Source organism: Silene latifolia, unplaced genomic scaffold, assembly GCF_048544455.1.
Source record: "Silene latifolia isolate original U9 population unplaced genomic scaffold, ASM4854445v1 scaffold_151, whole genome shotgun sequence".
NCBI lineage: Eukaryota > Viridiplantae > Streptophyta > Magnoliopsida > Caryophyllales > Caryophyllaceae > Silene > Silene latifolia.
Genome location: NW_027413139.1, coordinates 46,930 through 119,018, shown reverse-complemented (window position 1 = coordinate 119,018; position 72,089 = coordinate 46,930). Strand labels below are relative to the sequence as shown.

Genomic DNA, 72,089 nt, shown 5'->3' with positions numbered 1-72,089 from the left:
TTGCTGCTCAATCATTTTGGTAACCTCATCCAGACTCATCTCCGATGCCTAAATGTACGCGGCTGATCTTTTTGACGGCATTTTGAGCTGATATAACCAAAATAAATGAAAGCACATAGCCTACGGCTCAAAATAAACAAACCACCCACCAAAGAAGTACTCGGTCGGGTACATGGGAGTACTCGGTCGAGTAAGGACTACTCGGTCGAGTACTGAGATTACTCGGCTGAGTATCCTACTCCAGTAGCTGATCTCCAAAACACATAAAGCTTACTCGGTCAAGTACACAGGGTACTCGGTCGAATATGCCCCACTCGGTCGGGTGCCCCTCTTACTCGGCCGAGTGGTCATGACCAGTAGCTAATGTTTTAAATTTACGTACCCTCACTCGGTCGAGTGCCTGGTTACTCGACCGAGTACTCGCAATGCTCGGCCGAATCATGCCAAAACGAGCTACCCTTCAACTTAAACACATGTATTTATATATACATTACCTCTTAAACATGTGATATCAACCAAAAGCCACATAATAACATTTAATCACGCTTCATATATCCAAATATTCGCTATACATGCAATCATAGACTTAAATCCATCCAACAATCTCACAAGAAACACATAGATAACGCATGTAACAGTTCCTAAGACACGCCATAGTGACCGGCTCAAAGTTGTAAGGGCTAAGATGCGGCTTTAGGACGTCTCCCAAGCCTTTGCGGTAGCTCCAAATAACTCCTACCCGTGTTCATTTTAATTAGACACCATATATTCATTTTGTTCATTGGTTTTAGGTTCCAAAATCGTCGCTCTGATACCACTTTGTAACACCCCCATATACTGAGATGTCTTGCCAAGGACCACCCAAGCATGTAAAGGTGCTACCATCTCGGTTACCCGAAGCAAGTATATCAATAGTGACCATAAAAGAACAATTATTAAAGTATAAAGTTTAACTCAATACAAATCACCAAAAACAAACCAACTTATAAGAAAGTGTGAACCAAAACACAACTCATAAAATATCTAAACTCGTGACAACGGAAGCAAAGACTCTAGGTGATGACACTCCCATCCATGATCTCGCGGCTAGAAGAAGCTCATCACCTGTCAATATCTGTTCATCATCCCCTAATGGATCACCACAGTTTTATAAAACATAAACGGGGGTCGGTTCACTAAATAATCAAGATAAGGAAATACAACACATCCAATACAATCCAATCCAAGAACAATACCATCCTCCAAACTCCATTCGTATCCAGTAACCGACTACACACCTAAGTGTGTAGTCCTGCCAGGTTACCAATCGCAACAGGTAACCCTCACCGCCAGTGGGGGCCGCAGCCTTGCCCATATAAGCCCCGCTCATCGCAACGAGCAATAACCCATATCAATTAATGGGCACATCCCCCTTGTGACGGGAACCATAAGGTGCGAATCAAGGGCGTGAAGCCATTCCCGACGATGACTCCACTCAGCCGAGGACGCACCTCGCGAACCCCATAGACAAACAACAACCAATCCAAACATCCAAGAAAGACAATTCCAATCACAATATTAATCATGCCAATACATCAATGAACACCGTCTTAAATCAAGTAAATAGGCAACTGAGTAGGGAAACCCTACCTTATAACGATTCCGAAATCACAAGCAAAGCGGAAGCTAGAACTGATCCTCTACGAATCCTTCACCTAACATTAATCACAATAATTCCAATCTACCTTTTCCCCAATCTAAACCACTAGAGCAAAACCCTAAAAGATAAATATAATCAATTGACAAAGTTCTAGTGACTTACCGACGAAACTGATATGAAAAAGACAAATGAAAGACTCATGAACGATTAATTTGCCATGAGAGTGATTAGGGTGATTAGAGAGAGCTGAATGTCGTTAGGTTTTGGTAAACGTAATTTGTAAACTGTTAAAATGTAATTTATAATTCTCTAATCACCTTAATCAAAACCGCGGAAATTAAACTCGTCAGACCGGATACTCGGTCGTGTACTTCGGGTACTTGGCCGAGTAAGCCTTACTCGGCCGAGTATCTCACTACTCGGTTGAGTGTTCCTGGGCAGTAGCCTGACCATAAAACACACGACACCCTACTCGATTGAGTCCCTCCTATTCGGCCGAGTAACTAGACTCAGAAAACGGTGGTATTACAACTTCCACCAAAGATAAAACGCCAGCGTCGACCCTTCACTTCCAGACCACCTTCATGTTCGTCTATACCACCCGCCGGCCTTCCACAACCATTAGAAACACCAAACCCATAACCTTATGAACCACCCCCAACACTCGAAATCCCCTCCCCCTCCCCCACCCACGAAACCACTAGATCTGGTGGTTTCATGGGTGGGGGAGGGGATTTCGAGTATTGAGGGAAGTTTATAAGGTTATGGGTTTGGTGTTTTTAAAGATGGTGGGATGATTTTCGCATGAGGAGCGGGTTCACTGATGGGTCTTCGGTGGGGGCGTCGACGAGGGATTTTTGTTTTCGGGGTGGTAAGGTCGTCGGGGGACATGTCGCGGGAGCCAAGACCGTACATGGTGATGGCAGTGGTGGTTGTTGACGGTTGTAGTGGGTGTTGGGTGACAGAGGTGGAGGAGATATTGGGTAAATAGGGAAAGGGTATGGGATACCTTGGGGGGTGAGGGGTAAGGATATAGAAGTGTTTGAGGGTAAGGAAGGGATAAAGGGAATTATTGTGTACAATAGACATGCTCAAGTAACGAGATTTATTACTAGAAAAGGGACTCGTCCTATTGAGAATAATATCGAGTATGAGAGATATTTTGTTTGTTCGTGTTAGGGGGTACATGCTAATGGACGATCATTGAATTTTGATGGGACACCAATTTTGTAACACCCCCTTCTTATCCGACCAAGGTAATCAGGAGATGTCACCATCTCGGTTACCCGAGGCAATGAATCAGAAATACAATTAAGTAACATTTCATATAAATAACATGTTTAGTGAATTACAAATAGAATAAATGAATAACAAATGTGAATTATACATTATACAACTCGACTAAGGTCTATGTCATCTACTATGGGACTATGCAACTCGACTCCAAGTATTCATAGCGCGGCCCGAATCCCGATCATCACCATATCTAAACCTGTACTCAAACTGCTCCCCATATGACCGGAAATATCATATAGTTCATCACAGACCACCCCAATTAAAGAAGGCGACAGTTACACACAACCAACACACGTCAGTTTCAATAATACAAACACTCAGAGAAAAACATGTAAACTTGAACATGAAATGCAATAATGAAATACACAAGGCACAAGTCTTCACCCACCACAACTTTATATCCATATAACCCGGTGACAAGATCACAACACCGCCACCAAACAATGACCACATTCTCGTCAAAACAGGTACATGGGACGCGCCCGTGGTACCGAGCCCGGGCGCTAACCAAACCCCTGCCAGACATCGTGACACCACACGAGTCCCTCCGTACTCAAGTCATAAACGTTAAAGTCCCCTCTTCGAATGGGAATATTCAAGTGGCGACCCAAGCGTAAGATGGTCTCCCGAACCGCCTTACGCCTCCTCAACAACCACAACTCCACCAACCACGTCCAACATCCATCAACAATCACATGTACACTATACACACAATATGCCAAGTATATGATGAATGTCAAGTATGACTCATGTATGCAAACAACCACTACAATGCCTCCATTTAAAATCCCCCACTAACATGTTTTAATGCAAACCCTGCAATAATATAAACCATCCATAATTACCCTTAAATCATGTTATAATGCAATACTACAATTACCATGGAATTAATGACAATGAACACATAAGTAAAACATTATTTTCTTTTATATATGAATACATGATTTACTCAATTATATATGTGAAATACTTATTTTCACATGTTTTCCACAAGCTACCCTTATTTTAAAATAACCAAAATTCTCTCTTTCTCTTCCTCCCAAACCTTTATCAACCATGTGACATCATTTCAATCATCATCATTATTCCATACTTACTTTTAAAAGACTTATTTTATTCATAATCAAAGCACGTGACGTGACTGTTAATGTCACGTGCATACTTAAGGCATGCTTCTCACCAAAGTAGTGATGCACAAAAATCAGGCCCAAATGTGGATCATTTAGCTACTATTAGCCTCAAGTCTAGGTGTGGATCATTTCGCTTCTATTAGGCCTAAAAGCATAATACATCATCATGAGACAAACACATGCTGGGCGGCAAGGCCCTCTAAGGACTAATCTAGTGCCGAGCTGATCCCGTGGTGCTTTGCCAAGGTCACCACTTAGAGTTCAAGCTTCGAGCCGCGTCAGCAGTGGGACCGAGTTCACGTGGAGCCTCTGTGTGGATACCCTTAGTCCGTACAAGTATTTTTTATAAATAGGGAACATTGTTCATCAAGCTAAGATATATAATCCCCCACTCTCTAAGTGTAACACCCCATATCCAGAGGAGCCTTAACTAGGCCTTCCTTAGCATATAAGGGCATTACCATCTCGCACGAGGACAAGAATAATCAAATGTCGATAAAAGAACTCTTATGTCATATTACAAGTGCTTTAAAACCAACTGACGATATAAAAGATACAACTCAAAGACTACCCACTATAACTATCAAATCTCGTGAAGACTCATCCCTGCCCGGACTCCAGCTATCAACGTTATCAACACTTTTAAGACAGACGCTCACCATAAGGGATCACGGCGGACACATAAAACAACAAGACAACCACACAAGGTCGATCGAGATAAGATACAACAATGCCAACAACACCTAACAATACAACATAATCAGTCACACACAAGCACACCCACACCGATCAATCTCCGTCATCGAGTGTCCACTGGACCCGACCACGCCGGGGGGACCGCAGCTGTACCCACCAAATCCCCGCTCATCATACCGAGCGATAACCCCGTCCCATTAATGTACACATCCCCTCCCGTGGCGGGTTCCACGGATGGCGAAACTAGGGCGTGAAGCCACTCCGCAAGTGACTCGTTCGCCGAGAACGCATCTCGAGAACCGTGAGACAAACAATCACAACCATCGGCAGCAATCAATCAACAACCGTCACAATACGAATACGACAATATACAACAACCACAACACAACCGCAACAACTGACACACTAGACCATCTACAGTAACTGAGTAGGCGAACCTACCTTTAAGCAACTGCAACCAATCCATGCCAACATATGACATATCCAGCAATCAAGTAAAGCCTATAAGCACAACACAATCATCTATTACTATCAAGCAAACCCTAATCGTAAAGACAAGGACACGGATGATGATGACAACGTACCTACAAGCGTAAACCCGAAAGACCGCTACCCGACTCAAGCTATGCTCTCCTACGGCACAAGAACCTTCAAAAGGGCTTCCATTGAGGTTTTATGGTGAAGGGAAGGGAAAGAGGCGACTAAAGGATAGAAGGAATGAGGCGGAAATGATTTGCGGATTTAACAAAACGCGATTAAAAACCCTCGCTGAAAACCCGATACTCGATCGAGTATCACACATACTCGATCGAGTGACCCCCTACTCGATCGAGTAGCCTCTACTCTATCGAGTACCACCCATAACTTGTAACCCAAGATAGCTTTCGCACGCACTTCTAAGAACTATTCCCGCTCCCAAGGTCACTCAACGCTGGTCAAAGGGTCCCTAAAAGGGCGGGTATTGCGTCTTCCCCTAAAAAGAACTTCGTCCCCGAAGTTCAACTCACCTAACTCAACACACAAGACACGAAAACAACGACCTCACCACTCTTTCGACACAAGTCACCTACTCCTCTCAAACGCCATCCCCATGTCATCATCATTGCGCTCAACCACAACAGCATGATAACAATGAGATGTCACGCTCCGATCGCCTAGCCACTCCTTACCGCTCCTTAAAGTCACTCCTGACCGCGTCGAGACCAGACGACGCCTCGAAAAACAAGGAAACCGGAGAACAAAATACCCACCGATTGAAATTGAGAAGAGGCTAAAGCTCGAAGAACAACTCCTAGCCCGGGTAAATAAGATCCATCTTGAGAACAACCGTTCGAACCGCTTGGGGGATCACCACCTCAAAATCCTTTACCCCTAACTCGATGTACCTAAGTTCAAAGGAGTGAGGACCCGCTCAATCATATATCCGTGTCAAAGAATATAAAATTAAGAAGGGCAACAGAACTTTTCCGGATCTTCCATCCTCGAACCAATCTCACACAAGGGTTCTACTCCTTTAATCCAAACCTTACTAATCGGGATGAGGCTTCGCAGCAATTTACAAACAATATGCCGACAATGTTGAAATCAAGCCAATACCCACTCGAGGTTCTAACCCAGAAATGATAAGGGAGGGTTCACCGTAGTTCTTAACCCGGCTGAGGAGGGTAAGTACCGCTTGGTCAAGAACCAAGTGAATACACTTTGGTGGAAAAGTTCATTAACAATCTCCGCTAAAATGTATGCCAACCATCTAAGCTACCAAAATATCAAGACCTTTCAGACCTACAAATTCTCGGGACACGATTAATATGACTCTCCAAGGCTGTCTTGGCCAAGACTAATGGCAGAGGCTACCAAGGATCCACCACAACCGATCCCGCCCCTCACGCCAAACGGCAACAAGATCAAGTGAAGTAATCATTAATCCATCTGACGAGTCGAACGCCCCCTGCATGTTCAACAACATAGTGGGTCGATCACCACGCAAAGTGCTCCGCAGGCTCGCTGGGACCAGGGAAAAGTTGATAACCAATCGGACCACCCCGATCCGGACTGGCGCGTTAAATCCCGCTTCGAAACCTCAATGCCTATCATTATCAAGGGAAGGTGTAGACACCTTGCTCACACCTCCTCAAAACCACCCGGTGATGATTGGGCCGATGTTTGATTCAAGGAACGATTAGTGACAGCTCAGAAGATTATCGCTGGCGATTGCCAAATATTAATGTCAACTCTTAGTTGTCATCTACGCTCCTGATACTCGCTTTGGGCAGAATTAGAGTACATTTTCGAGTCCGGCCAAAACCGCTCCCATTTTCTGATAATCGTTAAATCCTAGTCAGAATGTCCGAATGTTCTTATATTTCTATTCCATATTTCAAATTTTATCTTTTTGGCAAATAATATCCTGCATATTATTTGCATATAAGATATTAAAGATAATCAATTAATTCCGCCTACCATAACTTAAACACGGAAATTTTCTTCTAACAGAGGAAAACCCTTCCTGGGAATAGACGAAAAGAAAAGCGCTTTCTTCCAAGAGACGCAGACGCGCGCTTCTTCCCAGCCCTTCTTCATGATTTACGATTTTTTTTATCTTTCCGAGATTCACTTCCAAAGAGTCTCCAAACCCTATTCCTTCACGTGATTAGTATAAATAGAGCTTGCTCTTGGCTTTCACGCGAGTGTCCGCCCTTCTCTTCTCCCTTTGCATTCTAGACTTTGTTCTACTAATTGCGCCACGTGCTTGAACTTCCCACCACGTAGCTCTGGGATCTTCCTGGTACCACCTCTCCGTTGCATGACCGACTTGAATTTGACCACTACACTCAATCAATCTAATTAATCAACTTGTTAAATCGCTTTCCTTTACGAGGGCACTTTTCCTTTTCGTTCGTACGAGCATCACTAATCGATCTTCTTAGTTCTTCTTGCCCACAACATGTAAGTCCGAGGGTGTATAATCTCTTTATTTATTGTATTTTTATTATCAGATAACAATCGTAAGGTTTATGTCGAAAAACATCATTAAAACCGATTTCTAAAACTGCCTTTAAACCTTTTTGGATTTCAAGAGATGACGCCGAGAAAAGACGCAGAAATCGCCGCGCTTCTCGAGGAAGGGGAGCGCAGCACTCCGCCTTTTCGTGAGGGGCCGCTGCAGCTTCTCGCTTCTCTTTTCTTCTTCCTCCGCCCCTCGTAATTGGTATCAAATTTATTTCTTTTGTTTTGTTCGCCTGTTAATTCTTCATCATGATAGTTTAATAATTCATATGTATATTAACCATCATCATTAACATGTTTAATTGCTAAACCGACTTAAATCCCAAATAATCAATATTTGCGTTTTTCGTTTAAATTCAATTCGAGTTTTAGATTCAATTGCTCATGCTGAGTTTCGATTCATTGTTGATATATTTTCACCTTATTTAGTCATTAATCCGGCTATCAATCATCATGTTTAGTTAATAATTCGCTTAGTTAGTTAGTTTAATTAATCATTCATTAACATCACCCTTCACATAATTAATCCGCTTATTTCCGCCTCATCCATGTTTTATCATGGCGATGACTCAATCATATGTAAATAATATGCTAATCACTTTCATCCGAAATAAATATCTTAATCAATCATTAAAATAACTCCACTTAACATTAACGATTTTGCAGCCTTCACAAATTTTAGAACTTCACCTTTGAACAGACGCAGAATCGCTGCGCTTTCTTCCAAAGGGCGCAGCGTTCGCCGCTTGCTCCAGGATGAGTTCTCGCCTTCCTCAACTCCTTTTTCCGCTTTGACGAAGCTTAATTAGTTTACGATAACAACTAATAATCGATTATCACCTTCGACCGGCCGTGGTTTTATTCTTTTATTTTTTCAAATCATCCGCTTTAAAGGTATTTTCATAAAATCGCCACCCAATTGTAATTAATGTAATTTTCTTGTTTAATTTTTTATTATTTCAGATTCATTTGTATGTTTCACATGTAAATCAACATTAAATCCAACTTCGGACATCAATTGTTTGCTAAATTAATTGTTCAACCAACTTAGTAAATTCTCACATGTTAGGATTAATTTATGGATGTTGCATTGCATGCATATAATCGATATATATCAAAATAATAATTTCCTAATCATTAGTAGAGGCCGCTATCGAGGCGGGCGGATTAGGTGTTCGATCAAAAGAGCTTCCTAATACGTGACTTCACCCTTACTTCCAAATTCCGTGAGCACCCATGTTCATTGGCATCCACGAGAGTCATTCTAGACATAGAATGCTAAGGGTAACGATTGCTTAGTGTTCATGTCACTACTTTGGTGTCTTGATATGACACGAGGTATTCAACGCCTCCAATTTCCCAGCAAAAATTGTGGCGACCAAAAATGCAAACGCTTGTTTCCCTTCACCAAGCGCCTGGGTGGCCCGCCGTCTACGCTTTGGCGACTGGCTGGGATATATACTTACGGTAGCTAAGGGTGAAACTTGAACAAGGTTAGGGAATAAGTTTGTACAAGACAATTGTTTGCCATAACCTTGTCTTCCTAGACCGCTTATATCGCCTTCCTAGGCCCAACCCAACCTTTCGACCAATCGCCCGCCTAAACGGCCTAATTTTATTTATTCAGCTTTGGGCCTATGGATGGATAGCGATTGACGTCATCCATACCATGATGCTTACTCTTGTTTGTATCAAGGGCTTCACTACTTGAGAAATGGACTAGAATCGCCTTACTTTGTTTGCACGAGCCTTCTGACGATTTCTGTTTGATGGTTCTGATGGCAACCCACCCTTTAAACCAAAACCCTTCTAAATGCACTCAAGATCCTTATAATGCTTGTATAAATATGTAAACCTTACGTGATCACCATTTCTAAACAAAACCATGACGAATTTTCAAAAATCAAAACCTCATTTTCAAAGCAAAATTTCAAAAATAGGGCCTTTAATTAGCGCAAAATCCGTCAAAACTCGTCCGCTTTGTCAAGTCAAAATTCGGGCCATAAGCCCATTTCAAACCTCACTTCGAGTCCACTCCTTGCAACTACACTACAGTCTTAGGGGACACACATTTTCAAAGACCTTGTCTTTCTTCAAAACTCACTCAACACAAGTGGCACACACCCACTTCACGAGTCAAAACTTTTCCTCTCTTTAGCAAGTGTGATAGAATGGTCGATCGTGTTTTGATTCGTCACGATCTCTTTATCCAGCTTTCCAAGATGCCTGGGCAAGTGATGATACGAACCTCCAAAGAATTCAAGAAAGTAATGATTTAATCCTAGCTGCGATAGCCAAATGCAAATACCCAAGAACAAACCTATGACCGCCGCTGAGCTTATCGGGTCGATTTGATGTAGAGGGAAAGCTACCTCCCTTAAAGTGGAGTGCTACAATTTTCCGACGACGAATCTAAAGATGAGAATCCTGGGCCAGAACAACCGCACCGAGAAAAAGACCCAATACCTAGAGGAGCAAATTGATGTACCTTAAGGGGATGACATTTATTGGAGAACAATCGTAAGTATGAAGCCGTCAATTCCAAATTGCCCACTAACTTTAGCATGACGGATATCCCTAAGTTTAAAGGACATGAGAACCCTTTAAACCACATCCGCGCCTTCAAGGACTACATGTCTATCAAAGGCATCAAACCTGAGATGTTCTTAAGATCTTTCTTCATCTCTGACACCATCCCAAAGCAATGGTTCTACACTTTAGATCACAAAAAGGTCGCTACTTGGGAGGACGCCGCCATCGAGTTCTCAAACAATACGCGGGATAATGCCGAGATCCAAGTCAACATGCGCACTCTAGAGGTTCTTACCCAAAATGACAAGGAAGGATTCACCGACTTTCTAAGTAGGTGGAGGAAGACTAGTACCGAACTAGTTGAACGCCTGGATGAGGCTACTCAGAGAAAAGTTTGTGACAATCTCAAGCCCATATATGCCAACCATTTGAGATATCAAAACATCAAGACCTTCAAGGACTTAATCGTATTAGGACACGAATCAAGACGACATCCGTAGCGACTTTTGTCCAAAACGGTAGGTCGAGGATACCAAGGGTCCACAAGTCGTTCATACGGCTCTACTAGCAAGACCGACGGAGTTAACCTTCTCGAGCCATCCAAGAAAACTAGCCCACCAAGGAAGTTCACAAACCTTGGGGATACATACTCCAATGCTCTAAAAAGACTAATGAAGCAAGGCAAACTCCAACCCATTGGGCCTACTCCCGAACCCGAAAGAAGTCCAAATTCTGGGATGAAAATTTTACCAGGAATACCATAGGGGCAAGGGGCATGACACGTAAAAATGCTACAAGTCAAAACACGTGCTTCAGATATGATTGAAGATGGTCGACTTCCACCCCACCGGGAGGTAAGCCCAACAACACCCAGAATCCTCTTGAGTTCTAGTGATTACAAGTGACGACCACCTTAGATTGCTCACATCTCATTTCTCCACCAAAATGAAATTCATGCAATTGAGAAAGAAAGACTTACTTACCATCTCCTACCATTTCCTACTTCATCGCATGGGCAAGGAGCGAGATGACAAGTGGGAACTAGAAAACATGGTAACGACCTTACGCGATCCCAAGGCAACGCCGCCAAAGAACGCGACCATTGACCTTTCTTCAAAATGCCACTTGCAAGAAGTAAGTCGCGCGGGTCCATAAGCTAGTCGATCAAATCATACAACTAGAAAGTGACATCAAGGAGAATGAAGGAACTAGCTGCAATCAATGGAGTTGCCTGGGCCGACACGATGAAGACTTTAATACCTCATATGAAAACTCCTTTAGTCAAAGAAATAGTCCAAATGGCGAAGACCAAGATGTGGATCACCTAACTCGCCTGGTCGCCCATACCAAAGCACCACCAAAACGGTTCAACCAATATCATCACACCAAAATACAACGAAGACGACCTACCGATCATTTGCTCAAGCAATTACAAAACCAAGGCTGATTTTTCAGTCTGGCAACTAGTGGGTAAGCTTATTTTCGTGACGCTAAGCTTTACCGCAAGCTTTTGGCCAAATTGAATGTAGCGATAACTCTACTCCAGGATGTAGCTAACTTGGTCTTCCAAGAATCAACGGTTGGTAATCCTATTACTTTCGATCATGAAGACCTGCCACCTTTGCACTAGTCAAAACCTTGCTCTATACATCACCGCTCATTTGTCTAAAGAAGAATGTGCCAATGACTTTGCAGATGATGGCTCCAAGGTCAACGCTATACCTCAAAACGGCATACAAATAGGCATGAAAAAGAATCGATCGGGACTCTACCAATCAAGGTGTACGCGGCATACGACGACGACGCATTAAAGGTGGTTGGACTTGTTAGCCAACCATAGCCACGGACCAATCGAACGCAAAAGTCAACTTCCAAATACTAGACATCAAGCTTCATTCAACATATGGGAAGGCCTTGATTCACGCTTCAAAGCGGCCACATCCACCTTCACCAAAAGATCAAGATCCCACCAATGGGCAAAGTTGTGACGATCACTTGCCGCTTATCAAGGCAATAATTGAGAAGCAATCAAACAATCAAGTCCTTGTGGATCCCATATACGAACTTGGGGGTTCCAAAGTGTAAATGTCGTAGAAAGTGAGTTGGCAATCTTGTACTATAATCCCATTTAACTTAGTGGTCAACCACATACTTCAAAATCGTGATACTTTTAATGCCTTGAACCCGATTCGAAGAACACCTTCGCGCTTACATAAGAAAAGGCAACTCATCGAGAATACCACTGACTAGGTACAAACCTACAACCAAGAAGTTCAAATGCTTGCCCAAGTCCAAAATCGCAAGTATGTAGGAGTCCAAATGAGGCCATTCTCCTACCTTAAATGGATACTTGCTCAAGAAGGAAGTTCGAACTCTTTTCACGGGTTTCAACCTTGGCATTACCTTGAGAGGAAGTTAGCGAATCGAGATCTTTCACGATTGCTACTTTATCCCTCCGCAAACGGCCCTACCACAAAACCCGCTACACTTTGCTTAGACGAGCAATGTTATGAGCCTCCCGTATTTAGAGAAGACCGACGAAAGGCCGCAGGATGAGATCATTACATTTAATACTTCAAGACGATCGCTTCAACCCCACCGCATTGATCACGTAAATCGACACAAAGTTGTAAAGGATGGAGAAAATCAATCAAATGGACCAACAATCAAGGAAGACTTTTCAAGCTCACCACCGAGAAGGAGAGATGTTCAAAGAAGAACCGAAGACGACGAGTTCAACTGCACCGAGCCGAGTCGGAGTCGGAGTCGAGTCTAGAGAAGTCATTAGAGAGTCTACTCCTGCCGCCATCCCCACTCCTTCAAGCTTCTCCTAGCTTATTTTCAAGTAGCCACGAGTTCGGAAATGCCCCACTATCGTTTTTCACCGCCACTGACCATGGATCAGTTGGTTTCTTTGTTTCAACTTTACTCAAATCTTAATATGAATAAATCGTTCTCGCTTACTTTATGCTTATCTTGAGTGCACTGCTTATGATGATACCGAGGATGACCAAGACCTGCATTTGATCGAAATACCTCCCTACGTAGCCAAAGAAATACTACAGAAGGGGAAGGGGGACCTGAATTGAGGATACCGAACCCATCAATGTAGGAACCAACTAGAACCCAAAGAACTTAGGATAGGGACTACTGAGCCCACCCAACGGGCCGACCTCATAGACCTTCCTAAATGAATTCAAAGACGCTTCATTGGTCCTCACAAAGACATGCCGTGATCGCAGTGATATCACGAACATAGAATTCCATTAAGCTGTGCCAACTCTGTGAAATGTAAGTTCACGAATGAGAACAGAGTGGGCTCAAAGATTAAAGAAGAAGTGATAAACAATTCAAAGCCGGTTCATCAAAGCTTTTTGAGTATTCTGACTGGTAGCTAACATAGTACCCGTAAAAAGGATGGAGAATCTGAGTTTGTGTTAATTTTTAGATTTGAACAAAGTGTAGTCCAAGATGATGACTTCTCTTACCCTACATCGACATATTAGTGGACAACACTGCAGACCACGATTATCCTTCATGGATGGATATGGGTTATAACAAATCAAGATGGGCTGGAAGATATGCATAAGACCGCGTTCGCCACCCAATGGGAACCTATTGCTATACAAAGAATGCCATTGGATTGATCAACGCTGAGCTACATACCAACGCATCGCAACTACACTCTTACATGACATGATGCACAAAGAAGTCGAGGTATACGATGACATGACTGCCAAATCCAAGGAGAGAGAGGGACATATTGCTAACCTTCGCAAGTTCTTCGCAGTTGGCTACTAAGTACAACATGAGACTCAATCCCCGCAAATGCACACACTAGTACCTGCAAACTCCTAGATACGTCAAGCCATAACGAGGTATAGAAATAGACCTTCCAAAATCAAAGCTCATTGAAATGCCACAACTCTCAAACAAAAAAGAAGTCAGAGGATTCTGGGAAAAGTTCAATACATGCCCATTTCATCGTAAATCCTCTAAACGGCGATTGATCGCTACCTATCTTCAAGAAACCTCAAGAAAAAGTCGTATCACACCATGTGATGATGATTGTCAAAGCCTCGATCAATCAAGGAGATATTGGCAAACCACCAAAGTCATGCCACCACAACAAGATTAACTCTCTTGGTTTGTATCTCACGGTAACCGGAACCGCATGGGTGCCATGCTAGCTCAAACCAGAGAGGAAGTGAAGAAAGAGCGGGCATTTACTATCTAAGTAAGAGTTTCTGGAATACGAAAATACTCATGCAACTCGGAAAAGACATGCTCGCTTTTTGTGTGGGCGGGGGCAGCAGAAGCTACGCTACTACATGCTTAGCTACTCCGTCAAGATATTCTCCAAAATGGATCCACTAAATACCTTCAAGAAACCCGCTTTCAACGGACGCCTGGCAAGATGGACCATGATGCTCTTTAACTTGACCCCAAATTACGCGCACCGAAAGTAATAGTCGCGCATCGCCGCCGAATCTTTCGAAAATCCCATCAACGACGCACAAACAATAGATACTTGGTCATTTCCCGACGAGGATATACTTCAAACAGATGTAGACTCTTGGGACCTATACTTTGACGGAGCATCAAACCTAAGAGGATTTGGGATAGAGTGTTGCTCATTTCTCTCAAGGTGAGCATACACCGATTGCCACAACTCGACTTGAGGTGACAAACAACGCCGCAGAGTATGAGGCTTGCTTAATTGACTACAAGCGCAGTAGTTTAGGCATCAAAACCTCGGGAAAGTACGGAGATTCTACACAATCATCAACCAAGTTACTGATCCGAAAATCCGCGAAAGCCTTAGCACTTATCAAGCCAGATAGACCAAGTCGCCAATTCCTTTGATCACGTAACCTACTTACACCTACCTCGAGAAGAAAATCAATTTGCGACGCCTAAAATCCTGATCTTTGATAAACACGCCAGACAGCATGATGGAAATGCCTTTCGTATCGAACTACGGGTCGGAGCTTCGCTTATGTCCATCAAATTACCGATGAAGAAGAAATCGCACAGAACCCTCCTGGTTCCAAGTAATCCTAAACTTCAAGCTTAATGGTACCTATCCACCAGATATGGACAAGAGAGGACAACGAGCTATACGCCATTGCTTACAATACGCTTCATGCAAGAGAATTATACAAAAGAACACCTCTGGTAGTCCTACGCCGCTTTGATCATTCACAGCACAAAAAGGTGATGGAAGAAGTCCACGACAGAGAATGCGGTCCTCATATGAGTGGACCTATGATGGCAAAGAAAATCATTGCCTTAGGTACTATTGACAACAATGGAATCCGATTGCAACAATATGTGAGACATCACACAATTACAAATCTTCGGAATGCAATACGTCCTCCTTCGTTTCATACGATGACATCTCTTGGCCATTCGCCGCATGTGGGGAATTGACATACTGGGAAAAATAACTTTCACCGGGAACAAGAGGTCACAGCCATCCTAGTAGCAATTGACTACTTAACTAAGTGGGTAGAAGCGTTTCCTACACCGCCTTACGCCAAAAACGTAGCCAAATTCATATAAAATAACATCATCTCGCCGATATGGTTGCCCGATGATGAGATCATTAGCGATAATGGGTCCCACTTCAAGCCGAAACCTAACAATTGTCGCCAAGTACAAGATCAAGCATCATCACCATCGCCTATAGACCACAAAACTAACGGCACTAGAAGCGCTTAACAAGAATGTCGCCACAATCCTCAAGAAAATGACTGACAATTATAAAGATTCGCCAAGCAAAATACCCTTTCGCTTTGTGGGGGTATCGACAGATCGCTTAGATGCCCACCACTACCTTTTCTATTTGACCTACGGCATGAAGCCGCACAACCAGTCGAGCTAGAAATACCATCCTCGCGCATCCTACTAGAGAGTCAAATCCTGAGGGCCGATTGAAGAAAGATAGATATTTTAAGAACTCATCCTCCTGGATGAACGTAGGCTACGGGCTTCATATAATGTTCAAACATATCAAGCACGTATCAAACGAAGCAACAAAAGGGTTAGCCAAGAAACATCAAAGAAGGAGAGATTAGCTCCTCAAATCGGGTCGAGCTTTTTACCGCCGACCCAAGGGGAAAATTCAAACCAATCGCCGACCATATCTAGTCAAATCAATACCCTGGGGGGGCGGTTAGATCACACCTAGACGGGAATGAGTTCTCAAACCCCACAAATCTCGACCAATCAAACTTATACTATGCCTAGAACAGAACAAAACGCTCCTCGTGAAACCCACGTGCATGCCTTTGGTACTAAATAAATGGCCCCGCCCATTTGAATGTCATTATGCTCCTGCATCTTGGCAAACTTGTCATCCTCATATCATCAAACAAACTAAATTCGCACCTCCAGAGTAAGCAAAAGCTCATGCTTATTTTCTATGTTCATTACAAGCTCTTGCTTCAACAATTATTCTTTTACATTTACTCAACCACGCCGCAAGGGTTTGATTTTCGCTTTTAAGTGAATACGAGGGCAATCCTTCACGGGATTCAACCCACCATTATATTTAAAATGTAAATAGATTTGCATTGCATTTGAAATTGACAAGAGTAATAATTAAAAAAACCAACGGTTTCATAACCACTTAACCTTTTATTTCATTCACTTTCTAATAATAATAATACTAAATAATAAAATAGATTAGCTAGATTCTAAAAATCCCTCCTTTCTTATTACAACAATAATAATAATAATAATCAAATAATAAATAAGACTTGGGCTATTCTCCATCTTTCCTTGCCCTTGTCGTCTTGTTATATTTGTCACGACCTCGAGCCTGGCGCTCTTGCACCACTGCACTAATCACCACCATCTTTCACGAGGCCCTGACTCTTCCATTCTTCCAACCACCATCTCTGCAAGGGACAGAGTAGTCTTCGATTTCTTCAAGGATGAATGACTTGGAACCCTACTTTCTTTCTCCTTCAAATGGGATAAGCCTTTCCTTCTTTCTTTCTTCTCGCGCACTTAGTAGCCAACCGCCGCGCTTCTCGCCTTTCGCGCTTCGGTCTCCAAGTCGCGCCTTCCTCCACCTCAGATAAGAGTCCGACACCCACAAGGCATTAGAGGAGAAGTTCAAGAACCACATGTTTTTCAGCCCACTTTATCAGCTCACTTTCTATTGTAGTAAGCGCCAGCGCTCATGAATCTGCTCAAGCCTAGGGATCATCTCCGCTTCAACCCGGACTTGCTTCATCAATCTCTCAGAAAGATGCATACCATAAACCAATTCAGAATGCGCACGACCTAGTAGGATCCAAAGAAGACACTCCAAAGAATGCACTTGAGGTGCCACTTAATGAACGTGAATTCACCCCACCGATCGCCATCATCATTCTTCACTGTTTCTTCCAATAATCGCAGACCTCGGTGAAGTCCACCATGTAAATCAGTCCTCATCGAATCATACGGGCATGATAGGAAAGTGATGAATCAGCTCGGCAATCGAGCCGCCCATAAGCCAAACCTACCAAAAAATGTATTAGACACCCGCAAAAAAAAAAAAAAAAAAAACGAAAAAACGAAAAACAAAAAAAAAAAAAAGAAAAAAGAAAAAAAAGGGTGTCTTTTACCCTGTAGACATAACTGACTCTCAAAAATGGAAGATCGCGTTGATTTCCTATTGTCCAAGCCCAAGATAATCTCCCTAAGATAGACAAGTCAAGCTCTCGCAGCCCATTTGCTCAATAAGACCCACAGACGGGATCACTTTCTCAAATCTTCATCAACATGTCCCCAAAGACATAAACACAAGCAAACAAAAAAGCTTCCTCCTAGCAAGAACATAAGAAATGACAAGAGGGTCGGCTCCTGATGAATCTGCTTATAAAATCTAACATCCTCACGCCTGAGTAACGCAGATGATCCACCTCAAGTCTAGTAAGTCCAAGCAAAATTCTAAACTTGCTTCTTATACCTGAGCAAAGAGAAGGGATGGCAGTAAATGTTCTGTCCCACCCGCTAATAGCGCAATTTCTCTCCCGAAAAGGACAAATCTCACCTCCGGGAACGCAAAAACATGATAATTGGGTCCCAATAATCAAGGCAAGCATCCAAGAACGATGTTTTAAACCTTAATGAGTTTCAAACTCAACAAAGACCCAAGGTTATAAGCACCCATGTCATGTTTCTCAATGTTCGAAAACTCATTAGTCCATTCCTTCAAGCGAATCTCCAAAGTATTCATGATGATACTTTTCTTTGAAAATTTATTGGGAGTTTTTTATGTGAATAGAATTTAAGAAGAGACGGAAGAATTATATGATTTAAAGTCATTGACGCTTCTATTTATACTAATTGTCAAGTTTCAAAAATCCGTCAGATCCACTGCCAGGAACAGCGGACCAACATTGCCGCGCTTTCAAAGGGACGCAAACATGTCGCGCTTCTTCCCCAAAACTGTGATTTCCGCATTGATCTTTCCTAATTCTATAAACGAATAATTTCCTATTCCTACGGGATTTTATTTTGGTAAATCCGAGATATTTACCATGCTTCGTGTTTCCTTAATCCGCTGAACGCCACATTTCGGGAGGCTACATCGACATTTTCCGCCATTTTTCTCACACTTTTATATTTAGTTTTCATTTTAATTCTTTTTTATTTCAACATTTACTTAGTCATTTCATTTTCTTAATTTCTATTTTTTCCATTTTTTTAACTTATAGATTTCTTTTTCTTTTTTTTTTGGGTAACTTCCTACCGTCCTCATTATTTCCGACAAAATTTTTGCATTTTCACGCCCTTTCGAGTCTCATTTCGCGACCACTAAAGGCCTTATGTATATAAAATGTATGTGTTACGTGATTTTCTATGGTAAATTCCGCAGCATGACTCATAAAACCGTTGTCTACCAAAACTGTTCAAAAGCTAACCGCAGTACAAATAACACAACTCAAAAAGAAAAGGCACTCTTTCAGCCAGCCGATATACAACAAAAAATCAAATGTAAGCAATCGGGGCTTCTACAAACAGTCCAAAATCCAGAATCGGGGTCGCGCCAAACAAGTCCAAAATGTTCAAAATCAAGTCTACAAAACCACGCAGGACACGCCGAGCACCCTTCTAGCCTTTAGCCCTCCGTGCACAGAGGGCGCAATCTCAAGGCCCCGGAAACTCGAGCTCGACAACGAGTCAGCCTCTCCCGAGATCAATACCCCCCGCCCACCACGACGCCTGTGGACAAGAAATTGGCCTGGGTCAATCAATTCAAACAAAACTGAAAAACCAAAGATCAAGGAAAAACAAACAAGGTTCATACTCACACTCGACTGCCGACGGTACCCTCGCCGGCCGTAGTCAGCCCGCTACCTCCAGTGCCACAAACCGGACGGGCGCTGACTTGATTTCAAAAGAGTTCTTACCAATCGTAATGTTCAACAAATGTGTTCTTGCTACGAAAAACTATGCAAAATAAGAATCCTCACTCAATCGGGAGGTCACAACCATCTAGCTGCATCCACACACTAAGTCAAAGTCACGCAATGGGAGATCGTCCCCCCACTAGCCATGCGGGCGGCTCATGTCCTTGGTACTTCTGGGGTCAAGTCCGCGCTTCAACCTCTCGAAAGACAAATGGCTTTCGTTAATCGATGATCTTTCGTCCGCGATTCTCAAAATCAAAATCCAACAAGAAACAAAAGATACTCACTACCACTACCGCCAATACGCCAACCTCTTAAAGGAACGCCGAGTAATCTCGGCAGAGAAGAAGGTCGCCGCACTAGCTGCCACCAAGTCCGCCCCTCAGCCTTCTTGGCTCCTCAAACATCGCCCTCAGAGGGGATCGGGACGAACCGGGCCAACGCTTCCGAAACAATCGACGAGCCAACCGCCGCCTGATACTACACACAGACCCATCGACGCCACAACAACAATGACTCGAGCCCCAGGCTTAAGGACCAACGACAAAGAAGGGCGCTTCACGCACTCCGCCTAAGGTCCGGGGCACCCACCACGACAATATAAAGGCAAAAGGTCATTCCGATCAATTTAAACAAAGTATAAGAAGGTGAATGAATACAAATAGATACTTACGCCGCTTTCACCAAGAGCGTTTCACATCTCCGCCGAGATTTGAGAAGAACGCTGTTTTTTCGCCCGGCAAGACATGACCCAATACCTCACCACGGGTAGTTTTCCAACCGCTCCGCTCCTTCTTGGGCGAGGTCCCGGAAAGTAAGAGTACACCTACGCGTAAATGTATTAGTCAATGACGATCTTTCGATCTTTGATAAAAGAAAGAATTTACTTGGTCTAAAGGAAGGTTCATACTTCCAACAGAGCCTGTGTCCGATACGCCTGTGGGAAATCCTTTCCATCAACTCCGGACGAACCATGGCCCTCATAAAGGATGAGGACCGCAAACCAAGAGGACTCAGCCCCAACGCCTCTAGGAACTCAAAAAAAGAAAGGAGAAGCTTCTGTCGACACGCTCACCCTTGTTCCGAGGTAAATCGAAGACAAGAACCACCAGCTACAGAGGAGCCGCTCTCGTCACTGACAAGGAGGGGAGCTGCCCTCCCATCGATCACCACCGATGCCGGGTCTTCCCCGCAAAGTAATCCAACATATGTACTGGTACCAACCCGATCGCAACAGGCTTCTTTCGCGACAAAAGTTCCACCGGATCAACCTCGCCTTGGCCGGGAATCCGCCTCATGCTAGTCTCCCGCCACACCATCTCCTCGCCCCCACACGGCAGACTGAAATCATGCCAGAGGTCCTCTGGCTGGTGACTCCACCACCAAAACACAGTGAAACGTGGTCGTGTCCAAATCGATCCAAGAAAGCGCGACTGCGCAAGGTTGGCCCGCAACTTCTCTTCACGATATCCCTCCTGCACTGAACCAGAGGACCAAACGCTCCACGCCGATCATGGCTTCTTCCTCCGCCGATACCGGCCGTAGTGCTCCATCGTATCAGTCGATACTTTGAGAACGCACTCGGATGTTCCTGGCCTCCTATTATGATTCAAATAAACTATCTTTAGTTTTATAAAATTTAAAAAAGAAATTTGAACAAGAATAGAAAAGGATAGGTAATGAGTTAGGGAATTCTATTTACTAAGTTTTCATCATTCTCAGAGGAAATGATTCCTCTCGTGCCCACATACAAGGTGCCTACTCTCCTGTGTCTTAGCCACGCGGAGCTCCTCTCACCGACGACCTCGGCCGAGGTCGGGCCTGCCTCGAATCTCCTCCCCGCCTCTCCTGGGCTCCCTGCCTCATCCAAAGGCTATCACCGCAGTTGAAGGCTCGCTCCAAAGCCTCTCAACCGCATCGCTGCCACATTCACGAGGGATCCCTCCCATAGAAGCCCTTCACCGCAACGTTAAAGAAATTTAGCCGCATCACATGACGCATAAGCCTTTGTTAAGGAGTTTTGAGCCTTCGAGGCCGAATTTCTTATTCCCGCCATCCTGGCTGATTCTCGCCAATTCAATCACTATGTGACAAATTGGTCAAGTCGGAAGTCCGGTGCCGTCTTCAGTTCCGGTTTGAGTAAAATTCGCAAAAGATTTCGCTTATAACAACGACTTATGCCTTAAGAGTGTCCTGGAAAAGTTGTCACAAACCAAACTTCCAAGATGGTAGAAAGTTTACCCATCATCCAAGGGTCCCAAATATCAAATTTCATCACAAATGGGCAATCCTGGCCATTTTCAAGCAATTTACGCATCTAGTTGTGAAACTGCCTCAAAATTCTGCTCAAGGGCTCAAAACTTGATGAAAATTCGAAGAAAATACATGGTTATGTTCCTAACATTACCTATTATCCATTCCTAGCATCAATTTGGCAAAGACAAATCCATTTGGGGAAAAGCCTAAATTTTCGATCAAAAGGGTCGAAACCATAATGTTCGCGGCTCAAAATTCAACAAATAATGAAGATTAATGCAAGATTAAAACACATATCTCGATTAGTCATGTTTAAAGCAAGCTTTGAATCAAACCCTTGGAAATGGTGAAGATTTGAGAGAGAAATTGCAAAATTATGTTTCAATAAAATGAAATAAAACCTTCGATTTCTGCTTTTACGCATCACCGAATTAAAAGAAAGACAGCAGCGGGCCTTTTCCAAGAGACGCAGCTTGCCGCGCTTCTTCCTTTGTTTCTCCATATGGATTTTCAAAATCCGCATGAGTTCGTTATTCGTGGGCCCATCTTTGGTGCGCCTTCCTCGATGACATTTATCATTTTGGTCCGCTTCGACGATTTTCTTTCGCTCCGCCTACGCTTTATCCAGCGACAAAAGATTTTTGCAAAAGATTGTCCAATTCACTTTATCCTGCAGCAGATTTCGCAGATTGCTCAATTTTCTATCCAGCGCGCCAGGTATTTTGAAGAGATTTTCGCGAAAAGATGCTCGCTTACCAAGGTCTCCCACGACGATCAAGATGTGTTCCTAGTCGCTGAGATATTCTCCAACCAAGAGTCCGCTGAGACCAACGCGAAAGCAGATTCAACCTCCAAAATTTCGCCAGAGTTCGCTTGAGACCGACGCAGTGATCCTCAGCTTTTACCAACGCCCCGTTGCTTTCAATATCCCCTTTGTCTCAAGTTCGACATAAATCTGCAGGTGATGGTCTCCTCTATGGCTGGCAAGCCTCCTCACGTAGTCTAATGGACTTTAAACGACCCTCCCGGATAGTCGCATGCACTTCCAAAATGTTCCCGACGACAGTCCTTGGCCTGCACTTGAGCCGCCCATAGGCCGCTAGTCGCCAAAGTTGTAATCTTCGATTGACCTGATGTGGAGATACTTTCGCTTTCGTCCAAGCCTCCTCAGCCAAAGTGGGGGCTCAGAGACACCCTGCTTCGCACCGCAAAACCACCCTGATGATTGGGCCGCATGTTTGATCTCAATGAACGATTAGTGACAGTCAAGATTATCGCCAAGTGATTGCTCAAATATTAATGTCAACCTCTTAGTTGTCATCTACGCCCGATACGGCCGCTTTTGGCAAAGAATTAGAGTACATTCGAGTCCGGTCAAAAACCGCTTCCATTTTCCTCGATAAATCAAAATCCTTTCGAGTCGAATGTTCTGAATGTTCCGGATATTTCTATTCCATATTTCTCAAATTTTATCTTTTGCAAATAATATCCTTAATATTTACATAAGATATTAAAGATAATCGAATTAATTCCGCCCTACCATAACTTAAACACGAAATCTTTCTTGCAGAGGAAACCTCTGGGAATAGACGCAGCAGTGTGTCGCGCTTCTTCCAAGAGACGCAGTACGCCGCGCTTCTTCCTGTGCCCTTTCTTGCATGATTTACGATCTTTTATATCTTTCCGAGATTCACTTCCAAAGAGTCTCCAAACCCTATTCCTTCACGTGATTAGTATAAATAGAGCTTTCGCTCTCATATTTCTACGCGAGTGTCCGCCCCTTCTTTCTCCCTTTGCATTCTAGACTTCGTTTACCTTAATTGGCGCCACGTGCTTGGACTTCCCACCACGTAAGCTCGGATCTTCCTACCACCTTCCGCCGCATGACCGACCAATTTGACCACTACACTCAATCAATCTAATTAATCAACTTGTTAAATCGCTTTCCTTCGAGGGTACTTTTCTTCACGATTTCGCTTCGCCGATTTCACTAATCGATCTTCTTAGTTCTTCTCTGCCCACAACATGTAAGTCCAGGGTGTATTAATCTTTCTTTTATTTATTGTATTTTATTATTGTATAACAATTGTAAGGTTTATGTCGAGTACTCTCATTAAAACCGGGATTTCAAAACCGCTTTAAAACCTTTATGCGATTTCCAGAGATGACGCCGAGAAAAGACGCAGCAAATCGCGCTTCTTCGGGGAGCGCAGACTACGCCGCGCTTCTTCGAGGGGCCGCCAGCTTCCTCGCTTTTTTCTTCTTCTCCTCCTCTTCGTAATTCATATCAAATTTATTTCTTTTGTTTTGTTCGTTTGTTAATTCTTCATCATGATAGTTAAATAATTCATATGCATATTAACCATCATCAAACATGTTTAAATCGCTTATAAATCCGACTTCAAATCCCAAATAATCAATATTTGCGTTTTTCGCTATTAAGTTCAATTCGAAGTTTTAGAGATTCAATTTGCCTCATGTTGAGTTTCTGGGATTCATTGTTGATATATTTTCACCTGTTTAGTCATTAATCCGTCATCATTCATCATGTTTAGTTAATAATTCGCTTAGTTAGTTAGTTTAATTAATCATTCATTAACATCGACCTTCACATAATTAATCCGTCTTATTTCCGCCTCATCCATGTTTTACTGTTTTATGACCTCAATCATATGTAAATAATATGCTAATCACTTCCATCCGAGTAAATATCTTAATCAATCATTAAAATAACCTATAACATTAACGGTTTATAGTTTCGCCATAGCTGAATTCACTGAAATGACGCAGAATCCGCCGCGCTTTCTTCCAAAGGGCGCAGTTATCACGCGCTGCTCCAGGATGAGTTATGTCCTCAACTCCTTTTCAGCTTTGACGTAGTTTAATTAGTTTACGATTAATCAACTAATAATCGATTATCACCTTCCGACCAGATTTCTTTTGTTTTATTCTTTATTTTTTTTCTCAAATCATCCGCTTTAAAGGTATTTTCGACATAAATCGCCTACCTATCCAATTAATGTATTTTCTTTGTTGTAATTTTTTATTATTATTATTTCGTATCATTTGTATGTTTCACATGTAAATGAAATTAAATCCAACTTCGACATCAATTGTTTGCTAAATTATGTGTCAACCAACTTAGTAAATTCTCACATGTTAGGATTAATCTATGAATGTTGCATTGCATGCATATAGCCGACGATATATCAAGTGCGAATAATTTCCCTAATCATTAGTAGAGGCCGCCATCGAGGCGGGCGGGATTAGGTGTTCGATCAAAAGAGCTTCCGTAATTCCTTCTCACCCTTACTCCAGACTCGTGAGCACCCGTGTTCATTGGCATCCACTAGAGTCATTCTAGACATAGAATGCTAAGGGTAACGATTGCTTAGTGTTCATGTTACTACTTTTGTGTCTTGACATGACACGAGGTATTCGAACGGTTCCACTTCCCATAAAAATCAGGTGCGACTTTACAAAAATGAAAACGCTGCTTTTTGCCCTTCACCAAGCGCCTCCGTGGCCCGTGCCTCTATTAACAGCTTGGGACCCGGGGATACATACTCCAATGCTCGATCGGGACACCAAGGATCGACTAGTCAGATTACACGAGCTTTGAGGGTGGCGTAAACGAGGTGTCCTACTAGAAATGCTCGTAGACACTCTCAAGCTTCGCACCCGCAAAACCACCCGTGATGATTGGGCCGCATGTTTGGTTCAAGAACGATTAGTGATGCGAAGATTATCGCCAAGTGATTGCTCAAATATTAATGTCAACCTCTTAGTTGTCATCTACGCCCGACACGGCTGCTTTGGCAAGAATTAGAGTACATTCGTGTCCGCCAAAAACCGCTTCCATTTTCTCGATAATCTGTAAAATCGAGTCGAATGTTCTCGAATGTTCCGTATATTTCTATTCCATATTTCTCAAATTTTATCTTTTGGCAAATAATATCCCGAATATTTACAAAGATATTAAAGATAATCGAATTAATTCCGTCCTACCATAACTTAAACACGGAATCTTTCTTGGTGAGGAAACCTCCTCGGAATAGACGCAGCAGTGTCGCGCTTTTCCAAGAGACGCAGTGGCCGCCGCGCTCTTCCCAGGCCCTTCTTTGCATGATTTACGTATCTTTTTATATCTTTCCGAGATTCACTTCCAAAGAGTCTCCGAAACCCTATTCCTTCACGTGATTAGTATAAATAAGAGCTTTCGCTCCTCATATTTCTCACGCGAGTGTCCGCCTTCTTCTTTCTCCCTTTGCATTCTAGACTTTGTTTACTAATTGGCGCCTCACGTGCTTGACTTCCGACCATGTAAGCTCCTGATCTTTCCTGCACCAGCCTCTCCGCTGCATGACCGACCAATTTGACCACTACACTCAATCAATCTAATTAATCAACTTGTTAAATCGCTTTCCTTCGAGGGCACTCTTTCCGTTGCTTCGCCGAGCATCACTAATCGATCTTCTTAGTTCTTCTCGCTCCGCCAACATGTAAGTCTGAGGGTGTATTAATCTCTTTTATTTATTGTATTTTATTATTGTATAACAATTGTAAGGTTTATGTCGAAAGTACTCATTAAAACCGATTTCTAAAACCGCTTTAAAACCTTTTTGGATTTCCGTGAGATAGACGTCGAGAAAAGACGCAGAATCCGCCGCGCCTTAAGGAGCGCAGACCGCCGCGCTTCTTTCGTTAGGGGTCGCCGCAGCTTCCTCGCTTTTTCTTCTTCCTCCGCCTCCTCAGAATTGATCAAATTTATTTCTTTTGTTTTGTTCGTCTGTTAATTCTTCATCATGATAGTTTAAATAATTCATATGCATATTAATCATCATCATTAACATGTTTAATTAGTCATAATCCGACTAAATCCCAAATAATCAATATTTGCGGGTTTTTCGCCATTAAGTATCAATTGAGTTTTAGAGATTCAATTGCTTCATGTTGAGTTTCTGGGATTCATTGTTGATATATTTTCACCTGTTTAGTCATTAATCCGTCAATTCACTTCATCATGTTTAGTTAATAATGTTTAGTTAGTTTAATTAATCATTCATTAACATCACCTTCACATAATTAATCCGCTTATTTCCGCCTCATCCATGTTTTACATTTTATGACCTCAATCATATGTAAATAATATGCTAATCACTTCCATCCGAGTCAAATATCTTAATCAATCATTAAAATAACCAATTGAACATTAACGATTTTGCAGTTCTCCTTATTAGCCGAACCACTTTGGAACAGACGCAGCAATCGCCGCGCTCTTCCAAAGGGCGCAGTGCTTCGCCGCGCCTGTTCCAGATGAGTTCTGTCTCTGAACTCCTTTTGCCTTGACGAGTTTATTAGTTTACGATAATCAACTAATAATCGTATTATCACCTTCTAATTGTTGTATTTTATCTTTTATTTCTTTTCAAATCATCCGCTTTAAGGTGTTTGAATAAATCGCTATCCATTGTAATCGCTTGTAATTTTCATTATTGTAATTTTATAATTATTGTATTTCTTTCATCATTTGTATGTTTCCACATGTAAATCAACCTTAAATCCAACTTCGACATCAATTGTTTGCTAACTTAATTGTTCACCACTTAGTAATTCTCACATGCTAGGATTAATTTATGGATGTTGCATTGCATGCATATAGCCGATAATATATCATGCTAATAACTTCCTAATCATTAGTAGAGGCCGCTATCGAGGCGAAGGATTAGGTGTTCGATCAAAAGAGCTTCCCTAATACGTACTCCCTCACCCTTACTTCCGTGATCCATGAGCACCAAGTTCATCACATCCACGAGTCATTCTAGACATAGAATGCTAAGGGTAACGATTGCTTAGTGTTCATGTCACTACTTTGTGTCTTGACATATATACCATCCTTGCGATCCTACTAGAGAGTCAAATCGAGGCCGATGAGAAAGATAGATACGAAGAACTCATCCTCCTGGATGAACGTAGGCTACGCCTTACATAATGTCCAAACATATCAAGCACGATCAAACGAAGCCAACAAAAGGGTTAGGGCTAAGAAACATCAAAGAAGGAGATTTAGCAAATCGCTTGTTTTACCCTCCCATATGGGGAAAATCAAACCTAATCAATACTATCTAGTCAAATCAATACTCCTGTAAAAGCGGTTAGATCATTGCATCTAGACGGGAATGAGTTCTCAAACCCCACAAATCTCGACCAATCGAAACGAGCACTATGCCTAGAACAGAACAAAAACGCCCTCGCGTAAACCCTGTGGTCGCTTCTTGTGGGTACTAAATAAATGGCCCCGCCCATTCAATGTCACTATGCTCTTGCATTCGCAAACTTAACATCCTCATATCATCAAAACAAATCAATTCGACTCCTGAGTAAGCAAAAAGCTCTGCTTATTTTCTATGTTCATTACAAGCTCTTGCTTCAACAATTATTCTTTACATTTACTCTAACTACGCGCAAGGGTTTGATTTCGCTTTTTTAAGTGAATACGAAGGCAATCCTTCACGGGATTCAACCCACAATTATATTTAAAATGTAAATAGAAGGACATTTGCATTGCATTTGAAATTCGACAAGAGTAATAAGTAGAAAAACCAACGGTTTCATAACCACTTAACCTTTTTATTTCATTCAATTTCTAATAATAATAGTAAAATAATAAAAAATAGATTAGGCTAGGATTCTAAAATCCTCCTTTCTTATTACAACAATAATAATAATAATAATCAATAATAATAAGACTTGGCTATTCCTCCATCTTTCCTCGCTCCTTGTCACCCTTGTCATATTTCTTGTCACGACTCGAGCCGCGCTCTTGCACCACTGCACCTAATCACCAACGGTCTTTTCTCGAGGCCTGACTTCCGTTCTTGTCAACCACCATCTCTCATGACAGAGTAGTCTTAGATTTCTTCAAGGATGAATGACTTGAACCTGCTTCTTCTTCTCCTTCAATGATGCTTCTCTTCTTTCTCCCAGACTTTGTAGTCACCTGCTCGCGCTCTCGCCTTTTCGCGCTCTTCTCCGAAGTTATGCCTTTTCCCTCCACCTCGAGAAGAGTCCGACACCCACAAGCATTAGAGGAGAAGTCAAGAACCACATATTTCTTTGGGCCCATTTCTATAGCCCACTTTCTTCGGCTCTCAGTAAGCGCTATAGCGCCTTTAACTGTCTGCCTAGGGATCATCTCTGTTTCAACCCAACTTGCCTCATCAATCTCTCGTGAAAGATGCATACCATAAACCCAATCCAGAATGCGCACGACCTAGTAGATCCAAAGAAGACACTCAAAGAATGCATTTGAGGTGCCACCATTTTAACGACCCACCCGATCAAAGGCCGCCATCATCATTCTTCACTTGTTCTTCCAATAATCGCACCCGGGTGAAGTCCACCATGCACAACCGTGTCCTCATCGAATCATACGGCATGATAGAAAGTGCATGAACAGGGGCTCGAGTAACGGGAGCTGCTTCCATAAGCCAAACTTACCAAAAAGTATTAGACACCAAAAAAACGAAAAAAAAAAAAAAAAAAAAAAAAAAAAAAAAAAAGAAGAAAAAAAAGGGAAAGAAAGAAGGGTGTCTTTTACCCGTAGGATAACGGGACTTCCCCCAAAATGGAAGATCGCGACTGGATTTCCATTATCCAAGCCAAGATAATCTCCTAAGCATAGATAAGTTGGCCGGGCTCCCTCCATTTGCTCAATAAGACCTAATAGACGGGATCACCTCGCAAATCTTCATCAACATGTCCTCGAAGACATAAACATGAAGCAAACAGAAAAAAGCTTCCTCCTAGCAACATACAGAGAGAGGGTCGGCCTCGTTGATGAATCGACCTTATAAAATTCAACATCCGCACGCCTTCAAGTAAATACGAGGCGATCCACCTCGAGTCTAGTAAGTCCAAGCAAATTCTAAATTTGCTCTTATACTCCTTGCAGTAGAAGGGATGGCAGTAAACTTCGGGGTCCCACCCGCCACAGTAGCAATTCTCCTGAAAAGGACAAATATCACTCCGGGAACGCAAAAACACGATAATTTGGGTCCCAATAATCAAGCCAAGCATCCAAGAACGGTTTACAACCTTAATGAGTTTCAAAACTCAACAAAGACCCCAAGGTTATAAGCACCCATATCATGTTTCAATGCTTGAAACTCATTAGTCCATTCCTTCAAGCCGGATCTCCAAAGTATTCATGATGATAATTTTCTTGAAAAATTTATTTTGGGAGTTTTTAAGGAATTTAAGAAGAGAGACGGAAGAATTATATGATTTAAAGCTTCTTGACGCTTTCTATTTATACTACTCGCCTGGTTCCAAAATCCGTCAGAATCGGCTCAAGTGGGAACAGCGCAGCGACCGCGCGCCAAAGGATGCAGCTCATGCCGCGCCTCTTCCCCTCTAACTCACTTCCGTGATTTCCGCGCGGGGATCTTTCCTAATCCTATAAACGAATAATTTCCTATTCCTACGGGATTTTATTTTGGTAAATCTGAGAAATTTACCATGCTTCAGGTTTCCTTAATCCGCGAACGCCGCATTTCGAGGCATCGTATATTTTCCGCCATTTTTCACACTTTTTATATTTAGTTTTCATTTTTAATTTTTTATTTCAACATTTACTTAGTCATTTATTTTCTCTAATTTCTTATTTTTTCCATTTTTTAACTTATAGATTTCTTCTTTTTCTTTTTTTTTCGGGGTAACTTTCCTACCGTCACCAATATTTCCGAGCAAAATTTGATTTTCACGCCCTTTCGAAACCATTTTGCTCTAATTAAAGGCTTATGTGTATATAAAAATGTATGTGTTAATGCGATTTTCATGTAAATTCGCAAAGATGACGTCGCATAAACCGTTGTCTACCAAACTCCTTCAAAAGCTAATCACAGTACAAATAACACAACTTCCAAAGAGCGAAAGGTACTGTGCCGCCGATATACAACTAAAAATCAAATGTACAGCAATCGGGGCTTACCAAACAGTCTACAAAAAATTCAGAATCGGGCTTGCGCCAAACAAGTCCAAATGTTCGTAACTCGTCTACAAAACCACGCACTCATCATTGCAACTCCTCCAGCCTTCAACCTCGCCAAGAGTGCATCTCTGGCCCCAACCGGAGCCCTCGACAACGAGCCGCTCTCCTCCCGAGATCAGTCAACTTCGCCCCAACCACGACGCTCAGACAACAAGAATGGAGCCATGTCAATTCACCCAAACAAATCAAAAACTAAAGATCAAGGAAAACAAATGAGGTTCATGCTCGACGACCACCGGGCCGACGAGTGCCTGATGGTCAGAAGTCAGCCGTTGGCCCCCTCCAGTAGTGCCACAAACCGAGATGCATACCTGTATTTCAAAGAATTTTCGAAATCAATGTTCAATCAAATGTGTTTTACACGAAATTATGCAAAATGGAACTCACTTCAATCGATGTGCGCATGCTATCTAGGCCAAGATCCGCCATACCTACGCCAAAGTCACTACACCGAGATCGCTGCCTTCCAAAGAGCGCCAGTGTACTTTCAAGGGTCTCCTGTGGTACTGGGGCTTCTCACGCCGCCAACCTCCCGCAAAGACAACGGTTTTCTCATCGATGATCTTTCGCCGCGACTTCAAAAAAATCAAAATCAAATAACAAACGAAAGATACTACCACTACCGCCAATACGCCAACCTTCGTAAAGGAACGCGAGTAATCTCGCCGTGGAGAAGAAGGTCGCCGCCACTAGCGTCGCCAAGTCCGTCTTTCACTGGCGTTCTTAAACACGCCCCCTGAGGATCGATTGAACCGCTAACGCCGCTTTAGCACCGATGCCAACCCAGCCAGATAATACAGACCCATCACGCCCACAACAACAAATGACCGAAGCCTCCAGGTCGGGACGACCGACAAAAGGAGGCGCCTCCAAAGATACCCCTAAGCAACCGGGGCACCCATCAGCGACAATATAAAGGCAAAGGTCATTCTGCGATCACCGAAACAAAGTAGGAAGGTGAATGAATACAAATAGATACTCACGCAGTTCGGCCTGAAGAGCGTTCACATCCGCCTGGTAGACATTTGAGAAGTACGCTTGTTCTTTCAGTCCCGCACATGACCTAATCCTCACCACGGATAGGCCTTTCCAACGCTTCCGGCCCTCTTGGGCGCGAGGTCCGGAAAGCAAGAGTACACCCACGCCTCGTAAACAGCATTAGCCACGACGCCCGATCTTTGAGCAAAGAAAGGAATTTACTTGGCCAAAGGAAGGTTCATACTTCCAACAGAGAGCTGTGTCCGACACGCCTGTGGAGAAGTCCCTTTCATCAACTCCGGGACGAATCCATGGTTCTCATAAAGTGTGATGAGACCGCAGTGGAAACCGCAGCGGACCCACCTCAACGCCCTAGGGGAACTTCGAAGAAAGGCGAGAAGCTTGCCGATGCCTCTTTTTCACCGCTTTCTCCCAGGTAAATCAAGACAAGAACCACCAAAGCTGCATTTGTGCCCTTCGTCATTGCATAAGGAGGAGGAGCCGTTCTCCTATCGGGACACACCGATGCCGGCCTTCCGCAGTAATCTCGAACATAGGTACTGGCACTAAACCCGCATTTCAGTCACTTTTCTAATGTAAAGTGTTCAACTGACAACCTTCTCGCTCTACACCCGCCTATGCCAAGCTCTCCGCCACGCTATCTCTCTGGCCCCACACGGGCATCAGAAACTATGCCGTGAAGTCCTCCATAGACTCCCCACCTACCAAAGGTGTGAACGTGGGAAGTCGTGGTCCCAAAATCGCATCCAAGAAAGCGCACTGCTAAGGTCAGGCTCCACAACTTCCTCTTCACGATATCCCTCTGCACCAACTGGGGGACCAAACGCTCCACGCCAATCATGGCTCCTTCCTCCTCCGATACCACACGTGCCATCGCCGCCGAGAGGCCTCTCGAGAACGACGGATGTTCCTTTACTTCTATTATGATTTTGAAACAAAACTATCTTTAGTTTTGAAATAAATTTAAAAGAAATTTGAACAAAAATAGAAAGGATAGGTAATGAGTTAGGGAATTCCTATTTACCAAGCTTCACCGTCTCGTAGGACAAATGACCGCAGCCCACACAAGGTGCCTACTCTCCCTGTGTCTCAGCCCCACTGAGCCCTCGCCGACCACTCCCTCGCCCCGAGGTGGGCCTGCTCGAATCTCCTCTCATCGTCGGCCTCTCCTCTGGGAACTGCCCGCAAAGAGGCCAAATCACCGCACTTGAAGGCCTCGTCTAAAGCTCCTCATCAATAAAGAATGTTTACATTCACGGGATCCTCCTTTAAGTAGAAGCATCGTCACCGCAACGTTAAAGCAAACCAGGCCGCGACCATATGATTTACAAACTCTTGTGCCATAGTTTTCGAGTCTTCATGTTCTCTGACTCTCATTTCCGCCATCTCACATGTTTCCTACTAATTCAACCACCTGCGGATGAAATAGCCAAGCTAAGTCCCCGAGCCAAAGCCTAGTTCCCCGGCGTTCGAATGAATTCTGGCAAAAGATTTCGCTATAATGGCGTTATGCTCTCAGGAAGAGTGTCCTGAAAAAGTTGTCACAAACTAAACTTCCAAGATGGTAGAAAGTTTACCCATCATCCAAGGGTCCCAAATATCAAATTCTACCACAAATGGGCAATCCTAAGGCCATTTTCGCTTACCTACGATCTAGCCGTGGAAACCGCTCCCAAAATTCGTTTCGTTGCCCAAAACTTGATGAAAATTAAGTGTAAATATGGTTAAAAACTCTAACATTACCTATTATCCACTCCTTTAGCATCAATTTGGCAAGACAACTATTTCGGGAAAAGCTCCAAATTTTCATCAAAATATCACGAAACCCTAATGTTTGCGGCTCAAAATTCGACAAATATGGAAGATTAATGCAAGATTAAAACACATACCTCAGTTAGTCATATTTAAAGCAAGCTTTTGAATCAAACCGGCGAAATGGTGAAGATTGGAGAGAGAAATTGCAAAAATTATGTCAATAAAATGAATAAACTCTTCGAGCTCTCATGCTTTTATTGTATCACACTGGGAAAGACGAAGAAAGGCCAGCGCTTTTTCCAAGAGACGCAAATTTTGCTGCTTCTTCCTTTTGTTTCCTCCAAGGATTTTCAAAATCCGCAGAGTTCGTTATTCGTGGGCCCATTCGCGCCGATGACATTTTATCATTTTAACCGCTTCACGCATTTTCTTTCGCTCCGGCCAATGCTTATCCGCACATGACAGTATTTTGCAGTATTGTCCTAATTCACTTTGTATCCCGCGCAGCAGAGCTGCAGATTGCCTCAATTTTCTATCCCCAAATACAGTAGTAGCCATAGCATCGCTTCACCAAGGGGTTCCCACTTCCACGATCAAGATGTTCTAGTCGGCCGGCATATTCTCCAACCAAGAGTCCGCTTGAGACCAACGCGCGAGTGTATTCAACCCCTAAATTTCGCTGTAGTTCGCTGAGACCGGATTTAGCGACCTTCGTAGCTTACCAACGCCCTCGTCGCTAATATCCTCGTTTCCTTCGCGTAAGTTCACATTAAATTCGTATATCTCTCTATATCATGCAGCCTCCTTACTTAGCCCAATGGACTTAAACGGCCCTCCCCGATAGTCGCATGACTTCAAAATGTCTCCCGGGACGACAGGTCCCTGACCTCCAAACTCTTGAGCCGCTCGGCCGCCATAGTCGCCAGGTTGTAATTCATTGACTCCGATGGTTATACTTTGACTTCTCTCTGTCCCCCACAAAGTGGGGGCTCAGATACCTCGCTTTCGCATCCTGGCAAAACCACCCGGTGATGATTGTACCGCATGTTTGCGCCGAACGATTAGGTGACAATTGTGAAGATTATCGCTGCGATTGCTCAAATCGATTTAGTTGTCATCTACGCCCTGATACGGGTCGCTTTGACAGTAATTAGAGTACATTCGGAGTCCGGGTCAAAAACCGCTTCCATTTTCTCGATAGCCGCAACCCGAAATGTAATGTTCGAATGTTCCGATATTTTATTCCATATTTCTGCATTTTATTCGCAAATAATATCCCTGTATTATTTACATAAGATAAAAGATAATTACTTCGCCCTACCATAACTTAAACACGAAATTTTTCTTAAATAGAGGAAACCTTCGGGAATAGACGGAAGAAGCCGCGCTTCCAAGAGACGCAGTACCGCTGCGCTCTTCCTGTGCCCTTGTATGATTTACGATCGATTTTTATTCTTCCAGATTCACTTCAAAGAGTTCCAAACCCTAAACCTCACTGCTGATTAGTATAAATAGAGCTTTGCTCTCATATTTCCGCGAGTGTCCGCCTTCTCTTCTCCTTGCATTCTAGATTTGCTTCTACTTACTGGCGCCATTTGCTTGAACTTTCCGACACGTAAGCTTCCTGGAACATCCTTCCTGTACGGCACTCCTCTTGCATGACCGACCAATTTGACCACTACACTCAATCAATCTAATTAATCAATTTGTTAAATCGCTTTCCTTTCGAGGCATTCTTTCTCTTTTTGCATTCCGCCGGCATCACTAATCGATTTTTCTTAGTTCATCTCACCACAACACAAGTCTCAGGGGTGTATTAATTCTTTTTGTTTGTTTTTATTGTATAACAATTGTAAGATTTATGTTTAAAGTACTCCTTAAAAACTTTCAAAACCGCCTTAAAACCTTGCGGATTTCCTGAAGAGATGACGCCGAGAAAAGACGCAGCGAACCGCCACATTAAGGAGCGTAGCGACTCGGCCGCTACTTTCTTCTCGTGAGGGGCCGCAGCTTTCCCTTCGCTTTTCTTCTTCCTCCGCCCTTCAGAATTCATATCAAATTTATTTTTTTGTTTTGTTCGCTTTTGTTAATTCTTCATCATGATAGCAAATAATCTATATGCATATTAACCATCATCATTAACATGTTTAAATCATTATAAATCCACTTCAAATCCCAAATAATCAATATTTGGGTTTTCGCTATTAAATTCAATTCGAGTTTTAAATTCAATTTGCTCATGTTGAGTTTCGGGATTCATTGTTGATATTTTTTCACCTTTTAGTCATTAATTATTGCCATTCATCATGTTTAGTTAATAATTCTTTTAGTTAGTTAGTTTAATTAATCATTCATTAACATCGACCCTTCACATAATTAACTACGCTATTTCGCTCATCCATGTTTTTATCATGGTGACCAAATCATATGTAAATAATATGCTAATTACTTCTATCTCGAAAAAATATCTAATCAATCATTAAAATAACTCATTTAACATTAACGTAGTTTCAGCCGACATAGCCTAATTACGAATAGCCAGATGCAAAGAATCGCCGCGCTTTCTTTTCCAGCGGGCGTTAGCGAAGTTCCGCTGCGCTTCGTTTGTGATGAGTTCTTCTGCCTCGAACTTTTCCACCCTTACATTTGATATTTTGGATATTTGGGCACAAGTAATGTCTCCTACCTTCACTTGTTCTTGAGCTATAATGAGTATTAGGATGATCCTCCAAAGACCTCAAGTATAGAAGCCACTCCTCTTGATTGCACCCAAGATTATCCCTTATCCCCACTAAATAATATTTGCTAGATATTTGTTTAGTAGTTTACCTTAAAATTGATTACTAATACTCATATATTACACTAATAATATTAGTAATCTTTTATGAACAATTTGAATCAAAAATCTCATGTTTTGATGAAGAAAAAGATGAATATGTGAGAGAGGAAAACTTTGCATGTCATTTGAATGGACATGCATAAAGGGAATAAGTAGAGAAAAATAATCCTCTAAAGTGGAGGAGGGTGTCACGGTTTTGGGAGGGGGGAGAGCCAATATATGGTCTTTCACTTTTAGCTTTTGTTCTTTTCTAAAACCATAGGTGTAAGACTAGGATAGAGTACTCATTACATATGCCATACACTATGAACAAATGCAAACAAACAAAAGCCATTTTACACTACCCAAAACCGGTTTCTCCTTATAAAATGGACTACCATTTTATTTTGTCAATTTGTCATTTGTCACACAATATGTCACATGTAGTCTTTTACATGTTATTAATTATTTAATGCATATGTATCACATAAATATCATTTTACAAATTAATTAAATTACATGCAATAAATTGACTAGTGATACTTGATCACATAAATAAAATGGGTAATAAAATTATAATTCACAACATCTTGTAATTATAATTAACCATTCATTCTTATCTCTATTGTTTCTCAAACAATAAGTAATTTTAGTAATAAAGTATTTCAATTACTAAAATAAATCTTATTTAATCCTATTACAATAAGATATCAATATTCTCTCTCACAAATTGAATTGTTCAATTTTAAGGAATTGATTAACTTGTATCGTCATACAATTAATCAACTTTACAGATTATGGCATCATCCTTTAGGTGTGACCTTAAGGGATCAACTGACCACCACCGTCCCACGACAGTAACGTCAAACTCTAGCAAGCCGATCGTTACCGATTAATGTTGATCAGTTGACTATAAAATGAATCATTCCTTACGTATTCTTAAAAATGAGATTTAAACATGTGATCATCATGATCGACAATTGTGATCGCATTATTGTCGGGGACACTCCAACATACGGTTCCTGAGGTGACCGATGTCGGCATGGAGTGGAGGTTGACGGTTTTGAGGGTGAGTTTCTGGTTTGAACCCTCCTTCTTGTTTGTATTTTGCCTTGCGTTTTTGTTTTGTTGAAAGGCTTTTCTGGATGTAGGTGTCGATCGTTAGTCATCAAGCTCTGTGGCAGATGGCTAACCGGTGGAGAGCACTTGCAAGTGACCAGGCTGCGAGGGAGTCTTGGCTTGCAGTGCTTTTTGTTGATTGTTTTGTGTATTTTTGTGTTGCATTTCATGTTTAGATCTTAATGATTTGTATCGTGTTTTGAAGAGTACTGCGGATCCAGTGGAGCTTGCTCGGGTCCGTGCAGAGTTGGACGCAGCTAGGTCGATGATCCAGGCACAGGAGCTGGGGATTATCAGTCGTGACAAGGAGCTGAAGCGTCGCGAGGACGGGTTGCGGAGCCGAGATGCAGAGACTACCTCTCTTAGGACTCAGTTGGTTGCGGCGGAGGAGCTTCGCGTCACGATGGAGTACGAGACGTTGGATAGTTTTCATGAGAGGGGGCCCGATCAGGAGGTGGTGTCTGCTTCGCCTGTGAATCCTCGTGAGACCGAGACTGGCCCAACGGGAGGCGTTGAGTAGTTGTAGTTGTTTGTCCTTGTTTTGGGCTTTTGTTTGTATATATGTACATTTTGCGTGAGGCACTTTGTATATATGTGTTTCGGTTTGTAGTTTACTTGTGTTTGGCTTTTTGTGTTGTGTTTCGGAGAAGCATGGTCGGTTTGATTCCCTTTTGCTTTGGCATTTGTTCTGCATTGTTAGTATAGAAAATGATAACGTGTAGCACGTACGCATACACGTAAACACGCAAAAGCATTTGACAAGAACAAAAATAACCACGATGACTCGAAGTTAAAGATGAAATCGAAAAGAAATTTGAAAATTTCGCGACCAGTCATCACGTTTGGATTTTAAAATAAATTTATTTGAAATTTCGAGAAGTTAATTCGTGTTTGAATTAAATTGCATCTAATTTTGCTGAAAATTGATTTGTAACTTGAAAAACTAAAACTCAAACCGTGATGGATGAATTTCAATAGAGATTTTTGTGAGTGTGCTTGATTTTGATTTTTGTGAGATCAAGACTCAGATTTGCAAGAGCTTGAATTTTGAAAAAAATTGGCGTCGTGATATCAATTTTCGGTTCTTTTTTGTGGAAGATGCGAAAAAGCGAAAAATTTTCGGAATTTTCTACCGACATGGGAAACGATTAAATCGCGATCGGGCGACTAGCCCTTCCCCCTAAAAAAGAAGAGAAAAACTCGTATGTTTAAAGTCCGTGTCATATAAACCGTGTCTGGATTTCGTAAAACGCGAAAATAAGGAAATGTGAGTGTGAGAAAACACAAAAAATTTCGGATGGGCCCGAAGAGGCACGAGCCTTAAGGCTAGAAATTCTAGGTGCCAGAAAGAAATACAACTTGATAGGGATAAATCAAGGTGCCGATCCTGAGAACCAGCCCAAAGAGGCGCGAGGCCATGGGCGATGCAAGTGAGCTTCCCCCTTTTTCGTAAAAAAGCACAAACTGTTTTTTATAAATAAGGACGTTTGTGCTTCATTGTTTCATCATCTGAAACACGACAAACATCTCTACGAAAACCTTTCTTCTTCTTCCACAAAATAATTCATGGATACTTTCGAAAATAGGTTGCGACATTGGTGTCGGATTTGTCGCCTCCCGAGAAGTATCAACTCGTTGTAATGGGAGTTGGTCAATTGTTGGTGCTTCGTCAAGTCAAGGTGCAATCCTCGTTCCTTGAAGCATGTTCTCGGTTTTGGGATTTGAAACATCATGTTTTCGTTTTCCCCAAAGGCGAAATTTGTCCTCTTTCCGAAGAAGTGGGCGCCATTGGAGGATGGCCGGGTGATACTTCGGTGCTTCCTCCTACACGGTTGTGTTATAAAGAGAAGTTTCGTTCAATGTTGGGCTTGTCTACGAGTCAAGTGAACTTTCTCCTTGCTCCTCATGGTGTGGATATGTTGGCTCTCATCAACATCTTTTCAAACCGGTTGGATGTCAATGTCTCGGAGGTGGCTAGGAGAAGGGCTCTTGCCTTTTGCCTAGTGCATGCATACCTCCTTGTCGATGCCTTGAAGAATGAGGGGTCAATATAGTATGGTAGTATGACCCTTGTGTATATAGTTGAGCAAATGGAGCATGGTTGGGATCCATCATGGTTGGTGCTTGGCGAGATCATCCAAGCTTTGGATAAGAAGGACTTGACACGGATGTCACAACCCTATAAAAAAAACCAACCGGTCTCTAATAAATGTAGTAGAGGCAGTCGGGTATCAAATCCATAGGGAGATGGAAAAATGTATGCAATACTAAGTCCGTCTGAGTAACTATTTCTTGGGGGTTTTAAAGGTTTGTTCTAATCTACGGAGATTAAAACAGAATGAAAGTAAAGAGAAATAAAGCAGAGAGAAACAGTTAGTATAATCGGTTCACCATAATTCTTAAGAAGTCTAGTCTAGGGTCTTAGGTCAATGCAAATTCGGTCTGCAGGGTATTGAAAAGGTCCTCCCGGTCCGCTATTCGCCCTAAAATATAACTAACTTAGCTTTCGCCCTCATTAGAATACACTAATGTTCACTGTAGATCTTACCCCTTCTAATCTTCTGATCCAGGTCAAGGTGTACCAAAGTTAATCATCTAATTGCGTCGACTCAAGCAGACATGAATAGTTAATTGCAGTGATTAACAATACAGATCTAATTCGCACCAAACCCTAGTCACATATTCACAATCCCCTTAGTATCATGGCTCCCCTATGTCATAGCAAAAGAGTTTAACTATGCATAATTATTGAATAAACAACAAGAACATATAAACTGAAAGAATTAAACATAATAGATAATCAAAGAAGAGAATAAAAAGAGTAGAGAGATTAAAGGAATAAGAATAATAAAAGCAAAAGTAATTAATAAGGATTAAGAGTAGAGAATACCGATTACAAGGAAATAGCAAATGAGATTTAGGTTTTCCAATCTAAAATTCTAAGAGAAAGAGTAAGGGAGAAAAAAGGAGAGGAAGAGAAGATCCCCCTAATGACTGCCGTCACTTCCATTCCTAATTTTTTTTTTTTGGGAAAATTGTAAGTATTGTATTAAAAAAATTAAATCACCCATACAACTTTGTTCAGTCACTATTTTGCACTAACAGTAATACATTCATTCCAAACATATCATTTCTAGCCACTCATGTACTCTGCCTATTGACGACTTAATTGTATTCCCTCGTATTCGCATTATCGCTCCCTCTTGCATTTGATTACTAGCACCCGAGGTTGTGGTACTAATCCTTCTATCCCGCATTTATTTCTCGAACCAAATATGATAACACAAGCTAGCTACTGCCATAGCTATCACTTGTTTCACCACCAAGGACCTTGTTCTAAACTTAACCCACCACATGATAAAGTCCCGCCGAGGCACCGTTATCTTCAACCAGTCCCGCATTAAGGCGGATAACGAGCCAAGCTACATTGAAAAAACAAATGATCAATGGTTTCAGCATCATTACCACACAGGTAACAAACATTAGTCTGAATAATCCCCATCTTCACAAGCCTATCCATAGTGAGCAATCTTCTATGAGCAATCAACCAGATATTAAATTTATGCCTTGGAATGATAAGAGAATTACTGATCCATGGATGCCAGCTCTTAAAATATCGAAATTAACTTAAAATCCGCCTAAAAGACCGAACCTCTCAATTGAGTGAAATGAAACAACTCGATCGAGGATAAAACCCAGCAAACCTCTTGATCTAGTAACATAAGTACTCGATCGAGGACTTCAGCAAACAACTATTTGGATCGAGTAAAGAGGGAACTCGATCGAGGAACTTCAGCAGGATAAAGCATTCGATCGACTGGTTTATGTAGCCAACGTGGTCGATCGAGCTATATTAGCACGGGTGGACTTCTTGAACACCTTCCGAAGCCACTTCACGCATCTCTAAGTGACATATTCCAAGCTCCGATTCCTCCTTATCCAAAATGCATGAGATTGGGACAGGTTCAGGCTTAATTTTGCCCCTTTCCGGTTCATACCTGCAATTAATACAAGACAAATCAAAGTAGACTATTTGGGGGCATTTGTAGCTAGATGCCACATAAATAACATAGAAATGCGTGTAAATATAGGGTAAAAACCTTATATAAAATACACGCATCAAATCTCCCCAAACCAAACCTTTTCTTGTCCCCAAGCAAAGTATGAATGCAACTAGAGACAACTAACGGAATGGGACAAACTCATCAGCTACAAAATGTCCACCCATGCCAATTTAATGCAACAACTAACAAAGTGGCGATAAGCAAGTGCAATAAAGTTAAATCAATGCTTTAAGCTATTGAACCGTCGACCTTGCAAGACTCATATATATCGGTCTCTCACGGATCGCTCATCACACAAATTAAGCATATGGTGAATATATTAGTATGATATAGAGAGAAGAAGAGACACTCACCTCACTCGACCTATAAGAACATGCATGCAACTGATATGAAACCGATTTCTACCAACCGTACATATGCATTCCAACCAATCAGGACTGAGACACATGCCGAGGACTTACATATGATGTGAGGTGAGGTTATTGGGTAAGAAGGGGCAAAAAGAATTTGGATAAGGTGAGATAAAGTTGAGCCAGTACAACCATAACCAAATAGGAGAATCATCCCTCTTCACTACTCAAAATAAAATGTAGAACTGTGCCATTGTGGCAAAACATCACTCACATCCACAAAGGACTCCCCATAAGAAGGTAATGATAAGCATGGGAGTATTGTTCAACGATCTTTTTCGCATATATTTTTTCGTTCCTTTTTTTCCGTTTTTTTTCGATTCACTTCATCATTTTTCCTTCTTTCATATTTCTTTTCAATTTTTTTCTCAATTCACTTCTGTTCATACCAGCAACTTCAATTCTTTCAAAGCTAGCCAAATAGACAAGGGTAACAACATACCCGCATCAACCACTGGAACTAGCTCGACAGGGCAGGCTAAGTTTGGATGTACTTAAGGGGTCAAAAGGCAGTTTTGGCTATTGTGAAGTTTATGGGTAGTAATGAAATAAGGGTTGTAAGTTACCTCTCCACGAGTGTCACCACCGGAAACCGAATGCATATTGGTACCGAGAAAAGGGCGTCATGCACGTGCAAATTGATGTTGCATGTCTAATAGAGAGTACTACTCACATCCTATATGAAACTGGTTATGAATGTCACCAGTTTATCAGCACTAAATCTTAGAATGTATATGTAGCTTGCCGAAAAAATAGACAAGTATATTCGTTCAGATAAGTTCAAATCAAAAACTCGTAGATTATGCACATTACCATGCCAACAAAATGTTAAGAATATGCAAGGCAAGGGTAAAAGACTCAAAGTAGCATAAAAGTTCAACGTTCCGACTCAACCTAAAAGCAAAAGTAAACGTGATTTTTTTGAATTTTATACGATTTTTGGAATTAAATTAACAATGCATGCGAAAATAAATAAACGTGCAAACTGAAATGCAACAAAACAATATGCAGACACAGATATGGATGCATACCTCCCCAAACCAAACCGTACAATGCCCTCATTATACCAAAAATAGGGAAATAAATGCAAACAGAAGAGAAAAGGATAATGGGACTCGGAAAACTTACAATATAAGCGTGAAGTAGGGACCTCCCCAAACCGACCAGCAACATGAGAGGTCGTAATCAGCCTCGTGACATCACATCATGCGAAATATATCAACAATACTTGATCCAACGGGCAAAAAGGCTTGATCGAGTAGTATGGGTGTCAGAAAGTCTCGATCGAAAACGAGGGGTTCTCAATCGAAAAGGCCTATTTTGCAGAAACTCGATCGAGAAGAGGAAGGTGTTCGATCGAGAAGAATGAGCAGCAAAAACGTTTGATCGAGTAGACAGAGCTCTCGATCGAACTTTCACGTGAGAATCCCGCAAAACGCAACAAAAATTCTACTAACTAAAAAGATAGCTTAAATGTTCAGCCTATTGTTTGTAAAACTAGAATCTAAAGCATAAAAAAATACAATTCAAAAGGTTTAAACAAAATTACAACAAAAAAGAGACCGGTTGCCTCACGGATAGCGCAGTTTAGGAGGTCCCACCACGACCTTATGACTTCAATTATCTGGCTCATTAGGATTGTCGAAGTAGAGAACTTTAACTCTGCCACCCAAGTCATTTGCCTCATGGTAATGCTTCACATATTGCCCATTGACTTTAAACCTGTTGCCCTTGTAACTTTCTAATTCAAGGGACCCAAATTTGGTGACACCAGTTGTAACACCCCCTCATACCATGGTACCTTACCAAGGACTACCCAAAGATGAAAGGTTTGTCATACCATCTCGGTTGCCCGAGGTTAGTATATCAAAGTTAACAATCCAAAACACATTTATTAAAGTGCAATTGAGTTTAACGATTGCATGTTTCCAAAACCAAACCAAGGTACAACTGTGAAATGTCTATCAACTAGAAATGAATGCTAAGTCTCTTGATGGCAGAAGCTAGACTCGAGTGATGACTCCCCATGACTGCCCAATAGCTAAAGAACCGCATCACCGTCACAATCACTCACCATCCCGAATGGATCACCACAGATTTTATAAAAATAACAACGGGTCGATTCTGAAATGATTAAAGTAAGACAAGTACAAAAGATAACTAGTGATCAACATCCATCTCCGTCTCCCATTCTCACACAGTAACGAACAACACACTAAAGCTTGTATCCCTACTAGATTACCCATCGCAACAGGTAATCCTCGCCGCCAGTAGAGGACCGCAGCCAATCCCCACCTAAGCCCCGCTCATCAACGAGCGATAACCCTGTCCATTAATGTGCACATCCCCTCCTGTGGTGGGTTCCATAGAGGGCAAAACTAGGGCGTGAAGCCACTCCCGCAAGTGACTCTACTCAGCCGAGGACGCACCTTGCGAACATCATCAATAACCATCACAACTCCAACACCCATACTCCAATCCACCAACAACAATCAGTCAACAATATCAATCGAATAAATCAATCACAACACACATCTTAATTCAATTAAACAATAAACTGAGTAGGGAAAACCTACTTTTTTCTCAATCTGCTATGATGTAATCAATCATACAATATGCATAACAAATACCACATCGTCACCTAAAACAATGATAACCAACAATCAACACATATATGATGACCAAACCCTAAACCCCCTAATTAACCCAAAACAATAAATAGACAAAACCCTAACAGACAACCTATTAACTGATTACAAGGCATAAGAGACTTACCAATGAAATCGACGCAAGAGAGAAAAGCACAGGGACTCACGAACCGTCAACTCTCTTGGGAGAGATTAGAGAGGATTAGAGTTAAGTAGAATGTTTTAGGTTTTGTCAAACGTAAAAAGTGAAGCAGTGAATCTTAATTTATAACTCTAACCGTCTCTAATCAAACTGCGAAAATAATCTCCGTCAGACCGGATACTCGGCCGAGTATTCTCTACTTGGTCGAGTATTCCCATACTCGGCCGAGTATTCATAGACAGTAGTCTGTCCAGAAGCACACGACACACTTACTCGGCCAAGTAACAGACTTATGATGTGACTCTTATTTGCGCACATTTAGTCCCCTAATTGGACCTATTTTGCATACTAATATAGCATTTCATGGCCATTTTATCCGTCAATTCCTTCCTATTTGGCTTTCCTATTGCGTTGTATATGTTTTGTAGGAAAGAAGATAATGAGGCGGAATTCCCGTCTCCCGTGCATACTTGGAAGCTTGTTGACGATCTGGATGGACTAGTATGAAGAGGAGGCAAGAATGATGACCAAGGATGTAGGAATAAAGAGTATATAGAAGGATCATAGGCTAAAAAGCAAGGATGACGAGAAGGAAGCCACTACAAGAAGAAATTGCTCGGAACCCAGACCAAGAGTTTCTTTTTTGGCTCTGAAAGTATTCTAGATGAAACACCATCAAAAAATTAAGTGGCCTAGGCTTTTGAATAACTCCAATAGGAGTCCGGATGAGGAAATGACGTCCGTTTGAGAATCCGAGCTCAAATAGACAAGCTGTCCGCCAAGACGAGCGTCTCCAGACTCAAGACGCTCGTCCCCCGACCCAAGACGAGTGTCTTCTCCCCTCATAATCCGAGCATCTCCTCCATGATCTGCTCGGATCAGGAGACAGGACCTTGGCCAAGACTCCAGATGCGCGGGACGAGCATATTGTGGCGGGACTAGCAACGTGATATGCGCATCTCCCTTTGAGACTTGCATTTCCCTACTCAACACTTAGCAATGCTATTTACTAATCTACCCTTTCTTAACCTAATGATGTATTATTATATATACTCCATTTGTAATAATCAATAGACCAAGTTTCTTTAGATTAAACCAAGTTCTCTTAAATTAGATTAAGCTTTCATTAGGAGTAGATTAGAATAGATTAATCTCAACCATTCCACAAAATTACATATTAATCTTTCCTTAATCATTGTTCAAGTTTATTTTTATTAGGTAATTGAAGATTATTGGGTTATTATTGGAGAATTGAAAACTCTTTATCAATCAATCAAGTTCTCTTCTTTTATTCTTTGCTTTATTATTTAAATCATCTCAAGTAGGTATAATCTCTTTTACTCTTGTTTAATTATTGTTAATCACATCATTTATTCATCATATTTTGCTTTGTTAGTATGATTGACAACCTTATTAACATGTTAAACTTGATCATGATTGAGTAGTCATTTAGCTAGGATTAATGGGGAATTAAGGGAAACCAACATGGGGAATGATTCATGCTTAATCTAATATGTTCACATAATTTATTTGCTTGCTTGTTGTGATTTCAACTTATGCACATGTTATGTTTGATGAAATGTGAGCCTATGAATCCTTACATTTTTTACCCATCACTTATCTTTTCAATGAAGCTTGTAAGACATAAACCAACTCGAGCCTCATTAGACCATGCATATAGTTGAATAGGAAGAATTAAGTCGACTTGTAGGTGTTGTACAATTTAGTCAATTCGGCTCCGGGACCCAAACCTTCTTAGGGATTGTAAGATATACACTAACTCGATCCCATCAAAACAATAAATGCTTGCATATAATTGAGAACATGTTTGTGTGATCAACTCCCATGATTCCCCTATGAACCCATGATATCCTAGCATTTTTAGTCATTTGTTTACATCCTTCCTTTTTTTGCTTGTTTACTTTCCATCTCTTCTATTAGATTAGAATCATCAACCCATTACAATTGTGACAACCCCAAGCACAATCATAATTAGATTGAACAATTTGAGTACCCCCGTCCCATGGATCGACCTCGACTTAACCACTAACTAGTTGTTTGTTGAGAAATATAAATGTGTTTGATTGAGAGCCCCAACGACACTCTCATCAAAATGGCGCCGTTGCCGGGGACGGTGTTGTGTATTTGAATTGTTTTTTTCTCTAGTTTTAGTTGTGTTTCTTCTTGAGGAACCTTGGTTCCTTGGGAATTTCGTTTCTTGTGCTTCAACCTCGAGGAAGTTTTTCCTCAAGGTTCGTTCTTACCATTTTATTGTAGTTTCCGTGTTTGTAGTTGCCTCTTTATCTTAGAAATGATGATGGCACATGGCCTCCAACAAGAAGAAGTATATGGGCAAGTTGGAGTAAATGAGTATGACATGTATGAATGGAGAAGGTTTGTTGAGCAAGAAAACACACCCACATCCTATAACTTCTATAATGGAAACTCAAATTACCCCACAAACTTCTCATACCAAAGCACCCACATCCAAAATCTACAAGAACCACCCTTCCAAAACCCAGTATACAATCAATGCCAAATGTCATCCTACAACCAACACCCATACAACCAATCTCCCATGTACCCACAACAAGAGAATGAGCATACCTTTGACATGCAAAGTGTGGTTCTCCAAATTCTAAGGGACCAAAAAAATCTCTTCATGCAAATGCTAGAAGAGAGCCAAGCTAGGGACAATGTTCTCAAAAACATTGTTACTAATGGTGAGAAGTTGGCAAATCAAATTGCCCAAATGGAAGCCACCCAAATGCTCAATGAAGAAGAAGGGGGAGATAATGAGGGTGAAGAAGAATCTGGATGGCATTATAAAGCTACTCTTGTGAATCCCCCACCACCTCCTAAATTCTTAAGTATTGAACATCCCATATTCCAACTTATACCCAACTTTACAAACATTCATGATAGATGTGAATATGAAGATGTAACTTTTGAGGAAGGGGAGTGCTTGATTGATTATGGACCAAGAGTGGATGATGAATTGAATTATGATGAAGTTGGAGTGGAGAGCAATGATGAATGTGAGTTGAAGGCCAATTAGGAGACAAGCACTTTGTCTAAATTGTCTAATGTATCTAGCTCACACACTAAACTTGCTTCTCCAATTTTAGTTACCTATGATGATGATGATGATGATGATGATGATGATGATGATGATGATGATGAGGAGGAGGAGGAAGACCTCCCACCACAATTTCCTTCTATGACTCATGTAGAGGAAGTGTGTTCCCTTGACACTTATGGGAGTAAAGGTAAAACTTGGAAATAAGAGGTTGATGAATTTGAACTTGCTATCTTTGGAGAATTGAGGGGCCAAGAGGAAAACTATGATGTTGGCATCTTTGATCAAAGTTTGGAAGAAATTGAAGCTCTTTTCTTTGGAAATGGTTCAAGTTCTAAGGAGGGTCAAGAAGAAAGTGAAGAAAATGAAAGCATGAATGACCTCAATGGTGAGAAGTTGACTCCTCCACATCTTATCCTTCAACTATCCCCTCATCAAAGAAATGTGAACTCTCCTTCTACTATTGAAGGATTGATGAATCAATTCTCTATCATCATAGAATTTGAAAGAGATGGTGGAGAGTGGAAGCCTCCGAATGAATATGGGCAATACACTACTACAGAAATCATGAAGGACATCGGACTTCTAGACACATGGACATCGGATTATAGGCCGATGTAGAGTTCAGTCCCGTCCATATGAGGTGTAATGGACATGGGACTTTAAACCGATGTCCATTAATATATGCACATCGGATTTTTAAATATATCCAATGTCCATATGAGTAATGAACATCAGATTTTAACATTAATCCGATGTCCATATGTGTAATGTACATCAGATTTTTATAGAAAGCCCATGTCCTTTGTAGCTAGAATTACATCGAACTTTTATAAATCCATTTGTCCTTTATATTGTTTTTTTTTTTTTTTAAATTTGAAAAGAGCAGGCCAATTCATATTGCATTACACCAATTTGAATGCCAAAACATTAATACAAAACATGCCAACTGCCATTCAACCAAAATGATCGATTTCAATTAATAAAAACCGATCCCAATCAACATACAACGCAACCGTCTCCGTCATCCGAATTCAACAACTAACGAACAACAACAAAGGGCATAACAAATCCCAGCCAACATAACATATGGTCTTGCAGATCATGTAATCAGTTTTTCAAAATGCAACTACCTAATACATTACTACGCTAGCTAGCTATCTACGGCTAGATATTGAGAAAATAGTTCGCCCACAAGTCCCGAACCTCATCTAATTCTTCTTGTGAATATGGCGTGGTGTCTTGAAAAACCTGTAATGCATATTAATGACAATGGGGCAGTCAGACATGGCCTCACAAGGGCAGCTTCATATAAGCTAATAATTAAGGGAAGAGGGTGCAGCAGCTAGCTCATTGAATTGGCGAAGTTCGCCCACAATGCGTATAGGCAAAGCAGTCAAAGTTGGATAATTACTTGAAAAAATACCGAGTTTTGCTATAATGTCGAAACTGACCTCATTGATAGCTTTTGTTGGATTAGAATGCGTGACGATTTCCAGCATGTACCTCATGACGTAGTACCCGCATTCTACAACACCTTGTTGCCGAGCACACTAAAACAACAACTCGACAAGAATTAAACCAATAACATGACTTTGTCAATTAAAAGTGATTGATGATCAGACATTGAATTTGTCGTCATAATAAGCAACAACTTACATTATGTTGCAGCCATTGCGGTGCTTGAGAACGCATTCTTTCCCCACCATTGTAGCCGTATACTCTTACCGATCTAAATATAAACATGGTTTCAAATAAATGATTGTCAGCCAATAATAGTTGCCATTTTCAGAGTTCATCACTTCACCTAATTACTTAACTCTCTACTCCTTAATTAACATTCTACCTTACTTTTACTCCTTACTTTGTTTATTTACATGCTTTTTATGCTACAGCGTATTGACTGAAAATAGTAAGAAGATTTTCAAACATGCTAATCATAGACAAAATTGATCATAACTCAAAGGAACTATAAGAAATTTTCAGAAGTACATGAATATTTTTGGAGATGTCATGTTGTAAGCTTATAACAATACAATAAAATTGATCAGAATATAAGCTCACTGTTATACCCAACAACTAAGATGTTCCACTAATCACCAAGTTTAAGGATAATCAACAATTTTAGAGATAATTGAGAAATAATTATCAGTAGAGATTGTTAAGAAAATTAGAGTGATAGGAAGATAAGAATCTACCTAAAGGCAACCATCACTAATCGAGAGATGTGAATATGTGATTGCCAAAGTGAAAAAACATACCAAACAACTTAGTGAAAACCTTCTTCACTTGGTCCACAAGTTCATCCTCATGCTTAACAGTCCGTCTGCAAAATCACCTGTAAAAATATGACATAAATATTCATACTTAAATGAGAAAATTAAAATCAGCGAGGTCGTGGTGAGCGTAAGATAAAATTCTAGTGAGTGGCTCCAGTGAGAAAAAGATACAATTACAATGAGCGGTATGGTGAAAATCCCGAATCACGATGAGTACTTAACCATGATAAATCAAACTCTGAAAATTAGGGTTTAGAATTGTAGAGAAAATCAGAATCAATCCTTTGAAAATATTAGAAAAGTGTGAGGCAGCATGTGTACTTGATAATCTCATTTCAAGAACTTCGATGAGCATTAATCCCATCATTATCCTCCAATTACGCACATCTCGAAATGATAAATGTTAATCGTGTAATACAAACGCAACTAAAATGTAAATGAACAAATTCTCAAATAATTCAGCTACAAAAACAGAAATACAAATCAAAATTATCACTCAAAATGAGAATCTTACAGCAACCAGGATGGAGAATGAGTACTCCCTATACCATAACACAACATATCAGTCCTGTCACCCACAAAAAAAAATTTACAACTTTTTGCCAAGCGAATCTATTGGCTTATTTTAATAAGCAGGACTAACTAAAGTAAAACAAACATATATATCAAGATTTAATAATAAGAACGAATGTAATCAAGTTTAGCATAATAATCATTTTTGTTGTTCATAAAATCATAGTACAATATAAGAGCTTCAAGTAAGTCATAGTCCTTAATACCAAAGAATCAAAATCGATCAAATAATGAAAGAAAAATAGAACGCTACCTTGGTTGATCCTGGTTGTGACATCCGAGGCCTCTTGAAGCTGTGAAAAAAAATGGCAGACCCCCTGTTCATCAATTACGAAAATATGATATTGAGGTAATATGTAACATAATCAAATGAGACATATAAAATCTATACAAAAAAGCCCAATAATTGCAGCATATATACACAAAATACTGAGGAAAGCACATGGAATACGAATATATTGAATACAAGAGATGTGAAACGAGAAACAAACCTCAGTTCTATCCATTTCCGTCAATTTTCCTCTTTATTGTAAAAATCCCCAATTTCTAGGGTTTACTAAAGTAAAGACCTTAAACTAGCAAAACCAACCTGCAACTTTCAAAGAAACAAGTAACTTTTTCGATTAATATGCGGAATTCAAACCCTGACAAAAATAAATCCTCAAAATTTTAGAGTAATGTGAGCAAACCCTAGAACTTTCGGACCAGATGAAGAGGCGAAAAGTGATGGTGCACAGTTGTGATGCGATATACGATTTAAGGCGGTTGGTGGCGGTTCTCGACAGTCGACGAAAGACAGGTGATGGAGATTACTGATTAGTGAGGGTGATGGAGATTACTGAGTGAGGATTGAAGGGGTTTGTTCAGTTAAAAAAACATGGGGGGTTGTATCTTTGTTTTGGTTTTGCTAAATAGTGAAGTACGGTGTTTATACTCCATAGATTAATAGATTAATAGGATTATTATTATTATTAGGAAATTATTATTATAAAGAATAAAGGAAAAGTCAGATGGGTTTCCGATTTTTTTTTTTTTTTTTTTAATAAATGTAGATAACTGTTAATATAAAAGGCGTTCTCTATTTTTTCTTTTACATAACGCTTATCTAAGAAAAGCGTTCTCTTTATTTCTAGAGAACGGTTATCCAACTGGGCTGTTCTCTATTACGCGTTACTTATTCCTTTCTTTGTAGTAGTGAAGCAGCAGCAGCAGCTAGGATTTTGGGTTTTTGATCGGGTTTTGAAGTGAAGAAGCTAAGGGATGAACGATGAGATAGAGAAGAAAGGGATGATCGAGTAAGCTAAGGGTTTGGGTTTAGGTTTGTCTAAAAAAAAGAATGATATGGAGTAAGTATAATAGATTGACTTAGTATGCTAGTGAAAATAATTTGGGGCGGGGGAATTGTTTTCATTTTGCGCCCAAATTGAGGATTATATGGACATGGGTTGTAATTTAATCCGATGTCCATTATAATGGACATGGGTTGAAAATAACAACCGATGTCCATATAATATAATTACATCAGACTTTTATAAAAATCCGATGTGCAAACTTATTACATCTGTTTTTTCAAAAATCCGATGTCCATCCACTGATGTCCTTGATGAATTCTGTAGTAGTGATACTTCATACATTGTGTTGACAAGAATCATGAGCTTGTTTGTTTGAAGCATTGTAAGAAGCCAAGTGCCAAGGGCAAAACAAATGGAAAAGTGTTTGGCAAGTTCTATTCCAAGCCAAGATGGCTAAATTACGTTTTGACATCGCCAATCTCATATTTATGCTTATTTGAAGCCCATTCAAAAGCTTTTGATAGGTTGCTAAGAGCATTAAGCAACATGGATAATTCTAATGAACATGGCAACAAGGAATGAGTTTGGTGGAGTCCTCCCTCAAACCACCATTTGTAAGATATCATATCCTTTGCCTTTGCCTTTGCATTGCATTTACACGCACTTGCATTTAGTTATATACATATATACATTTAGCTTGCATTTGTGAAATATTTCATATTGCATTCACATTAGTTAGTTCATATAGTATAATTTGCATTGTAATATATCTCACATGATTCATGTAGTTAGTTGCATATAGACTAGAATTCATACATAGTCATAATGACCAAACCTATTCCTTTCTACATTAGAAATAGTGCTTAAATCGGTTTGGGGAGGTTTGATCATAGGTGACCTAAGCATGCATCATCTAGTGTAGATTGCATTTATTTGTTATATATGTTATATAAAATCGCATTTAGTTAAAGCATACATTCATTCATATCATTGCATTTATTTCCATAAATTCAAAAATCCAAAAAAAACATGTACTTTCTTTTTTACTCCTACTCCTACATGTACATTGAGGACAATGTCCAAAATAAAGTGAGGGATGGGAATTTATATTCCAAAATTGCATAAAAATTGAAAAATTTCAAAAAAAACTCAAAAATATGTTCTTTAATTTCATTAAAACAAAATCCATAAAAATTTGAAAAATGCAAAAATTCAAAAACATGTTCATTTCCTTTATAGTGTAGTATTGTATATATTGTTTTGTATATATTGTGTTTGTTCATCCTTTTTCACATTGATCGACTACGCCACATCCGAGACATGAGGATATTGAAGACCGCATGGTATGATCTTCCCAATCTCCTTTTACCTCTTTATATTAATGACTATGTGGCTTTATTTTGATTGATGCGGTATAAACAATGTGATTATAGGATTGCATTTAGATTATATGGCATACTAGTTGGTAGAAGCATGTGCATTAGGTTGTATATATGATAGTTGCATCATAGCATATAGTTACATTTAGGAAAAATTTTGTGAAAGCATCTATTTGGGAAACTTGACAAGTGTATATAGGCCCTTGTAGATACTTTTTCTTCTTGAGACTTTACTTGTTAGAATACTTGTAAAACACCCTAGGATGTGTCATGCTAGTATCCTTTGACCCATGGATTAAGGCCTAGTCAAGAGTACCTTGTGGTGTGATAACTCCTTGGCTACCGTTTATTCTAAGGCGACCCTTGAAACCATGCAACCATCATCCATGTTCTACCACATTTTGTTAACAAAAGGGAATGGGTACAAAAATTGTTCAAATATTGAGTTCAATAATTGAAATGAAAGTAAAAAAGTTTGCAAAACGCATCAAAAAGAAAAGAGGAGTCAAAAAATAAGAACTCCTAAGCTTCAAATATAAGGCACCCTCGTTACTAATTGGGGTGACTTTGAAAATGTTCAAAAGAAAATGCAAAAAGTTGAAAGTTGTCAAGCATTGAAAAGCCAAATATCAGATAAATGGCAAAAAGAAAGTGTTCTCAAATGTCAAATGCCACAACAAATTGGGGGTAATAACAATAACAAAAGCAAACTCCCACATGAAACTCAAATTCTATTAATCCCTTTTCCATCGTATCCACTTTTGTGCATGGTAGAGAGGGGACGACCCTTCTTCTTGTTTTGGCAAGAAGGGGAATTCCACGATCCTCTAGTGTTTCTAACACCATAGGGAGACTACTCTTGACGAAAGCATTTAACAATTGAGGACAAAGGTACCCTAGCTTGACACAACTTGGAGGTGATTTATTGGTATCCTTCTAGGCTTAGTAGTTTGAAGAAACCGTATTTATGATGGAATGTGTACCCTTAAATTGCTTCCCTTGTAGATGATTTCCGCCACTTAGATGAGGAAAGTGGCTATTCTTTTGTAGATGCATCCATTACTTATTTTGTGTGCTTAATGCTTGGATGTATCGCCATTTTGGCAAGCCCTACCTTGCCTTGCAAGAACGTACCCTACCTCATGGATGTCTTGTTGTGAGTTGAAGGGGCGGAGTGAGACCCGCTAATTGTCTCACATCGGTTATATTACTAGGATAGTTTAAATAAAGATCTAGTTCTAGTCACCTCTTTACTCGGGACGAGTAATTCGGTTTGTGGATGTTTGATGTGACTCTTATTTGCACACATTTAGCCCCCTAATTGAACCTATTTTGCATACTAATATAGCATTTCATGGCCATTTTATCCGTCAATTCCTTCCTATTTGGCTTTCCTATTGCGTTGTATATGTTTTGTAGAAAAGAAGATAATGAGGTGGAATTCCCATCTCCCGTGCATACTTGGAAGCTTTTTGACGATATTGGATGGACTAGTATAAAGAAAAGGTAAGAATGACAACCAATTATGTAGGAATAAAGAGTATATAAAAGGATCATAGGCTAAAAAGTAAGGATGACGAGAAGGAAGCCACTACAAGAAGAAATTGCTCGGAACCCAAACCAATAGTTGCTTTTTTAGCTCTGAAAGTATGCTATATGAAACGCCATTGAAAAATTAAGTGGTCTAGGCTTTTGAATCACTCCAATAGGAGTCCGGATGAGGAAATGACGTCCGTTTTACAATCCGAGCTCAAATATACAAGTTGTCCGCCAAGACGAGCGTCTCCAGACTCAAGACGCTCGTCCCCAGACCCAAGACGAGCGTCTCCCCTCCAAGACGAGCGTCTTCTCCCCTCATAATCCGAGCATCTCCTCCACGATCCGCTCGGATCACGAGACAGGACCTCCGGCCAAGACTTCAGACGCGCGGGACAAACATATTGTGGCGGGACTAGCAACGTGATATGCGCATCTCCCTTCGAGACTTGCATTTCCCTACTCAACACTTAGCAATGCTATTTACTAATATACCCTTTCTTAACCTAATGATGTACTACTATATATACTCCATTTGTAATAATCAATAGACCAAGTTTCCTTAGATTAAATCAAGTTCTCTTAGATTAGATTAAGCTTTCATTAGAAGTAGATTAGGTTAGATTAATCTCAATCATTCCACAAAATTACATATTAATCTTTCTTTAATCATTGTTCAAGTTTATTATTATTGGGTAATTGAAGATTATTGGGTTATTATTGGAGAATTGACAACTCTTCATCAATCAATCAAGTTCTCTTCTTTTATTCTTTACTTTATTATTTGGATCATCTCAAGTAGGTATAATCTCTTGGGAAACCAACATGGGGAATGATTCATGCTTAATCTAATATGTTCAGATAATTTATTTGCTTGCTTGTTGTGATTTCAACTTATGCACATGTGATGTTTGATGAAATGCGAGCCTATGAATCCTTACATTTTTTACCCATCACTTATCTTTTCAATGAAGTTTATAAGACATAAACCAACTAGAGCCTCATTAGACCATGCATATAGTTGAATAGGAAGGATTAAGTCGACTTGTAGGTGTTGTACAATCGAATCGATTCGGCTCCGGGATCCAAACCTTCTTAGGGATTGTAAGATATACACTAACTCGATCCCATCACAACAATAAATGCTTGCATATAATTGAGAACGTGTTTGTATGATCAACTCTCATGATTCCCCTATGAACCCATGATATCCTAGCATTTTTAGTCATTTGTTTACATCCTTCCTTTTGTTGCTTGTTTACTTTTCATTGCTTCTATTAGATTAGAATCATCAACCCTTTACAATTGTGACAACCCCAAGCACAACCATAATTAAATTGAACAATTTGAGTACCCTCATCCCATGGATCGACCTCGACTTAACCACTAACTAGTTGTTTGTTGAGAAATATAAATGTGTTTGATTGAGAGCCCCAACGACACTCTCATCAACTTAGAAAAACCGTAGTATTACAGTCTTCCCTCCTTAAAAATAAATTCATCCCCAAAGTTCAAACCCAACCTATAACACATGAACACCTAACGTTAACTCCGCCCACCAAGCTCCCTTCCACAACATGGCTCACGATATCGTCTCAACTATAGCATAGCCTCTCGATACTAACTCCATAATAGTATCAAATAACCATAACATAAGTGTTGCCAACTTTGTCTCACTTCCATAACACTCACTAGCAACTCAATACCAAGACAATCCACCAAACACGATCAACCATCAAAACAGAATGTTACATTCTACCACCCTTTAAACGAACTTCGTCCTCGAAGTTTACTCACATACCTAAACATCATGCTACTACAAGCAGTGCCATTCCTGTAATAAAATCAACCACAATACAAATCCATCCTTTACTCTACACCAACACTCAAACTTCCAATTATACTATAACATGTATAACCATCAAACACTCTTTGTCCCATCCTACTTCTCTTAAGATAAATGTTACGTCCTCGTAACTCACTAATACTAGGTCCTTTGCTATACCTCCCATAATCCTTATTACCACCACATGTCAACGATAACCCACTATAACCTCAACACCTACAACCATTCCTATATCCAGGGCTTTCTTTCTCTAATAGTTCTCGTGCCTCCAATCATTCTCCACTCCATCTAACCTATATCATAAAATCCTCAGTATAACCACTACTCCACCTCCTCAACATTACCACCAAAATGATATCCTTCTTTTTACATGTACTTATCTCCACAATCATAACTCACGATCTATAATCGTTACACACACTCACGCTAGATCCTCAAGTTTTCCTGTTTATTGCCGTAAAACTCATCCGTGACTTAATGTAATACCAATTCCAACACTCAATATTCACCATACAATGACAACAACGAAAATATACGCAACTTCCCTCCATATCCTACTCTACCTTCACTCCCAGGCCGAAACTGGTAAGAAACACTAAAAAACAAAACAAGAATCTATATACCCAGACCGACACTGACACCAATCAGTAGTAAACAAAACAACCATGTATTAACTGGTATACCCTTTCAAAAAGTCATCTCATAAGTAAATAAACAACAATCTATATAACCGTGCCCGGATCGCCACTCGGATACAACAACCATATCGATAGACATCGCAACTTTTACAATCTCATAACACTGACTCAGTACAACTTTCTTGACTAGAATACTTTCTTAAAATCGCTCTACTAAATCACGACGCAACATATTACACTGAATCACAGATACCAACCTTATGAAAATTATCCATACCATGTCTCATGAGGTCAGAACCTCACACAAGCATTTAAACACATTATGGACCCATAATTAAATGTAACTAGCCAATCCTGATCACGTAAAAGTTACCACTTGATAAAGAATGTCTCTCATCCGAAGCTAACTCAGATGCTCTTCATAACATATCCTCCCATACACACAATTATCACCACCCGGCGAACGTAACCATATCATCAGTACCCAACTACCAGCGAACACCTCCTATATCCCTATCTAATACTCCCTCACATCCATACATACTAATCAGGCCTCCACAAAATCATTCTCTTTGGAACGGCTAACTTCCCTATTTAACATCATCCTTAACCACTAGTGCCAACACTACGACACCACCCTGTTTCATGTAACTACTCTCTTACTATCACTTCTTAATATAACGATCCGTTTCCTCTCTTTGGTTATCATCCCAAATAATGAACATCAAATCCATCAACAAAATTTACCTCAACATTAATTCCAATTCTATCCTTTATTGTATCGTCACCTAACTCTCCACCAAAATCTCATATCGTGCAAACACTCTACCAGATTCTTACTCCCTTAATACCTCGAAACTTACGGCTAACATGTCGTCTTGAACTCCTATATAACCACTCACTCATACCCTCTCATGATACTGTCGTGCGTTTCCATGTTCCTTACTTTCATGTCACATAACTTTGGTCAACGTTCACCCAGCTTACTTCCATCCAATAATACTAATTAATAATTCATCTCCTTTCTTCTTCTACCTAACTATTTAGTAATCCGATTACCTTCTTGTTGCTCCACAACTCAAATTCCATTAATTCATATCAATATTTTCTCATTCTTTCTTATCACTTATCCTCTCCCATCATACTACTCGCTCACACTTGTCACCATCAAATCCCCACAACTAACAGTTACCTTTTTTATTATATGTGTCTCCCTTTCGTATTCCTAGAAAAGCAAAAATTCACCGCATACCGATAATTGCCCAAAGAATTATACACTAGGCTCACCTCTTGATAATCCAAACTCCCAAACCTAGTCACTATCTACAAATCCATGTTGTGACATAACTCCATCTAAGTTCACTATATACCACTCTTCTCCATCCTTCTACAACAACCTTTCATTATATATATATATTCTTAACCAACACAATCCTAACCATCTCCTTCCATAAATCCTTACACCTCTCAAGTTGTCACTATTCACATTCTTCCTTTCAATCTTTCATTCTCACGTTTCTTTACACTTACACCACTGTTGCCCATATACACTTACTTTTATAATACTCGACACACGACTATATCACTCACCATATCTCACAAAATGCAGTGTAATCTATGGGGGCAGGCACAAATTGAACACTCCCTGAAACAGACAAAGAGCAATGTTTAGGGAATGCAATAAACTTGAGGATTTTTGTAAAAATAGTAAATGGACTTCAAAAATTATGAAACTTGGTGACAATTCAGTTAAAATGGTAAACCTGAACTGTGCCAAATCTCAGAATTTTACACGTAATCTAAGTATTTTTAATAAATAGAAAACAAGACTGATATAAGTGAATTCTTAGACAGTTTTCTCAAAGTGACTCTTGTGACTGTTTTTGTGATATTTTCTTAATATAAAAGGGATATAATTATCAAATTTTCACTCAAGAAAGCACAGAGATTAAACTTAATAATTTAGGAAGATTAAGAATGAATTGTTCAAGCAAGCATATAATCAATTCAAGCTCAACCAGGCAATGCACTTAAAACAGTTCAAGCAAGCACAGTCCTGTTCTAAATAACACCACGAATTCTTAATCAACACCTAAGCAAGCACAATGTATTGTTAAGTCTGACTGACTTATAACTAAGACTCATCAAAGTTAGAAGATTTGTAAATTTTTGAGAGAAATCTCAAGGTTTTCATTAATCAAAGTCTGAGTAAAACAGACCGAGGAATGGTCCTTACATAGGCCTTCCAGTGAAGTTTTCAGTACATGATAAACCCTAGACAACTCCATCTAAGGGCTAGGATTAAAATTAGAAAGAAAACAATAGTAGTGGACTTATTTTACAAGGGATACAAAAGAAAATTAAGGCAAACAGAATAGAACAAAAAAGTTGCAAGCTGATAGTGACAGGTTATCCTCTTGATTGTTGTATTTCATTGGCTGGTTATTGGAAGTCAAAATGGCCCTAGTCCAAGCACCTTGTGTGGCTCAAGGCTTCATCTATGAATGCTGAAATAAGCCAGTGCTTTCTTTGTTGAGAGTGTTCATCTGCTTGGCCAAAACTGGCAAACTTGCTTTATCTGAATTACCCCACCTGCAACTTGGTTTCAGTTTTGACTTTTCTGTGGAATTCTTTAGGATTGGTCCCTGGCTCCTTAGGATTGATTTAATATTAGTTGAAAAGAAAGTCAGCTGGCCAAGGTGGTTGGCTGGTGGTGATCGGCTTGTTCTTTGCGTGGCTGATGATGAGACCGGACCGTGGTTGAGGTTGCACGAGTCTTCTTCTTTGGCTTGTTTTGTGACCGACATTCCCGGTGGACAAGGTTGTGCTTTGTTTGTTCCTAATCACTCTCCACAAGATGGTTAGCCTGGTTAATAGCTCCTGCTACAACTCCCCTGGTTGAACATGGCTTAACCTCAAGCCTGGATCCTCCTCCTCCTCCTCCTCCTCCTCCTCCTCAGAATCTTCATAGAATGGACTAAGATCACCCACATTGAATGTACCATGAACTCCATAGTCCCATGGCAAGTCAATTCTATAAGCATTTGGGCCAATTCTTTCCAAGACTTCAAATGGTCCATCTGCTCTAGGCATAAGCTTGTTCTTTCTTTTAGAAGGGAACCTTTCTTTCCTTTGGTGTAACCAAACCAGATCTCCTGCCTCAAATTCCTTCTTCTTCCTAGGCTTCTTGGATTGTTTCTTGTCTTTCATTGGACCTCTCAATTTGCTTCCTTACAGTTTCATGCGACTTTAGTAGTTTTTCATCTGTTCTCTTGGCATCGGGACTGATCTCTTCTTTTTACAATGAAGATAAGTCTAAGGGCATGAGTGGATTAACCCCATAGACTATCTTAAAAGAACGTGACCAAGATAGATGGAGCTCTGTTGAATGCAAATTCAGCTGCAGCTAGCTTTAAATCCCAATCCTTCAAGGTCTTGCTGACTAGACACCATAGAATCCTCCCCAAAGTTTTGTTAGTGACCTCGGTTTGGCCATCCGTCTGGATGGTGGGAGGTACTGAATAAAAGCTTTGTCTTCGGCAGCTTCCATAGGGTCTTGCAGAAGTAACTCATAAATTTTGTATCCTTGTCTGATACAATTGTCTTAGGAATCCCATGAGTCTCACAATTTCTTTGAGATATAGCTCAGCAACACTAGCAGTATCCTCAGTTTTCTTGCAGGATATGAAGTGGGCCATCTTAATGAACCTATCCATAACCACCATGATTGAGTCCTTGCCTCTATGTGTCCTAGGTAGTGCCACAATGAAGTCAAGGCTCACATCTTCCCAAGGCTTATCAGGGACAGGAAGTGGAATGTAGAGTCCTGTTTGGAAGGAGCTCTTGGCTTTCTGGTATGTTGAACACCTTCTAAGGACTGCCTGAACATCACCTATCATTCTAGGCCAGTAAAACTGATCCTGTAAGATCTCCAGGGTTTTCTGAACCCCAAAATGTCCCCCTAATTCTCTTGAATGGACTTCTCTAATCAGTAAATCCCTATAGGATCCTCCTGGCACACACATCTTATTACCATGAAACAGAAATCCCTCTTGCAGCATATATTTCTTACCCTGAGTTGAACCTCCCTCTGTGAGAGTCAACCACTCCTTAGAAAAGTCAAGATCCTCCTTATACATCTCCTTTATGAATTCAAATCCAAGGACCCTCTTACTTATGACAGTTAACAAAGAGTGCCTCCTGGACAAGGCATCAGCTACCACATTTTGTTTCCCTTCCTTATACTTGCTTCAAAAGTTGAAGGCTTGCAGGAATTCTACCCATTTAGCATGCCTATGGCTCAACTTTTGTTGGCCATTGATGTATTTCAGAGCCTCATGATCAGAATGCAACACAAATGGCTTAGGTTTCAGGTAGTGACTCCAATGTGTAAGAGCTCTTATGATTGCATAGAACTCCTTGTCATAAGTTGAATATTTCAGCTTGGTTCCATTTAACTTCTCACTGAAATAGGCCACAGGTCTCTGGTCCTGGATTAGGAAAGCTCATATTCCAACTCCACTGGCATCACATTCTACCTCAAACAGTTGTTCAAAGTCAAGCAACTTTAGAATGAGAGTCTCACACATTAACTTCTTGATTTTCTCAAAAGACTGCTGAGAAGCTTCAGTCCATTGTAAATCTCCTTTTCTCATGCACTCGGTGATTGGTGCAATAATTGAGCTGAAATTCTTAATGAACCTCCTGTAAAAGGATGCAAGACCATGAAATCCCCTTACTTCTGTGATTTTTTGCGGGACTGGCCATGTTTGCATAGCCTTAATCTTCTCCTAATCCACTGATATCCCTCTTCCTGATATAATATATCCCATAAATGCTACCTCATTGACCATGAAGGTACATTTCTTAAGCTTCCCATACAGCTTCTGCTCCCTGAGTTTTTTAAAATTTGCCTCCAAATGTAATAGATGTTCAGATGGACTGCTATTGTAGATGAGTATATCATCAAAGTATACTACATCAAAATTTCCAAGGCAAGGCCTTAGAACTTCAGTCATTATCCTCATGAAGGTGCTTGGAGCATTAGATAAACCAAATGGCATGACAAGCCACTCATACAGACCATGTTTCGTTTTAAAAGCTGTTTTCCATTCATCACCTTCTCTTATTCTCACCTGGTGGTATCCTTGCCTGAGATCTATCTTTGAAAAGATCTGAGCCCCACTGAGCTCATCCAACATGTCATCTAGCCTTGGAATAGGGAACCTGTACTTGACTGTAATATCGTTTATGGCCCTACTATCAGTACACATCCTCCAAGTTCTATCTTTCTTAGGCACCGATCGCGAAAGGCACAATCGCACATGGACTCAATGATTCCCTCACAAATCCCTTTGTTATTAGCTCTTCAATCGATGCTGCGGTTCCTTGGTTGCTTTGTGGGATCACATTTGTAGGCTGGTCTGTTATGGAGCACAGAACCAGGTACAAGGTCTATATGACGTTCAATCCCTCTCAGGGGTGGCAAACAACTAGGCAAATCAGTTGGAAAAACCTCCTTGTACTTCTGAATCAGAGGTTGAACCTCTACAAGCACATCATTACTCTCCTCAGTGTTGATTTCCCTTGATAGGAGGAACAACACAGGTTGCTCTTGCCTTAGCTCCTTGATCATAGCTGCCTCAAATAGAAACAACACTCCATTAATCCCCTCAAGCATGTTAGGACATCCATAACCACTTTGATTTGGTGGCAAGGGAGTCAGGGTGACTTTCTTGCCATTATGCTTGAAAACATAGACATTTTCCTTTCCCTGGTGAGTGGTATTCCTGTCAAACTCCCATGGTCTTCCTAACAGTAGATGGCAGGCATCCATAGAGACCATATCACACAGCACTTCATCTTTGTACACCTTCCTAATTGAAAAAGGAACAATGCACTGCTTGTCAACTCGTAGTTCAGATCCTTTGTTTAACCATCTTACGTTGTATGGACGACCGTGCTCTCTGAGTAGGTAAACATAACTTGCTGACCATAATGGTGGAAGCTACATTGGTACAGCTACCTCCATCAATGATCAAATTACACACCCTCCCTTGACAAAGGTGCACCTACTCCCCGAATATCATAGATCTCGATCGCTTCTAGAGGAGCTGATTGAGAGTGCATAAACCTCCATAGGACCAAACTGTGCCCTATGTCAGGGTGAGCTACAACTTGTCCTTGATCAGTTTCCTTCTCAGCTTCCATTTCTACTGGGACCAGTGTCTCTTCTTCCTCATACTCAACTAGAACTTCCCTTTCCCACTCTTCAATCTCCATAGGTGTGAGAGCTCTGTTAGAAGGATAGTCCTTCTTAAAATGGCCAAAGCCCTGGAATTGGAAGTACTTGACCTTATCCATGGACAAAGGTGGGTTGGTTTTGGGATACATGGGTGCCTTCCCTTTGTCTGCTGTGAGTTGGGTAGCTGGTTTAGGTGTCTCAGTGATTTTGACACCAGTATAAGGTTTGAATGTTGTTCTGGTGGGAAATTTGGGTGTTATAGGTTTCACTTTCCCCAGTTTCTCAACTCTTAAGGCTAGGTTAACTGCCTCATCAAATGACCAAACCTGCTGCATTCTTACCCTGCTAGCTATCTTAGGATCTAAACCCTCAACAAACCTAGCAATCTTTTGCTCAGGCTTCTTAGTAACCTCACATTGTAGGGTTAGCTGCTCAAAGTTCCTAAGGTAGGCCTCAACAGATAACTCGCTCTTGTCTTAATCGAGTCGGTTTAATAAAGATATCCTGGGTATAGTCTTTGGCTATGAATTTCTCTTTTAATTTATTTTTTAACTTAAGCCAAGACCTGACTGGTTCCTTTCCATCTCTAATCCTTTGGTGTTTCATACTCTCATACCAAAGAGATGCATAGCCCTTAAGTTTTAAGATGGCAACTTTAAAAGTTTTGCTGCCATCATAATTTTTAAACTCAAAGACTCTCTCAACAGATCTAAGCTAGTCTAATAAATCCTCAGGATTTAAACTACCATGGAAATCAGGAATGTCTACCTTTACATCTTTGTCTCTGGCATCATAGATTCCTTCCTCCATTCTTGAGTCATCTTATTCAGAGATGGTTTCCTCATGAGGATCATGATGTGGTTGCCTCCTTCCTGCTCCCATTTCAATCCCTCTCCCCCTTTCTCTTCCTCTGAAAGGTGGTGGTTGCCTCCTTGGGTCATGGTTTGGAAATCTCTCCATGACAACATGAACAGCATTAAGTAAAGTATCCACATTTCCTGCTAGATCCTCTATTCTGGTCTCAATACCAGCAAGTCTCTTTTCACTCATTGGGTTGTTTTTTGAAGTTTTGATGTAGGTGGGAAAATGAACTCACTCTTGTCTCATTCAGGACAAACACAAGATAGGATTGTGTTATAACCTAAGCTCTGATAACCATAATTTGCAGTGTAAACTATGGGGATAGACACAAATTGAACACTTCACGAAGCAGGACAAAAGAGCAATGTTCAGGGAATGCAATAAACTTGAGGATTTTTGTAAAAATAGTAAATGGACTTGAAAAATTATGAAACTTGGTGACAATTCAGTTAAAATGGTAAACCTGAACTGTGTCAAATCTCAGAATTTTACACGCATTCTAAGTATTTTTAATAAATAGAAAACCAGGACCGATGATATAAGTGAATTCTCGACGTTTTCTCAAAGTGACTCTTGTGGATCGTTTTTGTGATATTTTCTTAATATAAAAGGGATATAGTTATCAAATTTACTCTCAAGCAAGCACAGAGATTAAACACAATAATTTAGGAAGATTAAGATTGAATTGTTCAAGCAAGCACAGAATCAATTCAAGCTCAACCAGACAATGCACTTAAAACAGTTCAAGCAAGCACAGACCTGTTCTAAGTAACACCACAAATTCTTAATCAACACCTAATAAAGCACAAGGCATTATTAAGTCTGACTTATAACTAAGACTCAGCAACTGAGTAAAATAAACCGAGGAAGGGTCCTTATATAGGCCTTCATGTGAAGTTTTCAGTACATGACAAAGCCTCGAAAACTCCATCTAAGGGCCAGGATTAAAATTAGAAAGCAAACAAGAGTAGTGGACTTATTTTACAACGGATACCAAAGAAAATTAAGGCAAACTGAATGGAACAAAAGACCTGCAGGTTGATAGTGATAGGTTGTCCTCTTGACTGTTGTATTTCTTTGGCTGGTTATTGGAAGTCAAAATGGCCCTGGTCCAGGCACCTTGTGTGGCTCAAGGCTTCATCTATGAATGCTGAAATAAGCCAATGCTTTCTTTGTTGAGAGTTTTCACCTGCTTGGCCAAAAATGGCAAACTTGCTTTATCTGAATTACCCCACCTGCAACTTGCTTTCAGTTTTGATTTTTCTATGGAATTCTTTAGGATTGGTCCCTGGCTCCTTAGGATTGATTTAATATTAGTTGAAAAGAGAGTCAGCTTGCCAAGGTGGTCTTTGGTGGCCAGCCTGGCTCTTTGTTCGTGGCCTGATGAGACTGGACTGTTGGTTGAGGTTGCCTGAGTGCTGCTGCTGGCTTTGTTTTGTGACTCGCATTCCTGGCTGGACAAGTTGTGCTTTGTTTGTGCCTGATCACTCTCCATAAGATGGTTGCCTGATTAATAGCTCCTGCTGCACAAAACATTCTTTTTGCCCCGAGTAGCTCATCAATCTTCCATTTTCTTTTCCACTATCCCTCACAACCACATATAACACATGTCCTCTCTATCAAACACAAGTCCCTCATAAGCCGACATTCTCCATATCATAGCATCTGGTAACTTACGTATCAAGACCGTCACATATATAAAAGAATGCATTAAGACTCAAAACATACATGGGTAGATACGCCATGACTCAAAAAAAAATGTAAGAACATAGCCACCGATTCAATATGACCGATCAAAGAGGTACTCGGTCGAGTACATGACATACTCGGTCGAGTACATGACATACTCGGTCGAGTACATGACATACTCGGTCGAGTAACTATATTACTCGACCGAGTTTTAGACTCCAGAAGCTGACCCAATTGTCACGGAAGGATTACTCGGTCGAGTATTGGGAATCCTCGGCTGAGTAGCCCTTACTCGGTCGAGTATTACTTTACTCGGTCGAGTACCAACACAGTTCTCAGCAACGTCCAGTTTTCGTAAAAAAGTCATATCTCACTCGTTACTTGGTCATTTTGGGCGTGTGACATATTGTTAGAATCACAAGAATATCATTTCTAGAACTCGACTTATGACAGTTTGAAGACAACTCTTCCATGATCGGTTTTCATACAAATCAATTTTTCTTAACAAAAGAACTTAAACATGAATAAGACAAATAATAACAACCCAACACTTCTAAAAACTAGTACATAGTTGAACTTTTATCATACTCACATAGAAATTAATTACGACATTCATATATATAGATGCATGACCTTAATCACATACTACTACCAATAAACCAAACATTAACATCATCATGATCATACACACATGTACCACTACCATTTTGAAAGCCACGTATTAAACAGGTAACATGCTAAACATATTTCATGCTCAATATCTATCGTATACGAATTCACAATTCACCTTTCATATATTACCACGTCCCAACACTTTCACAATTTATCCAACAACTTCACTAGATTCAAGTTATAGGTATCAAAAACACATGAATTAAACATATAACAGTTTCCCCCCATGTGACCAGCTTGAGATCGTAAGGGCCTTAATGCGACTTCGGGACGTCTCCCAAGTCTTTGCGGTAGCTCCAAACAACTCTCCCCGGGTTCATTTTATTTAGACTCCCTAAGTTCATTGGGTTCATTAGTTTTAGGTGTCAGAATCGTCGCTCTGATACCACTTTGTAACACCCCCTCATACCAAGGTACCTTACCAAGGACTACCCCAGCATGAAAGGCTGTTACCATCTCGGTTGCCCGAGGTTAGTATATCAAAGTTAAAAATCCAAAACACATTTATTAAAGTGCAATTGAGTTTAACGATTGCATATTTTCAAAACCAAACCAAGGTACAACTGTGAAATGTCTAACAACTAGAAATGAATGCTAAGTCTCTTGACGGCGGAAGCTAGACTCGAGTGATGACTCCCCATAACTGCCCAATAGCTAAAGAACTGCATCACCTCTCACAATATGCTCACCATCCCCAAATGGATCACCACAGATTTTATAAAAAAAATAACGGAGTCAGTTACTGAATAATCAAAGTAAGACAAGTACAAAAGATAACCAGCGGCTGATCAATATCCATCTTCGTCTCCCGTTCTCACATAGTAACTGACTACACACTAAAGCGTGTAGCCCTGCCAGATTGCCCATCGCAACAGGTAATCCTCGCCGCCAGTGAGGGACCGCAGCCAATCCCCACCTAAGCCCCGCTCATCAATGAGCGATAACCCTGTCCATTAATGTGCACATCCCCTCCTGTGGCGGGTTCCACAGAGGGCAAAACTAGGGCATGAAGCCACTCCCGTAAGTGACTCCACTCAGCCGACGACGCACCTCGCGAACATCATCAATAACCATCACAACTCCAACACCCATACTCCAATCCACCAACAACAATCAGTCAACAATTTCAATCGAATCAATCAATCACAAAACACATCTTAATTCAATTAAACAATAAACTGAGTAGGGAAACCCTACCTTTTCACAATCCGCTATGCTGCAATCAATCATATAATATACATGACAAATACCACATCGTCACCTACAACAATGATAACCAACAATCAACACATTTATGATGACCAAACCCTAAACCCCCAAATTAACTTAAAACAATAATTAGGCAAAACCCTAACAGACCACCTATTAACTGATTACAAGGCATAAGAGACTTACTAATGAAATCGACGCAAGAGAGAAAAGCACAGGGACTAACGAACCATCAACTCTCTTGGGAGATATTAGAGAGGATTAGAGTTACGTAGAATGTTTTAGGTTTTGTCAAACGTAACAAGTGAAGCAGTGAATCTTAATTTATAACTCTAACCGTCTCTTATCAAACCGCAGAAATAATCTCTGTCAAACCGGATACTCGGTCGAGTATAGAGTATACTCGGCCGAGTATTCCCATACTCGGACGAGTATTCCTGGACAGTAGTCTGTCCATAAGCACATGACACACTTACTCGGCCGAGTAAGCCATATTCGGCCGAGTAACAGACTTAGGAAAACCGTAGTATACACCAGTCACCGTATAAGGGCCACTCCACATAGACTTCAGCTTACCAGGAAACAAGCGCAGTCGGGCATTAAATAGCAGCACCTTCTGCCCGACAAGGAATTCTCGAGGTATGATCCATTTGTCGTGTCATCTCTTCGTTTTCTCTTTATAAATATACGAGCTATCATAGGCATTTAGCCTAAACTTGATGTAAAACTATGTGGTTAAACGAGTTTGAACAGATCGTTGAACAGTTCGTTTATGGTTGCTAATTTCGTGGATGTGTATGTTTAATGTAATCGGTAAAATTACAGCGGAATTTGTGTTATTTGACTGTGTAATTCGTGAATAAGGAAGTAACCGGATAGTATGGTGAATTCCTAGTCCTAGCCTCGCAAGGTATCAAATGCAGAATCACACAATCAACCTCGCAAGGATGATCTAATGATTAAGCTCGCAAACATAATCTAACAATGCTCACAAACGTAAACAATCTTATTTCTGAAAATCAATGTGTGTGTAATTCTGATTACACGGTCCTATATACTCCTACTCGAGGTCACAATCCAACTCGAGTCCTAATTCCTCAGCTTGCAAACCAAGCTATCTACTTTTTCCAAAACTAACTAGAAAACTTATTAAAATATTAATAATTAAAATACAATCAGATTTAGGGTATTCTAATCAAACTAGGATTAGGAAATAACTAGCTTTCCTAACTTTATTTGGAATCGGTAAATTAAACTAATTTATTATTCCTACACGATTTAGGAAATCGTGTATCCTACTTGGCATAGGAACCGTGAGGTGCAGCTCCTACGTGACCTAGGGAACCGTGATGTACGATCTTGTTGCCTTCCCATTCCAGCATTAACACACTATTTGTACGAAGCTCAAACCCCTTCACTAGTTGAGTCACATTTAGACTAATTAAGAACTCATTTGCTTGTTCCGAGTATGCTCCTGCATCATTCTCTCCTTCTTTTTGAGAATTTGCCCTCAAATTCTCGTCTTCTAAGTATGGTGACAGGTCGCCTACATTGAATGTTGCGCTTACCCCACCATATTCACTCGGCAATTCCAGCTTATATGCATTAGAGCCATAACATTCAAGGATCTTGAATGGACCATCTGCTCATGGCATCAACTTATTCTTCCTTTTGGACGGAAATCGTTCCTTCCTTAAATGTAACCACACAAGATCACCTTCTTTGAAAACGGGCTGCTTACGATGTTTTTTAGCTTTCTCCTTGTATTTAGCATTCGCCTTCTCAATTTGAGCTCGAACTTGCTCACATACTCGGAGAAATGCTGCTTGCCTCTCCTTGGCTTCAAAACTTAACACATCTTTCTTTGGAATGGGCAGGTATGGATTCATGCCATAGACAATCTCGAATGGAGCTCGTCCTGTAGTCATCGATGGTGTACGATTATAAGCGAATTCAGCATGAGCTAATTTGATATCCTAATCCTTCGTGTTCATACTAACCAATCCCCAAAATACGCTCCCCAGAGTCCGGTTGGTTACCTCGTTCTGACCATCTGTTTGTGGATGGTGCGATGTACTGAAAAGAAGCTTAGTTCCTACTAAACGCCATAACATTTTTCAGAAGTAACTAAGAAACTTTACATCTCGATCTGAAACAATAGTAAGAGGTATTCTATGTAATCGAACGATCTCTCGGTAATATAAATCAGCCACTTTAGTTGCATCATCAGTCTTATGACACGGAATAAAATGCGCCATCTTTGAGAATCGATCAACCACCACCATAATTAAGTCCTTACCCCTCTGAGTTCTTGGTAAACCAAGGATAAAATCCATGCTTACCTCATTCCAAGGTTACACATATACTGGCAAAGGTGTATACAAGCCTTTGTTGGACGTGCTCTTAGCCTTTTGACACACCACGCATTTCGCCACTATTTCTTGCACATCCCTGTTCATTGTCGACCAATAGAAGTGCTCACTTAGAATTTCATTCGTTTTATTCACTCCAAAGTGTCCATCAATAGCCCCTCCATGAGCTTCACACACCAATAACTCCCTAATCTACCCATTTGGAATGCACAACCGATTACCCTTGAAAAGATAACCATCTTGAATGAATACAAACCCGTTGGCTCGATAATTTCTTTTGAGAATTCTGGATCAGATTTGTACAGTTCTTTGATATGTTCGAAACCAAGAATTCATGCATCCAGCTCAATTAATAAGGAATGTCTTCGTTATAAGGCATCAGCTACGACATTAGAACTTCCCGTCTTGTACTTTGAAGAAAACGTGAATGATTGTAAAAATTCGACCCATTTAGCATTTCTTGGACTTAACTTTTGCTGCCCATGAATGTGTTTAAGAGCCTCGTGATCAGAATGTAATATAAATGGCTTCGGGCGCAGATAATGATTCCAATGGTTCAATGCTCTCACGATAGAATAGAACTCCTTGTCGTAGGTTGAATAATTCAGCCTTGCACCGTTTAATTTCTCACTGAAGTATGCAAAAGGTCTCTTCTCTTGTACTAACACGACACCAATTCCAACACCACTCGCATCATACTCGACTTCAAACAATTTATTAAAATCGGGTAGTGCTAAAACAGTCCGAAACACGACTTGTGCTTCACGTCTTCAAACGCCTTTTGGGCGCTACTAGTCCATACGAACTCTCCCTTCTTGGTTAGCTCTGTAATTGGAGCCATAATCGAGCTAAAACCCTGGATGAATCGCCTATAGAATGATGCTAAACCATGAAAGCTTCCCACTTTTGTAGTTGATTTAGGAAGCGGCCAGGCTTGAATATCATCGACCTTGGATGGGTCCATACTTACTCCGTCTTTACCCACAATATAACCAAGAAAAACAACACTTGATAGCATAAAAGTACATTTTTCTAGTTTACCATAGAGCTTCTGATTTCGCAAAACTACAAACACAGCTTGCAAATGTTGATTGTGCAACTCTTCATCTTTGCTATAGACTAGAATGTCGTCAAGATAGACCACCACAAATTTGTTAAGGAAAGGCCTTAACACTTCATTCAGCAACCTCATAAACGAACTAGGAGCGTTGCAAAGTCCAAATGGCATTACGAGCTATTCATATAACCCATGCTTCATTTTAAACGTGGTCTTCCACTCATCTCCTTCTCGATCCTCATTTGGTGATAACCACTCCTCAAATCCAGTTTAGAAAAGACACTCGAACCAGAAAGTTCGTCAAGCATATCATCAAGTCTTGGCATAGGAAAGCGATATTTGATTGTAATGTTGTTTACCCCTCTACTATCAATGCACATCCGCCAAG

General features: G+C 40.7%; 1 protein-coding gene and 1 long non-coding RNA gene across 2 annotated transcripts in view; both read right to left on the bottom strand.

The window, feature by feature from the left end:
• Nucleotides 1-49,015: 49,015 nt before the first annotated feature.
• LOC141637857 (uncharacterized) lies at nt 49,016-49,804 on the bottom strand. Its single transcript, XR_012541928.1, has 3 exons — nt 49,714-49,804; nt 49,509-49,607; nt 49,016-49,305 (listed from the first exon to the last, which is right to left on the bottom strand). It is a non-coding gene; the product is annotated as an uncharacterized LOC141637857 (long non-coding RNA).
• A 21,573-nt stretch (nt 49,805-71,377) lies between these two features.
• The window catches only part of LOC141637858 (uncharacterized), a 2,048-nt gene continuing 1,336 nt past the window's right edge, over nt 71,378-72,089 (bottom strand). Inside the window, exons 1-2 of the mRNA XM_074447274.1 lie at nt 72,061-72,089; nt 71,378-71,878 (exon numbers count right to left, since the gene is read on the bottom strand). The exon at nt 72,061-72,089 is cut by the window's right edge and continues 1,336 nt beyond it. Coding sequence (XP_074303375.1) covers nt 71,378-71,878; nt 72,061-72,089 — 530 coding nt within the window. The remainder of the gene's footprint in view (nt 71,879-72,060) is intronic.